The 72,089-nt window shown below is 38.4% G+C and overlaps 3 protein-coding genes and 1 long non-coding RNA gene across 11 annotated transcripts in view; 2 read left to right on the forward strand and 2 right to left on the reverse strand.

The window, feature by feature from the left end:
- LOC133710976 (uncharacterized) overlaps nucleotides 1-1,286 on the reverse strand; it is a 1,813-nt gene extending 527 nt beyond the window's left edge. The window contains exons 1-3 of the mRNA XM_062137131.1: nucleotides 1,122-1,286; nucleotides 866-1,009; nucleotides 1-216 (exon numbers count right to left, since the gene is read on the reverse strand). The exon at nucleotides 1-216 is cut by the window's left edge and continues 527 nt beyond it. Of these exons, the coding sequence (XP_061993115.1) occupies nucleotides 1-216; nucleotides 866-1,009; nucleotides 1,122-1,202 (441 nt within the window). The 5' untranslated portion in view covers nucleotides 1,203-1,286. The remainder of the gene's footprint in view (nucleotides 217-865; nucleotides 1,010-1,121) is intronic.
- A 15,839-nt stretch (nucleotides 1,287-17,125) lies between these two features.
- LOC133708159 (receptor protein kinase TMK1-like) lies at nucleotides 17,126-24,617 on the forward strand. 2 transcript variants are annotated; one of them, XM_062133611.1, is made up of 10 exons: nucleotides 17,126-17,259; nucleotides 19,489-19,578; nucleotides 20,127-22,045; nucleotides 22,807-22,889; nucleotides 22,965-23,016; nucleotides 23,336-23,403; nucleotides 23,659-23,712; nucleotides 24,106-24,185; nucleotides 24,322-24,393; nucleotides 24,587-24,617. In XM_062133611.1, the coding sequence occupies exons 2-3, from the start codon at nucleotides 19,520-19,522 to the stop codon at nucleotides 22,021-22,023; spliced, it is 1,956 nt and encodes a 651-aa protein (XP_061989595.1). In that variant the 5' UTR covers nucleotides 17,126-17,259; nucleotides 19,489-19,519; the 3' UTR covers nucleotides 22,024-22,045; nucleotides 22,807-22,889; nucleotides 22,965-23,016; nucleotides 23,336-23,403; nucleotides 23,659-23,712; nucleotides 24,106-24,185; nucleotides 24,322-24,393; nucleotides 24,587-24,617. The 2 variants fall into 2 exon arrangements, with proteins under 2 accessions (XP_061989595.1, XP_061989594.1); XM_062133610.1 differs by having other exon boundaries at nucleotides 20,127-22,019.
- Nucleotides 24,618-64,096: 39,479 nt separating this feature from the next.
- On the forward strand, nucleotides 64,097-67,745 carry LOC133711020 (uncharacterized). 7 transcript variants are annotated; one of them, XR_009847024.1, is made up of 11 exons: nucleotides 64,097-64,365; nucleotides 64,488-64,627; nucleotides 64,749-64,864; nucleotides 64,952-65,069; nucleotides 65,309-65,414; nucleotides 65,503-65,648; nucleotides 65,741-65,907; nucleotides 66,003-66,113; nucleotides 66,644-66,737; nucleotides 67,171-67,274; nucleotides 67,381-67,745. It is a non-coding gene; the product is annotated as an uncharacterized LOC133711020 (long non-coding RNA). The 7 variants fall into 7 exon arrangements; XR_009847027.1 differs by having other exon boundaries at nucleotides 66,647-66,737; XR_009847023.1 differs by having other exon boundaries at nucleotides 64,098-64,365; nucleotides 65,732-65,907; nucleotides 67,178-67,274.
- Nucleotides 67,746-70,861: 3,116 nt separating this feature from the next.
- LOC133711240 (uncharacterized) lies at nucleotides 70,862-71,455 on the reverse strand. The gene has a single exon (XM_062137395.1). It carries the CDS (start codon nucleotides 71,453-71,455, stop codon nucleotides 70,862-70,864), a length of 594 nt encoding a protein of 197 aa, XP_061993379.1.
- Between the last annotated feature and the right edge of the window lie 634 nt (nucleotides 71,456-72,089).

A 72,089-nucleotide genomic window follows, 5' to 3' on the forward strand; every position in this document is an offset into this window, starting at 1 on the left:
CAAGATCTGAGTCCGAGCTTGCTTGAGAAAGCTTGCTACAACCTCAGCCCCCATCGAACCAAACTTTGAGCTATCAATTTCACATTTAGCAACACTCCAAGAGTCATGGCTTGAATCGCTCTTATCAATAGTGGACTCTGAAGATGGAGAGAGATCAGAGGTAAACAAGCTCTCTGATGAATCTGAGAGAGCTGGATCTGGCAGGGTCATCAGACTCTGAAAGCCAAAATATACGATTAAAGTCCCCAAAGATTCACAGTCAGAAAAATCAAAGTCTAATAAACAAAACAGCAGTATGAGATATCTTTATATCTTTCTTCCAGACATTTTCTCAGTAACCAAAAGTGCGCACATTATGAATGCATAAAAAGCTTTACAACAGCAACACTTGAGCAACACCTGCAACCTGAAGTATCCAGAATCCTCACAGACTCGCAGTCACAAGAATCAAAGTCTATTTACACCAAACAGCACAATCAGATATCTTTTGCGCTTCTTTCAGGCATTTCCTCAGTAACAAAAATCGTACATTATGAATGAATCAAAAGCTTTACAACAGCAACACTTGAGCAAACACATGCAACGAAAAAGGATCTAAAATCATCACAGACTCGCATTCACAGGACCCGGAAGGCTGTTTAAGCCAAACAACAGTATCAAATATCTTATATCTTTCTCTTTCAGGCATTTTCTCAGTAACTAATAAAGGTGCACGTTATGAATTTATCAAAAACCTTACAACATCAACACTTATCGAAACGTAATCGAAGCAACAAATTATACATAGGTGTAGTTTTAGCAAAACATAATTATGAAAACGAAAAAGCGGAAATCAATTTCGAAATCGGATTGAATTGAAGCCAACCTCGGAGATCTCCGCCTTGCAATTGACCTCATCGATCTGAGAAATCACAGAAATCGGAGTGGAATCCAGGGAGTGCTTGGAGGTCTCGACTTGCACATCTTCGGAGATTGAAGAAAACGCAGTGTTCAAGCTCTTCTTGGGAACCTGTAAGAGAAACGAAGCGAGTGAAGGCTGAGATGACGATATTTAGGGATTCGAAACCGGAATCGAAATTGAAGGCTGAGATGAAACAGAAATTAGGGATTGGAAGGCTTACGGTCTTCTTGGATAGGCGATTGGAGAGCTTGGGAGGAGGTCGGGCATGGTCCTTGTGTGGCGTTTGGTACTCCTTCATCATTTCTCTCTCTCTACGTCTTTGACTCTTTTGTTTTGGCGGGAGAAGACGATGCTTTGAGCAGAGTGTGAGAATTGACAAGACTGAGAGTGAAGAAACGGTACTTATGGCCGTAGGTTAAGTTGGAGATAAATATGAGCCAATTACAACCTTTTTTTTTTTTTTTACATATTTTTTAGGGGGAATAAAAGCATTAATAAGGGAAAGAGTGTATCAAGGTGGATTACATTAAAGAGTGATCCAAAATCACGTAGCGAAATAAACAAAAGTAAGCAAGATTAGATGCAGCATGTAAAATTGAAACTAATTAAACACGATCATATGCATAAATGCATTAATTTACGCTCTACGTATATTAATCGTGTAGTAAATTTTTGTAATCGTGATTTGAATGACCGTACAATCTAACATAGAAGAAGAATCTTATGTAACATTTGAGGGAATTCCTAGTGAAAATTCTACAATACAGGTATCTTCACGGTGGAGGTGGTTTTTGCACCGTTGATTGAGCTGACTCATCGGTTCCAAAAATGTCATGTTCTGTGAACAAGCCTTTACCCTGGGACTTTACCTTACTATATGAAAAGGATGAAGTGCAATTTGTCAAAAGTTTTGCAATTAGTGTGGCAAAGTTTAGGGCTCAGATGAAAAATCAAGATGTGTCATGACTGCTATACAAAACTGAAGAAAGGTATATGCTTATCACCTAAATTAAAGGAGATCCAAAACCTCTCACATCTGATTAAGCAACATTGTTTCAAGATACCACTCCCAATGACTTAAAACATTGTCTAAGGCGAATATATATATTCATCAAAAGCCAGAATAGGCCGTTACATACCCTTCCGCTGCCATTTAGACAAGCAAGAAGATAGTGGTAGTACCCACAATGGTACATAGGAAATAGACCCACTCATTGTACAATCAATACATAGACATAGCGGGAATTCCCCTTTGGTACTACGCCGGAGGCGCTAGTAGGATCCGGCCTGCCCAACCTAACTCATAACCAATAAACCTAGTTGCCTAGAAACCTCAATTGGTGTACATATAGATCCACTGAGAATTAGGTCGACAAGACCAGACCAAATGCAAAAACTAGAAACACAATAGTGCCTAGACTGTCCCTGAAAAAGGAACCTTATTGTAAATAGACAAACTAAAAAAAAACATAGGGATAGACTCGTGATGGAGTAACGAGTTGAGCTATGAAGCTTGGTGGCGCTATGCTCAGCGGTGATTGTAGTTGATGACCTCGACGCTAAGTCATGGCACTGAGCCCAAGTTGAACTTGATGCAAAAATTGTTTGGTTTTTGTTTTACCGCTAGGATGGGTTGGCGGTGGCGCTAGAGCAGCACGCCATTTTTTTTTTTGTGTGTGTGTTACCGCCAAGCAAATATACCTTTGTGTTTGCCGCCAAATGTGTTACCACCAAGCATGGGATTACATTGCTTGACGTAACCAAAAATAAAATAAAAAGGCCACTGGGAGCGGATCATAATCCAAGAGAAGAAGAGTGATGATCAAAGAAGATGATGCCCATATAGCAAGTTTGATAATTCAAAGGAAGAGAAGACAAAAATCCTTTGAGCTCCGTTAAGCAGACTTAACGCATGGTAAGTGACGAAGCCATTGTATCGACTTCCCACAGACGGCGCCAATGTTAATGTTTGGATCCGTGGGGATCTAATTAACGTTTAGAGAGAGAGAGTAAGAGAGAAGACACAAGAAGTATAGTGGTTCGTCTCCCGCCTTAGCGGGAGACTACGTCCACTTGAATGTTTAACTATGTGTGTTGGGCCTTGCGGCCCAAGGGGATTACATGAATTGTAATGGGATGTTGAGTAAGTGGGAAGGAGTCTCCTTTTATAAGGGAGGGAGGCTCATTCCTTTACATTTTCTTAGATGTGGGATGCAAAACTACTATTCTAGTCTTAGAAAGGCCTATTATGGAGGCAACTTGGCAAGGCCGGGAAGGTGGCTTCCCGATGAGGCATTGGCCGCTTCCGACTACCGTGGTGTAGCTTGAACATATGGCTACGGGATGCATGTCGCGGTTGGGTCCCACTATGGCTTGTGGGCCCCCAAGAGGGTGTTACTTATGCTTGGTGAGATAACAAAGTAGCTTGCTAGTAGAGGTATCTACAGGCTGAGAGCAAAACCCTAGCCCATCAAAATATTATCCTAAGACTCTCCAAAAATAGGCCCACCCAAAGCCCAACAGGCCGAGATTGGCCCAGACCAACTTCCATCTCCAAACCTGTGCAGCAAGCCCAGCAGCCCTCAGCCGCCACCATACCCACGCCCGCTCAGGCAAGATACCCACCGTCACGACGCGAACACCGCCACTGACCTTGCCACGACCCAGCACTCCACAATTCCGCCACCGAAATTGAAACTGCCACGACCAAACGCTCCACGATCCAACGCCGCCCCGAAGTCGAAACTGCCCCGACCCAGCGCCCTCAATCTACAACGCCGTCGATCTGCACACGAGACCCACCAGACTGCACTGCACGCATCCCAGAGATTTCCATCGATCCGGAGCCGAAAAACCACCTGCAAAACTTTCGAGCAAAAACCCATACTAGAGCCTCCAGAACGCTAGCATCGAGTCCCGTCCGGCAGCAGATCACGCGTCATAGGTGAGGCTAAAATGCCCGCCCTAATGCCATAGCTGCCGCCGGACGAGAGCACTTTTCTTAGGTGAAGCCGCCGCCGACCTTTCTAGGGTTTCTTCGAGAGAGAGAGTTTTTTGCTTTTGGATACCCAAAATGACAAGAATTCTTTCTCTTTTTTTGGGTTGTGAGTGTGAGAATTGACGAGACTGAGAGTGAAGAAACGGTATTTATAGCCGTAGGTTAAGTTGGAGATAAATATGAACCAATTACAACTTTTTTTTTTTTATACATATTTTTTAGGGGGAATAAAAGCATTAATAAAGGAAAGAGTGTATCAAGGTGGATTACACAAAAGAGTGATCCAAAATCACGTAGCGAAATAAACGAAAGTAAGCAAAATTAGATGCAGCATCTAAAATTGAAACTAAACACGATCATATGCATAAATGCATTAATTTACGCTTTACGTATATTAGTCGTGTAGTAAATTTTTGTAATCGATGATTTGAATGACCGTACAATTCCAATGTAGAAAAAGAATCTCATGTAACATTTGAGGGTATTCCTAGTGAAAATTCGACAATACAGGTATCATCACGGTGGAGGTGGTTTTTGCACCGTTGATTGAGCTGACTCATCGGTTCCAAAAATGCCATGTTCTGTGAACAAGCCTTTACCCTGGGACTTTACCTTACTATACGAGAATAGAAAACTACACGTTGTAAAAGCATCAGTAAGTCAGTAACAGCAAAGCTCTAAACGATCGAAGTGGTTTAGTGAAATCGTAGCTAGAGCCGTCCCTTGACCAAGGAAACCAAGGCAGTGGCATTGGGCCTCAGTTTGGGGAAGGCCTCCATCTCAAAAAAGAAAAGAAAAAAAAAAAAAATATATATATATATATATATATATATATATATATATATATATATATATATATATATGTTAAAAAAGAAAAAAGACTCAGAATTGCAGTTTGTAGAAGACGACGTTGAGGCCAATGAAATCAAACCCGTGACTCCATGAGGCCTCAAAATTTCTTCTTTTTCTTTTGTTTGTGTAAGTTAAACATCCCAAGCTTTCTTCTTTCTCCATCACTTTGTGATTTAAAAAGAAGATAACCAAAAATTTTGCTCTCACTTTCACTAATTTGGGCAAAAATTAAACATTGGCTGCTGAAACATGAATTTTTAATTCCCCTCTAATTCTTTCAAAGGCAAATGGTAACATTTCTTCCTTTTATGTCTATTTAAGCCATTGACAGATTCTCATAGACGCATAGAAGCAATCTTTCTCTTCCTCTTATTCAATTATGAATTTCACCCTCTGTTCTAATTTCGTAATCATAATTCAGATAGTTGATACAATTTAACAAACTGTCAAGGCCTGAAGTCTACAATTAATTTTGTGGTTAGAAAATCAGGTTCTAATGTTCTTTATCGGCATTGTTACTTTTTATTTTGTTTATATAATCTACTATGTTTTAGTTTGAACTTTGCTTTGCTGACATTTTTCTTTCTCAATGGACAAAATTATTAGGAAAGTCTCTCTAAATTTTGCCTTAGGCCTCACTTTGTCACGCGGCCCTGATCGCAGCCTCCCTCCTCATTCTCCTCAATTCTATGAGCTTCAGTCGATACAATACCAGGTACCTCTCTCTCTCCTCGCAATGTCATTTTCTGTTGGTTATTTTGTAAGGAACACCATTTCTCTCAATAAAGGCTTAGATAAAGGATAAAAAAAGAACCCTCCGGCGGCACGCCCTCGTGGCGGCGGCGTCGGACGGGATGAGAGTGGATCTAGTATCGGGTTTTGAGTGGTCGTGGAATAATCCCAGTTGGAGGGGTGGCTGTTTGGTGTTTTCGCTGTCGAAAAGGAGAGGAGGCTCTGTCGAGGAGGATCGAAGCAGGTTCAGCGGTAGGGGGCTGGGGTGGGGATCGATCTCACGGCGCGCGGTAGGCAGGCAGCCGGAGGTGACAGCAGTGGGTGGTGCAATGTCGGAATATGAGGGATCCAGATCAGATCGGGTTAACCCGAGTTGGTTTGGGTTGTTTGGAGTCGCGCTGTGGCTTGGGAATGGCGGCGACGTGTGCCGGCCTGGTGAGGAGGGCGGAGAGCAGGGGGGACGGCCGGAGGCTGCTTCGTCCGGTAGATTGGACGCCGGTGGGTGGACGGTGCTTCTTCCTCTCGTAGATCAGTGGCGAGATGCTTGCAGTCAGGCGGCCTCTTTGATTGGGCTAAGTGGGGATTGGGCCTGGGCTCGGGCTATGGGCCCAATTTTCCTTTATTTTATGTGTTATTGTTTTTGGCTTTTATTAGTTAATGGTGGCTCTGTGCCGTTAATAAGTCCCTACCGAGTAGTGGTAGGGCGACGTGGGCTCTGTCCCGGACTGCACCTTTTGGGTGCCTGGTCTGTCCTAGTGCGGTGGCGAGCTCCCAAATGGTCCCACCCTCCTAGTGGCAGGATGAAACTAAGTGTCATCGGACTAGTTTTCCTGTGGCAACATAGTGGGAAAGCTGATCTTATTAGTATATTATGGCTTCGCGTAAGCTTTTACTTTCCGGTATGTCGCCGTATTTGTAAAGCGAATAGAATAGCCAGAAGTGCACTCTTCGCTAGTTGGTGCCTGTTTAGAATACACACCTTTGTGGAGACTCTCGTTATTAGCTCGAGTTGTTCTTCTTATGCTTATTGTAATTTGGGGTTCAGGTATCATGTCCCCCTCATGTATTCTAAAGTTTCATTAATGATCAAGGCCTAAGGGCAGCTGTGCAAGCCCTCTTTCAAAAAAAAAATAAAGGCTTAGATTTTTCCCCTGATGTGGGGTTTGTGTTTGCTGAAATTGAGATTTCCTCCTGTTTCGAATTAAATTTGGTTTGTTTGATTAGAGGGGTACTGAGCCTTTACTCTATTTCCATCTGGGGTTTGCTTCATTTGAATAGTATTTGCTTTGAATTTCTGGTTGTTTATTCAAGTATTATATATATATATATAATATTTTTTTTGAGTAAATGAAGATTTCATTGATAATCGCAGAAACGAGAATCATGCACCATTTGCTTAATTAAGACATCGAAGCTCACTTAAACAAGGAGCCTAACAAACTACAACATTACCCTACAAAGAGATAATTTTGTGTGGAAACTTCCTTTACCAATGCGCTCAATTGCGGTGCGCCAGAAGCTTCAATTATCAAGATGTAAAAAGAAACATCATAATCTATAGGTATAAAAAACCACCTAATTAACTACACCCATTAGCGCTCATTAAGGAACTAACAAGCATAGCTCCCTAAAAAAATAGGGAATTATTGGAAAAGCCAAATTCATAGCAGCCCACAAGGAAAGCAATCTTAGGCCCAAACAGCTTCTTGACCCAAACCCAGTCCTCACATCACTGTGCAAACCTCGCCATACGCACATCGCAGGTGATCCACCACCCCCGCTCGCTGCAAGTGTGACACCGCTGCCCCGCTTCCTGGTACGCCATGACCACAACGTCGCTATCACCTAGAGAAAACCAGCAACGAGACCTGAAGCAGCCAAATCCGAATCCAGAGCCAGACCAAGATCTTCTTCATCCCATTACGCCACACTAACCTCTATAGATGACGCCCATGCTGCCACAACGATCCTGTGCCGCCCTCATCGTTCCTGAAAGACGGTGCCGACAACTACTGATCGCCCAAGTCACAGAGATATGCTGAAAACCAGATCAAAAACCGATCACTATCGAACCCGAGTAAAGCAGTCTAAAACCCATGGAGCATAGGTCAACATCACCCGTCTGGTAGCCTCATAAACATTGGCAAGGCAATGCCCGTGCCAACACCGGAGCACCGCTGGAAGAAAGGGAGCTCGTCAATGTTTGGCCTAGTCTGTGCATGCAGCGCTGGACTAGGTTTTTTCTTTTGTTGCTTGAGAAACTTATATATATATATATATATGTTGTAAATATTATTATCTATGTAGATGTCCATGTAAATACTTATTAGTTATGTACTTTGATGTAAACCCTACCTCTATATAAAGGAGGCTAATGAGACTGAATGAGAAGACTTCTACTTCCTCCCAACTATTCTCTCTCTATCTTCTCTTTACTTTATAACACGTTATCAGCACATTTATTCTATTTTTTTATAAACTCTATGATGATCCTATAATTTTTGGTGTAACGTTGTTACTTCTGACCATAATTCATGATCTATGAGTTCATCCTATTTTTGGCGTTGCTTATATGCATATATACTTGCCTATTGTCTCTTATATATAATCACTAGCGAATCAATATATTTGCTGTTCCTTATATCTTATAATGGCACATGTAATCTGATGATCATATATGTCTGCCATGATAATATCTCCTCTGTTTATGATGGTGGGTGCATGGAATTCCCCACACTATAGTATATCGTTAATATTGTCTTACGTACCGTGGTAAGACATGCAATATTTGAAAAAAAAAAAAAAAAATTGATGTGGGCACCCACGTCTTCTCCCACATTTTAGGCTGGCCATGATCTCTGCCTTCATCTCTTTTCCGTTGCCTTCCTCTATCACATCCACATCATCGTTGAGATTCACATCTTTCTTCTCTAACTCCACCATCAACACCTTCAATTCATTGACCGGCCACTCGAAATGTCTCACAACTTTCTTTAGCGACGTCGTTTCAACCGGATTCATCCTCACCAGGTCCATCGCTCCGATTTAAGCCCATTAAATCTTGCTCTTGTTGTTTCATGAAGCTCGATCGATCTGAAAGATCGGCCATCCCCGGGCAGTCCGACATGTCGTGGGAGTCGGAGTCGAACTCGGACCGGCTTCTTCTTCTTATTCTTCTTGGTTTATGCAGAAATCTCCTTGAGCAGCTCAGCATCAGTGAAATCTGAAAAGCCTCAGCAATGGACTAGCTCCGAGTCGCTACAGAAACACGAGCCGCTGTAAAAATCCAATCTCGGCGAGACTAACTCCGAGTTAGCAATGGACGTTGCACTCGTCACCGACAACGAAGCAGGAGCAAGAGGCGGAGGCCGAGAGGCAACCGAGAGCGTAAGGGGAAGAGACAGAGAGAGACGGAGTGAGAGTTTGAGTGAGGTACCAGTAATATTTTAATTAATTGGAGGTTAAAATAGTTATTTACACATGAATTTGGTAGCTGGGAATTAAAAACTCAGCTGGGAATTAAAAACTCTTGATAGTATAAGTAGGAAACTCTTGATATACAGGGAAGGTAATCGTGTGGCGGACAAGCTTGCAAATTATGGTGCTATGAATATTGGTACAAACTGGTGGAGTTCAATTCCACAATTTCTAATTAGTTCTTTTGGTCATGATTTTACAGCTAGAACAGATTACCGGTTTGCTTAACCGGTTTGTTTTTCTCTTGTTCAAGTTAGAAAGTCCACTAGTGCAGTACCCTGTTTTCTGTAACTCTCTTTTTGGAGGTGGTTTTGGCCTAGTCCCCTACCTCATGTACTTTGGCCTGTCGGCCACCTATTATTAATATATTTTCTAGCGAGGGATGGGCGGTGGGTCCCCGGTTGTAGTGGTCCCCTTCGGGGTTGTGTGGGTGCTTAGGCATCCCTTTCAGAACGCTGGAGAGGGACTAATATCGCCTAATCCTCGTTAGTTAAAAAAAAAAAAAAAAAAAAAAAGTAGGAAACACATGAATTTGGTAGCTGGGAATTAAAAACTCTTGATAGTATAAGTAGGAAAACCTTAGCCTGATTCTGTGTATTAGGTGAAGGCCCCACAATACACTCTTTGACCCTTACATTTGACTTCTCAAAAAACAAAAAAAAGGTTTGACAATTTGACTAGTTTACTTGGGTTTTTCTAAATGTACCTAACAAAGTTCTAAGTGTACCCAGCAAAATATTTTCTTTTAGTTACCTTTAATTTATGTTAAATTTAACCAACTAATTTCCCAAAATGCCCTAGAAAACTGGGTACATTAAACAAAACATTCTACCCAGATCTTTATGCTCGTTCATCCCCATCCACTACAAGAAAAAGTGAATCACACGACACGTAACAGACGACATATGACATTTTGGTGTCGTCTGAGTTAGTCAGACGACATATTAGTTATATTTGTCGTCTGTTCTCAAACTCAGCCAACACATTGTAATCAATTGGAATTTGGTGAAACTGACAACCATAGGACGACATTTGCAACAACATATGTTGTCTGAGAAATCCGAAAAAAGAAAAAAAATTATTTACAATTATTTTGTCTAGCAAAAACTCAAAACCGGCCCTCATTTTAAAAAAAAAAAAAAAAAACTCAAAACCCTCTCTCCCTCCCTTAGTCGTATGAAAAAATTAGGTCATTCTCCCTCCACTTAGCTCTCGCCATCTCAATCTCGCTCTCGGTCTCACTCGATACACTCTCCACTCTCAATCTCACTCGATTTCCTCAGCCTTCTCCAACTGCAAGGCTCAAATCGAAGTCGCTATTGGTCCGGTGGTTTACTCTCTCTACGCGCCGAAGCTTAAGACCGCCTTCAGAACTAGGTCAAGCTCGGGAATTGATTCATCTACAGGTACTATATCCCTATTCAATAGGGCCTACGTTTTATTAGGATTTCAGTTGGCTCTGGAAATTTTCAATTTGGGTTTGTTGGGTATGATTGGGTTTGGGTTTTATTTGAGTCTGAAATTTTGAGATGTTGATGTCAGTTGCTTGTTCTAGAGAGTCAGTGAGTCTCTGAATTGATCTGTTTAGCTTTACTGGAGATGATATTGTTGGTTACTTTTACTATTATCAAGGAATGAGTGACTCCGATTTCGTGTCTGTTTACTTGATTTTACTTTTCAATAGGCTATGCGTTTGTTTATGTGATCTGCAGTTTTGGTCTTCAGTTTTTATTGTGAAAACTTGTGTTATGGTTCAATTGTGAAGATTCTTTGCATTGTGATTTAATTCCTTATCTCAGTGGACATTTAAGTTTTCAGAAATGTGTTTATGATTGAACTGCGATACTGTGGTGATTGTTAAATCAAATTGACTACATGAGTGACTTATGTTCATATGTTGTTGTTGATAAGGAAGAAGGTTGAAGAAGTTCAGAGGGTTAATTGAATCTATGCCTTATCTTCTCCAGCAAATATTGTCGTGTCCTGAATGTGAACACTACTTCTTTGGTCAAACAGAAACCATTGGTCTTGAAAACTCTGAAACTCGGAGGTGTTAGCTCTCCTGCCTCTCAGTAATCTCTATTTTCTGATTTATATTTTGATATGTAAATTCAGGTAATTATTTACATGTTGGATGTAACTTTTTCATATTTAGTTTATGGGTAAATCCAAAATTTGTTGTTTGATTGTTGATTTTTCTGATATTTGTTCAAGTCAGGGTGTCAGTGTAAGATCTTAAAAGTTGTCTTTTGTAATTCATCAAGTGTTGTTATTCTACAGAAGTGGGACTGGAGATCTGTTGAAAGAAAAGCTATAGGATTTTTCTAGTGAAATTCATGAATACTTATTCCTCTCTCAACTATCACTTAACTAGTATTAAACTTATGAAACTTAAACTTTTTCATACAACTATATTAGGTTACTTGTCACTATCTTCGTTGTTTTTTATCATATATGTAGGCAACCTATTGAGATTCAGCTATGTGCAGTTTCTGGGAAGGACTACTAGTTGGCCAGTAACAAGAATGTCTTAGCTATTTGATTCTTCGTCTTATATTGTCTATATGTATGTTTGTTATGCCTTTAGGTAATCACCCCCCTTCTTGCTGTTTAGTTTCTTGATTTGGTTAAATACTTTAGGTATCAAGATACTTGTTTTCGGCTCTTGTGTCTTGCTAGGATGTGGTATCAGCTCCTAGAACGAGTTGCCCTCCTATTAGGAGAATAACAGCTACAAGAGATAAGGAGGATAATGCATTGGAATATGGATTGCCATCTTCTCACACTATATACACAGTTTGCTTGTCTAGGTGTGTACTTTTTATCTTGTCACATAAATTCAGCTACGGAAACTAAGTAGCACATTATAGAAAGCTCTGCTTTGATCATAGACCTTTAGGCATACTTATTGATCAAACTATTCAAATTTCATTTGACATTATATGTAGGCTGCTGCTTGCTCATGAAAGTTTTGGGTATATTTTCTGAGGAGTCTGGAAAATAGCTTGTTTTGGAGATAAATTATCGATACATGTATATGCAAATTTGAACGATTGCTATATGAGTTACTTTACTGTCATGTATATACTAAACATTTGCTCATGGATGGTGGTTGCAGATACCTTTTGCATTGCATCCTATCTTATGCTCAGAATGAAGAGGCCTATGTGAAATTTGCTAGATTTGCTCTTGTTTGCTTGCTCGTTGGTCTCATTGGTTTGGGTAAGTTTATCATCCTTTTACTAGTTTCTGGCATCTTCTTTAATTATTTTATCTCAAACCAAAACTGAACTCATTTTCCCTTAATATTAAGAATTTATCTTGGCATGCACAGTCCTGTTGATATCATTGGTGGGCTTGCTGTTGGTTGGCTGATCCTTTCCTTTTGGCTTACTGTTCATGAATATGTCGATAGTTTTGTAGTCTCAGGACAAAATGGTATGGCACACTCCTAGTGATTTAATTACTATTATATATATCTATTATATATATGCTCTTGATAGCTTGATTGTTACAACCTAGAATGCAAAAGGACCTAAATTTAGAAGAACTAAATAATTAAAAAAGAAGCTAAAACACTGTTGGATGGCAGCCAAAAGTGGTGACCACAAAAATTGGAAGACATGCATTTTATACTCAATCTAGCTCCTTATATTAATGTATTCTTATTCAATTTTTTAATAATAGCTTGCAAGGTGAGCTTTGGGGCTGTACACGTTTCTACATTGGTGTGGCTGCTGTTGGGATTGAATGCATGAATCCCCTTTTCTTTTTGGTTTAAGATTCAATGTTCAAGCTTTGTGAACCCTTTTTAGGTTATGATGACTACTTTGGTTTAGATTGTTATTAGCTTATTTTGTGTCTTTTCCAGCTAGCTCACCTTCTGACAATACTTAAATATGAGGGAAGTACATGCCCTTGTTTTGAATTGGTTGAAGGATCATGGGCTTGCCACCTGTTTCATATGCTTTCAGGGGTGTAATACTTTCAACTACTTTGTTGGATTGGAAGGATCTGTTACCTAGGTGTTTGTTAATCTTACTGCTCTGTTTACTTATTTATTTATTTTTTGTTGCTCCTACTCAGTCTCATGCTTTTCTTTTCTTTTTTCAACTTATTTTCTTTGTGGACTCCTTGCTGCTGATTTTATATAGGTACTCTTTTTTTTTTTTTTTTCATTTTATTTAGCATAAGTCTCTTTCACTCCTCAAAACAAAAAATATAACGATGAACATGCAGTCATCATGTTGAGTCTTGTATGAAAATGGTATTCGCTTTTGCTGTGTCTTGTATCTAGTTCTCAGGCAGAGGATTGAACACTTGGTCTTCTATCAACAAAACAGAAAGAAACAAATGTATTAATACTCAAATAGGTATTTGTTTAGTGACATGACAGGTATATATGGAGATGTCCAGGTATATATGGCCTACACATTTGTATTTGGAAAAGTACATTGATCCCAGAACAGTGCTTAACTACAAATACTTTCTGTTTCTGATTTCAGCTAGCTTGTTATGCGCTTGCTGAAGCTGCTCTGGCAACAACTAATTGAATGGATTGTGTTTATTCTGACCATAGCGCTGGATTATGTCAGGAAAGTCCAAAATGCTTGAAATTTTGGTTGCTTGAAACTTTTTTTTTTTTGATGACATGGTTGCTTGAAACTTTGGTTGCTATTGTTTTGCATGTATTTTGGTGAATGTCATATATCTAATTTTGGTTGCTGTTGGTTGCTTGGATTATGCTTATTGAAATTTTGGTTGTCAATTACTAAGTGGCATATATGTAATGCTCAAATTACAAATTTTTGTCAAGGTTGTCCAGAATACATAATGTACAATGACAACTATAGATTCTTTTCTGCAATTTTGTCCATTATTAAGTGCAAACCATTTTGTTTTAGTGGGAGAGAAGAGGAAGGCAGCATATCCCAGGAAGATATGGATGTGGGAGTGGGCAAAATTTATGGTCAAGACATATATGTAAGCATTGTGCTGGACATATATATATATATATATATATATATATATATATATATATATATATATATATATTCTTAGTTCAGTTGAGACTTAATTTGTTCTTTAGATTTGGTTGGACACGAGTTGGTGCTAGTACTTTGAATTGATAATGTAAGATTTGTGAGAATGATGTATGAGAATGTAGCAAATGACATTGGAACTTCGAATTTCATATCTGCCTATTACCATATCAATTGTGCAGATTCAATTCCAACAACATTTATTGGATTAGTAACTGCTGTTGTAGTGCAAACTATCACACAACACAAAAGTTCAAAAAGGCATTACACATATTGTCTGAGGAAAATTCAGACAACACTTTTATCTAGCAACTTGTCATATTAAAGCTATTCGGACAACAAGAAGGAAAAATAAGTGTGGTATGAGATTCATTCAAGGCAACAAATGCATCAAAGTCAATGTTATCTTAAATAATATTCAGACAACATTAACATCCTCAAAAATGTTATATAACGTTAAATTCAGACGACAAGAAAAAACAATGTGTGGTTTGAAATTTATCCAAGACAACACATGGATCCGAAATATTGTCATATGAATTGCATTTTAGACAACACTGAAATCCAGATAACTGTTATCTTAAATGAAATTTAGACAACATAAGGAAACTAGAAGTGTAGTCTTCGGTTCATGCAAGACAACACCATCTTCGAACAAGTTGATATTTGAACAGCACTTGACACAACATCAGGTAATCAAAAATGCTTGTTTGAGTTTTACTTCACACATCATATTTCTTACATTATTGTTTGGAGATTTTTAACAGACAACACAACCTTGGAAAGATTGCTGTGCTTGATGAATTTCACTCAACACCCAACCAATAAGCTGTTGTCTGATTTCATACCCGACAACAGACTACCGCCATGAATCAAAATTTGGTAAATTTAGACAACATATATTTAGGTAGACATGTTGTGTGAATGACCAGAGAGACAATTAAAAAAGAATGTTGTCTGATGGGGGAGATCAGACGTCATGCCAGTTTACAACATCTCCATTTTCATTCAGACAACAGGCTTTTGACTGTTGTCTGATTCACTTTGTGTAGTAGTGATCATACCCTACCCAGCTGAGATCAGGAGATTTATTTGTTTTGTGCTTCTGAGCACTATGAAAACCATGATCGGACAATGCTTGCAGCAACAAAACTTCCATATATATATATATATATATGGTTATTATCACAAATGGTACCTGAATTATACCTCAATCTTATCGATGGTACCTGAACTTCAATTTTGATCACAACCAGTACCCGAACTTTTCGATTTCATTTTAAATGGTACCTAGAGCCACATCCGATCACTATTCTGACTAAAAATGGCATGGGAGGCGATCATAGTGATGATTTTTGATGATTTCAAGGATTGCAATCATATATAGTGATGATTTTTTGGTAATAGACTTACCTTGAACTTGTTTTTTTTTGTTTTTTTTTTTTTAGATTTGGCTTTTTCGGCCGGAATAGTGACCGAAGGTGGCCTTAGGTACCATTTAAAATGAAATCGAAAAGTTCGGGTACCGGTTGTGATCAAAATTGAAGTTCAGGTACCATCGATAAAATAGAAGATAAGTTCAGGTACCATTTGTGATAATAACCCTATATATATATATATATGTAGGGGAGAGGATCCTCTCCTAAACTTCTTATCTACCTAACATGCCTAAGCTTTTAATGGCAAATTGACAAGTATATAAAGGCAAATCTAAAGGCTGATATTGATTTGCCCACTATACTTTCAATCCTTCTTCTATACTTTCAGTCTCTATTCGCGACCAAGTTTGAAACTCTTCACTAAAGACTTTCTTCGCAGCCATAGCCACCTCTGGCGACGGCACTAACGGGCTTTATCAGTGCCGTGGTGACCTCTCCCCTGCTGAGTGCAACACCTGCATAAGCAAGATTTCCCCTTTTGTCAGCCAACTCTGCTGAAAACCTCCACCGATTAATTAGCCCTCTGCTTTTCTCTCTCTTATCATTCATTTCTTCTCCTCCTAATCAATTAGCATGAACCCACCCATCTTAGATAGAACCAAAGGTTGGTAGAATTGAAGATTTCAAGCAAATTTCCTTCCATGAGAGAGAGAAGATCTGGAAACTATGGCAAGGAAGAAGTCAAGAAACGGGGAAGAGAGAGAGAGAGAGAGGGACCACTTATTTTTTTGCCTTAGCAGCAATTAAAAAAATAGATAAAATAGTAGGTATTTATGAAAATCAATATAAGCCGTTGGATCATGATTTTATACACGTGTCGCTTTGACATTGAAAGCTTAGGCATGTTAGGAAGATAAGGAGCTTAGGAGATGATCCTCTCCTATATATGTAGAACAATAAGAGATCTTATTCATTATTATCAAACTAGTTCACACATTAATAATTGATTAATTAAAAGGAAAAAAAAGAACGGATTTTTCCATTGATCGAATAACAACGCTATATAATTAAGAGCATGTATTGAGCCTTAGAATTAAAAAAAAAAAAAATCAGTTATCGATCAGGTAAGCCTATGGGCTAGGGTAGGTTTTTTGATGTGGATGTGAAGTTTTTTTTTGAAAGAGATGTGGATGTGAAGTTGGATTTTGAAAGATCTCACAGTGTTGGAGTGTGGGACAGTTATTGGAGTATAGAATCTGCCAAAGATGAGAAATATAGCAAATAATGATCAAATATCTTCTGATTGATGTGGAGGGACTTCAAGTTGGGCACACAAGCAGTTCTTGGGAATGCACGTATTAATTCGGTTATAATTTTGGCAGAAACAAGCAATGTTTTGCAATTGAACAAAGATTCAAAATGCAGTGGCCTGTTCCTTTTTACTACATGAATTGTTGTCCACCGTTGAGCCTGTGCAGAAATCTGAGTAGGGCATGATGGATTGATGGGAATGAAGTGATGAACAAGCATAAAGATCTAGGTAGAGACGTGTAGAGTCATAGAGTATGTTTGGGTTTGCTAGGTACATTGTTTTTCAGGACATTTTAGGCAAATCAGTTGATTAAATTTAACATAAATTAAAGGTAATAAAAAGAAAATATTTTGCTGGGTATACTTAAAACTTTGCTGGGTAGATTTAGAAATACCTTTTTACTTCAACTTTCTCAGTTAGAAATCACAACCTCGGACTGGATCGCCAACTCTGTTTCTCTGTAGCACACTCTCAACTCCCTCTCCTTCCTGTTGAGTGACAATGCATGACCTAAATTTCTAGTAAAAATCCATCGATCAACTCTTTATCCCTCTCGTCGCTGCCAGGTATGTAAGGTTATCATCGACTCTTGTTTTGATTCCTGTTGTGGTTCTGCTTGTTCATCCTCTCTTCTTCACTTCTGCTTTCAATTACTTACTTTTACCATCGCAAGATTCAGTCTTTATTTATTTATTTTTTTCATTGGAAGGCTGCTCATTCTCTTCGGATTATGAAGGATTCCATGCCTGCATTGCAATTATAGATAAACTCTGACCGTCTTGAACTTCATTTGACCCTCCCCCCCCAAAAAAAAAAGAAAAAGAAAAAGCTTTTAGTGGTGTTACTGTTTAGATGTTAAATCTTTTGCTGCATTTGTCTCTGGGTGTTTGTTTGTTTTTGCTGAGTGTTATATATAAATTTGCTTCATGATATAATTATATATCAAGATATTAATTGTATTTTCTGGTGGGAGTATTGATGAAGAGGACCCCCTAATTCTCAAAAGACTGCCTTGTTGGTACTGTATGCAATATAGATACACTGATGAGGGGTGGTACTGTATGCAATATTAGATACACTGATGAGGGGTGTGAGAGTATGGTGATTTTTGTAAAATTGCCGCACCCAACTATGATGGCGGTGTGCAGTGCTTTGTTATTGACTTATTGTTGTGGTGGGGGGAGGCCTCGTAGTTACTGTGCTTAAGGTATTGGAGATGTTGAATTTACGGTGACATTATGCTGAACGATGATAGAGGAATTTATGGAAAGAGCAAGAGTGCTCTTTGGCTTTTCTGGTTTTCTATGAATCCAGTCTTACCTCTATAAATTTTCTATTGAAGTTCAGAGACCAAATGTGCATTTTACCATAAGCTGGTTGTTTTTTTTTCTTGGTTGTAAGTGACAACGAAACAAGAAAATACAGTGTTTTAGTAGAGTTGTCTCTGTTAACATCTATGCTGAATATTGTGCACCAGATAGCTTTTCAAATTTACAATAATCATATTATCATACTCAACAGTTTGTTTTCTGGTCATCACTAAAAGCCAAAAAAAAAAAAAAAAAACTCTTGGTGGTGCAAGTGGGAAAGCCTTCTGTGTATTAGGTCAAGGCCCCATAAAACAACTCTTTGACCCTTACATTTGACTTCTCAAATAACAAAAAAAGGTTTGACTAGTTTTACTTCCACTTTCTCTGTTAGAAACTGAAGCTACAATCACAAAGTTTTGTCCTAACAGAGTTCTTAAGATGAAGTGATAATATTTCTACAAAAGCAGTTCTTGGGTCAAGTTCAACATCAAATTTTAAACCGTTCAACTATGTGTTCCACCAAACCCACCGCAGGGATACTATGTATAATGAAGACCCTTTTAATCATTTTCGTTTGTCTGACTAATTTCAATATTTTCCTACTGAAAACACTTTACCAAAATATAAAGTACACAGCAAAAAAAATTTGAAAACAAAAATAAGTAGCTTAACAAGACAGATAACAGGATGGCAAATTAGGAAAACTAGTTGGTAGATAGGCATGGATGTTCTTCAAAATAGTATTTGCAGTACCTATAATCTTCGTGATATAATTTAAATGAAGCATATCCATATGGTATGACTTCAAAGACAGAATCACTTACACTTTTCTTATGAAGATAATCCATAATATAATTGTGTCGTTTGGAATTTCATATTTAGGGCTCCTAGTTGTTCCTGGACAACAAACATCACCAATCATCTTAATCTTTGATCAGACTAAAATAATTAAATCAATTAGGGACATGTGAAGGCAGATGTAATACGCATCACATACTGTGTGCACACTTTAACCAATCCAGCACCTTATTTTAACTAGCTATAAAACTTTTAACATAGGCTCAGCTGGCAAAATGGTGTTCAGATAGACACTGAGTTGACAAACAAGGTCAACCGAACATAGAAAACCAGATGATCATATCAAGACTTCAGGAGTCGTATTACTTGCATAAAACTATGTAAGCAAGCATAGATCTATTGGGGCATCAACCTCTTTAATGCACTGCAAAGATTGCATAAATGAGACCATCACTGTGTATGAATCTTTAGACAATACAAATGCAAGTTCTATATACTCAGAATGACAAGTATTTTAAAGACAAGCATTGTATTCTCCTTATGTGACCATTTTCAATATGGGATCACCTTCAATGCGACCTTTCTTCCTTATAGTAAATATTTTTTCTCTCATGAGTTTGATTCAAAAGCTAGTTTGAATCCTAATTGCAGTTTTTATTAAGTGGCGACCGTTTTGTCTTGTTTCAGGCTTCGGGTTCAGATCTCAGAAACAGAGTGAATGATGAAGAAGAAGGCAATGTCACTCATCCTCTTGGTCTTGGTGATCGCTGTAGACAGGTGAATGATTTTTATCATCTTTTACAAACTAGAACTCGCTTGATTCATTCAAAACCTCATCATAGACCAATAAACTTAAAAAATGAACCATTGGCAAAAAACAGAAATATAATTAGGGCCGGGCTTAAAGGGCCGGGCCGGGAGCTATGAGTTATGAGTGCCATATTAATCTCAGGCTGCTTGGTTTGAACTTTTATCATATACATGCATCATGCAGTACTTTAAGCACTATTAAGCTTTAAGAGCAAGTCCACCCGTTTAAGTTGTCTGGTCAATACTATTCACTGCATTTTATCTTTCATTTTCACCATCTAGGTCACTTGATTGGATACTATTCACAAAAGGTCACTCTGGGTCACTTTTTGGGTCAATATCGTGACCTGCCAACTGACATTCGGTGACATTTTGTAAACAGTATCTGACCCAGTGAGCTAGATGATGGAAATGAAAGGCAAAAAGCAGTGAACAGTATTGACCAGCCAACCTCAATGGGTGGACTTGCTCTAAGGCTTTGGGTCTGATTATGGCATTTGTTTTGGTTTGATTAGGATCTCAGCATATGGTAGTGATCGGGAGCTATCAGTATTGCAAGGTCTCCACCAAAGCCTCGGTCCTAACAGGTTAAATTGGTCGGGTTCTGACTACTGCAGTTGGTTGAATATATCTTGCAACGAGGATGGAATGGTGGGATCGATTAATTTAAGCGGCCAAAACCTGACGGGAACACTGCCTGCCTCTATTGGAAGCTTGAAATATTTGAAGACACTAGATGTTTCTTACAATCAGATAAGTGGACCCTTCCCAGCCCTATATAGTTTGCAGTTGCTTGAAATTCTTCGAGCCCAAAACAACAACTTCTCTTCATTTCCAGAAGAGTTGTTCAGTTCCCAGCTCACAGCCCTCAGTGACATAGATATCAGTTATAATTCATTTGCACCATGGAATATTACTGGTCACTGTGGGGAGCTTCAGTATTTTCATGCTTCAAATGCCAATATTAGGGGAGCGATAGATGTTCTCACCTGCATCAATTTTCCAAGGTTGGTTAGATTGAACTTGTCTAATAACCAGCTGAATGGTACTATACCATTGGACATTAAAGAATTGCAATTTCTAAGAGTGTTGGATCTTTCCAATAACAAACTGAGTGGTCGGGTACCTGAATTTGGGAAAAAGATTCGTGTTAGATTAGATGGAAACCTGGATCTAAAGTGGGACACTGGCCATTCCCATCACGCTGTGCTCCTTATAGTGATTGGTTGTGTTGGTGGGCTGCTTATTGTAGTGATCGGGATTGTTGGTCTAATATTTTACCTTAAGAAAAAACAACTCCCATCCGGTGAGCAAAATGTGGTAGAGCTCACTGCTAACCCTAGCACGCAATCTAGTCAAGCCATTGATGTGCATTCAAGTCAAGCCCTTGATGTTATTGCGCTTAAACAGTTTTCCCTTGAGAACTTGATGATGGCTACTATTAGTTTTACTGAAGCCAATCTTTTGGGAAAAGGGGGATTTGCAAAGGTTTTTAAAGGAGTTTGGGAGAACACAGAAATTGCAGTGAAGAGGATGAACAAGATACGGTCGGGAGTGGAGGCTAGTAATGCTTTAGATATGTTCAAGTCGGAGGTTGAATTGCTTTCCAAACTCCAACACAGAAACTTAGTTGCACTCATTGGTTATTGCTGGAATGAAGACGAAAAGATTTTAGTTTATGAATACATGCCTCAAGGGACTCTTAGAAGGCATTTGTTCGAATGGAAACAAGAAAATCTGAGTCCTCTTGACTGGCCTACAAGACTGAGTATAGCTTTCGATATCGCAAAAGGTGTTGATTATCTACATTCTGCAACCAACCAGATACTTGTCCACCGGGACTTGAAACCTACAAATATTTTACTTGGAGCTAATATGCGGGCTAAAGTTGCAGATTTTGGATTAGTGTATTCCTTGCCAGAAGGAAAAGACTACATTATGACTCCCATGGCAGGAACACAAGGCTATTGGCCTGAAGAATGTGTTGATGGAAAGATATCTGACACTTCAGATGTGTATACATTTGGAATACTTCTATTGGAACTCATTAGTGGAAGAAAAGTAAATGATTCTGTCTTCTTGCCAACATGGTTCCTAGATACCCTAAATACCAGGGATGAGAAGGGGAAAATCATCGAGTATGTTAACAAGTCTTATCTTGGCCAGGTTATTGATCCGGTAATAGATATATCGAATGAAACTCTGGTAGCTATTGCTAATGTTGCTGAATTGGCCTTGCACTTCATCCACCGTAAGTTTGATAGCAGGCCTTCCATTGCTCGTGTATTGGGTGTGCTTACTTTGCTCATTGATAGCTGGAAGCCACCACAGCCTGAAGAAGTCCAACCGAGATTGACAGTAAAAGAAGCATTTAGGAGGATTGATTCGGCTGCATCAACTAGCAAGCGGTAAGGTCATTTATCAGCATATGGAGGTGCGTTAAAATTTTCTTCGTATGAATGAATTACCTTCATTGAATAAAAAAAAAGAAAAAAAATTATATGTTCAGATATTTTTAGCTGTTCAGATGGTTAATTGCATTGTTGGATGGTTTTAACTTTACTGAATTTCAAATTTAGGTTATGGCTTGATTGTAACATTGTCAGGTTATTGGAATTTTATTCTGTATTATATTCAGGGTGTTCATAATCATCGTGTTGATTCGTCTGGTTGCCTTCTCCAGGTGCATGTGGTCATGTTTGAATTGAATTTAAAGCTGTTCTGGATTCAAACCTTCCCCCTAGTTTCTGTGGTAAAAAATTGGATTCAAATGATACAACGAAGCTGCTGGTCAATGAGGTCAAATCGTAGATGCTGTAGATGTAAAAATTGGCATTGTTGATGTAAAATTTGCATGTTAAAGTAGCATAGTTCATAGATTTTTGAACAATTATTTCTTGTCTAATAATATGATCTTGAGATGCTTAATTATGGGTCTGTGGTATAGGTGTGTCATAAGGTTTGCGAACTTATAACTGTACATAAAGTCCACCTGTTGGATGTTCTCCCTTCTTTGGGGTGTGCAGGTGCTTAGGAATACATAGCGTGATGTGGTTGTATGGTTATTATAGCTGATTCTTTTGAAATATTTGTTTTAATACCTTAGTTTGACGCTTTTTGAATGTGAATATATCTCTATGTGAACCTAGCTGCTTCTCTGTGACATTTTCATGAGGGTGTGAGTTGCAAATGCAGGTTGTTGTTTTATTAAATATGCAACATCAGAAGAAGCTGATAGGGCCATTAGAACTTTGCATAATCAACATACTCTTCCTGGGGTGAGTTTTCTTACTGTTTGATTTTCAATGTCAGTGTAACTAGTCTATAGTTGATTCACCCACTTTGTGTTCCAGGGAGTAGGTCCTATCCAAGTCAGATATGCTGATGGGGAACAAGAACGCCTTGGTAATTGTCATCTTGACGTGGACGTTTTTATCATTTCTTATGTGCAAAATTTTATCAATGACAGCATTCCTTTTTCACAAACCTTTCTTCCTAAATATTAAATATGTTCCTGAAATTGTCAACCAAATATCTCTCTAGAGTTGTGTCGACTCACTTCTGAAAAGACAGACAACACTGTTGTGCTTGATCCTACTTGCTCTCTTAAACCCTTCCACTAGCAGTGGAAATTTTTTTTGAATCGTCTCTCTGGATTTGCACACATATATGATCATCCCTTTTCTAGTTTTTCTGTTGTTTATGATAATTCCTTTAATGGTAGGTGCAGTTGAGTACGAACTGTTTGTGGTGACACTGAACAAACAACCTACGGAAAAGCAAGTTGAGGAAGTATGTTGTACGCAAAGTATCTGTTATTTTCTAGTATTAGTATTTTCCAGCATACTTTTATGAGATGAAAGAGTTTCTCATTAGTAACTTATTTTACATTCAAGTATAGATAATATGAATTTTTGCTTTGATGGACACTTCTGGTCAATTTGTGAAACTGCAAGCATGCACTCTTCATTCTATCGGAAGTTCTTTTGAAAAAGAAAAAGAAAATTATATATGTTGCCAAGATCATTAACTGGTTTCCTTTTGCAGATAATCTGGTTGAAGATGTTTACCTCATGCGTGATGAATTGAAGCAGAGTTGTGGTATGCTTCCTTGTCCTATTTATTTCGAAATATAGAGATAGTTCTTGTAAATTTAAGGTAGGCTTTATGCCCTGGGATATTTTTGTATGGTAAAACGTATCCATTGATGTATTTGTAATCTGGTCCTTACTCTATTCATACTCATAAAGAAATGTGCATTATATTTCACATATAATTATTTCCAGATCACTGAATATGTGATGATTTTAAATTGAATTAGATCTTGTAGAGAAATGATGAGTTGATAGATATCTTTGTTTACTGGGTCTTTGAGATAGCATGGCCTGGATTGTTGATTTTGCAGATACTTAAACTGAATTCTTTCTTTTGTCAGTCCACAATAGTCATACCCTAGCTTATTTCCAGTTTTAATAATATAAGTTTGTCTTTTAGGATGTGGATTTGTTAAGTATTCCCACCGAGATATGACGTTGTCAGCAATAAATGGTTGAAACGGGTGCCATACTATGAGAGTGAGTAGTTTCTTTTATCATTTGGTTTTCTTGAATTTTGTCTCCTTCATATTAACTTAGTAATATTATGCTACGTACAGTTCGAGTTATCAAGGCTATTCAATACTAAAGCGACATATTTATTTTTTTGCCCCAGGGTTGTGACTCGTGAGCAACCACTAACTGTCTGTTTTGCTGATCCTAAAAAGCCTAGGCCTGGAGAATCAAGGTTCTTCCCTCTTCATGCCTTTGCCTTCTTATATTTTCTTAAAGGATTCTCTATATTCTTCAGGCACTGGTTAGATTTTCTTGAAGAATAAGTTTTGGATTCCATCTAATTGTTTGCTGGATGTGTAAATTTTGGTATATCCTAAATGTTGGCCAAAAAAGTCCTAATTGTTTCTGGGTTTTCTCTTGTTTAGGGGACCTGCTTTTGGAGGTCCAGGTTGTGGTCCTCGGTTTCAAAAGCCCAGGGGTCAGGTAATTTGGCTGCCATTATCTACATATTTTGGTGAAGTTAGTCCATTCTATCCTTATTTCCATATTGTAGTTATTTACATACTTTTCTGTTCACTTCCTCCAAGCAGACCAGTGCTTAACTTTGGTGATCCTTTGAGTGATCAAATTTCAACTAATGCTTGGCATCCAATTAGTCCACCAAACTTGGTGCCATCCCCCAATCCTGATATTCGTGGTTTTGGGACCAATTTGCTTCCTAGGTCTGGAGACATGGGATGCTTTATTTCGGTAAGAATAATTGAAGCCCATTTGTTTCATGATTGTATTTCTCAAAGTGTAGACAAAGATATAATTTGTTGGTTTTTTGTTTTTTTCCCTAGAGGTTTTGTGTCTTTTATAGTGAATGATATGAATTTGGATATTTGGTCGGGTTCATTTACACACCTATAAAAGTCATCTAGTATTTGACAAGTGTTTTTTGATTGACTTGCAAATTATCTGATCTGTTGGCATTCACGAGAAAAATTGTTGCATCTTTACCTCAAGCTATAATAGGGTGCATGTACTTGTGCCAATTTTATGTGTTGTTTTCGTGTTAGACATGATGTTTAGCTTCTTTTATATTTACATGCTTTTTGTTAATAGTTTTAGAACCCTGCTTATTATTTACTTTCCAAATTTCTAGGGTGGCCATGGCAGCTTGTGATGGCAGTTTAATCTCAAACAATAGTGCAGGTATGGAATACTGGAGTTTATCTCAAGTAGCATGTTACTCAAAACAATGATCTTTGAACTTATGTTGTATTCCAGATTCCAAAATAATGATCTCAGATTGTGATTTTTCAGAATCTTAACCAGTCGATGCCACATATGGATCAGCAAATATCCCCATTACAGAAGCATAATCAGTTATCTCAGCATTTGCCACCTTCCTTCATCAGCACCCTCAAACTCCAGCACCCTATGCACTCACACAAACAGCATGGCAGGTTGGTCAACCACAGCTTCCTCTTTCTGCTGGCCAAACACCATTTAATCAAGCTTTACCATCACAGAGAATACATGGCTTGGGAGGACAGCTGTCGGCCTCTCAGCCTGAGGTCCAGCAGAATGCATCTTCTGCTCCAGCACTACCAACCCTTTTGAATATTAACTTAAAATCTCATTCTATATCCACAACAAATCAACAGCAATGTCCTTCTGCTCCTGTTCAGCAACGGCTTCAAATGCTTTAGCAGTCTCCTTCTCAGTTAGCTCAGATGCTGTCGCAAACTCGCAACAGACACAAACTCTGAAGGCAAGCTTTCAATCATTGCAGCAGGCATTTTCGCAGCTTCATCAACAGGCGCAGCAAATGCAAGTATGCAACCATCAAATCAGGGTCTGACATTGCATCAGACTTCACAGTCCACTAAACAGCAGCAGGTATCTAATTAGATGCTATGATTTGATTTTTCTTTTGTATGAATATGTGGTAATTGGATGTTCCAGCTGTGCTACCATGAAGTTGTTGATTCAGAGCTATTCAGCCTATTGTTTCATGGTCTTGCCTTAGTTGCTTAAGTTGATCAATTGGTGAGCGGTGACTCAACAACTGCTGAAACAGTCATTTTGATTCATTGCAATAACTGAAGTTGAAACTTGAACTTACTATGCATTTACCTTGGTGGGTTTTGGCTTGGGATGTACACTGTGGCTCATAACTGGTGGACATTAACTTTTGCATGCATGTCTCCCAGGGATAACAATTTCTTGCCAATCAACTTGATTAAACCTGGCTGATGCTGATACAAACTTGAGCCGTAAATATAGCAGGCTCAAGGCCATGTATGAGGAGCATGTAGGGATGCCGAATTGCCGACCACTACATGAGCCACTAGTGGCTGAGAGAAAGCGAGCAGCACCTTGTGTAGTGTTGGAAAGTAGAGCAAAATTAGCTTGAGTATAGCTGTTAACATTTAACACATTCACTCTAAATCATCACATTGATTCTATGTTATTAGGCATTAATAGGGCTAGAATAGTTTTCCTTTTTGTATCCTAGAATCAAGCTGAATTCTTGTATATATGTTATGCTGATCAATAGAGCAATATATCTCCTACAAATCAGTCTTTGTTGTTTTACATGGTATCAGGGCAGGACTCACGATCCTGACTCTTCTCTAGCCTAATTCACAAAAATCACAATCACCATGGCTGGTGATACAGTCCCATCACCACCACCCAATCCCAGCAAGTCCAATAATTCAACATCTGATATCTCAAATCCATTCTTCACTCACCATTCAGATCATCCTGGATTGGTCTTAGTCTCCAAAGTCCAAACCATTGAATGGAGACAACTACACAGGTTGGAAGAGGGCTATGACATTGGCTCTTAATTCTAAAAACAAGCTCGGCTTTGTGAATGGTTCAATCAAAGCTCCATCATCCGAAGCTGATCCAGAAGGATATGCAACTTGGTCAAGATGCACTGACATGGTCCATTCATGGATCGTTAACACAGTCAGTTCTGAAATTGCTGACAGTATCATCTACTATCCTACAGCTCATGAGGTATGGGAAGATCTAAGTGAGCGTTTTTCACAAGGCAATGCACCTCGCATATTTGAAATTCAGCGAGACATCGCTTCACTCAGGCAGGAACAACAATCAGTTTCAGCATACTACACGAAATTGAAAAGTTTATGGGATGAATTGGCAACCTATTCAGAAGCATCACAAGGAGCCCAGGCAGATCAACAAAAGCTTATGCAGTTCTTGATGGGATTAAATGCGACTTACAGTGCAACCCGCGGTCAAATCCTCTTGATGAATCCCCTTCCAAGTGTCAGACAAGCATATGCTGCCGTTGCCCAAGAAGAAAAGCATCGTTTCATTGCAGCAGCGAAGTCCGGTTCAAGCGCCGCTGCCATGGCAGTTCGAAGTGGCGGCCGGCCGAATCAGATCGGCAGCAGAGGCGGTCGTGGTGACCGACTGAATTCTGAGGCGGCTACTGTTCCAGAATGGAGGGATGCCATGAGCTTCGAGTTGGAGGCCTTGCAGGCCAACGGTACGTGGACTCTTACCACGCTGCCTCTTGGGAAGATCCCAATTGGTTGTAGATGGGTTTACAAGGTCAAGCTCAAGTCTGATGGTTCGGTTGAACGATACAAGGCCAGGTTGGTGGCCAAAGGCTTCACGCAATTGGCAGGTATTGACTATCAGGAGACCTTCTCTCCTACTGCTAAAATTGTTACAATCCGTTGTCTCCTTGCCTTAGCTGTGTCTCGTGGTTGGTCTCTTTCTCAACTCGATGTCAACAATGCCTTTCTCCATGGTAACCTGGATGAAGAAATTTATATGTCTTCACCGCCTGGGCTCCGGAGACAGGGGGAGGAGCATTTGGTTTGTCGGTTGCATAAATCCTTGTACGGTCTGAAACAGGCTTCAAGGCAGTGGTTTTCTAGATTTTCAGAAGTTATTTGGTCTGCTGGTTTTGTGCAATCTAGAGCAGACTACTCTCTTTTTACCAGGAGGCAAGGCAAGTCTTTTACAGTCTTGTTGATATATGTTGATGACATATTAATTACTGGCAATGATCCTGTGAGTATAGCTGATGTCAAGAAATATTTGCATAAAACATTCCGTTTGAAAGATCTTGGTAGTTTAAAGTATTTTCTTGGCATTGAGGTTTCAGCATCTAAGAAAGGAATATTTATTTGTCAGCGCAAGTATGCGTTAGAAATTATAAAAGATGCAGGATTATTGGGTGCTGCCCCTGTTGACACACCCATGAAACGTGGATTAAAGCTGTCAGATAAGACTGAGTTACTCAAAGATCCAGAGAAGTATAGGCGTTTGGTTGGAAGATTGATTTATCTCACAGTGTCAAGGCCAGATATTACATATCCTATTCATATATTAAGCAGGTTTATGCATCAGCCTCGAAAAGCTCATTGGGAGACAGCTTTGCGAGTAGTACGCTACCTCAAGTCAGCTCCTGGTCAAGGCTTGTTCTTTTCCTCAAATAGTGATCTTCGGCTACGAGCTTTTTGTGACTCAGATTGGGCAGGATGTCCACTTACAAGAAGGTCTATTACAGGGTATTGTGTGTTCCTAGGGCCTTCTTTAATTTCATGGAGGTCGAAACGTCAGAAAACAGTCTCTCTTTCTTCAGCTGAAGCAGAGTATCGTGCTATGACAGGAGCGTGCTGTGAGTTGACTTGGTTACGTTATTTACTTCAAGACTTGGGGATTTTACACCAGGAAACGACATTGCTCTATTGTGACAACAAGGCTGCTTTACATATAGCAGCAAATCCAGTGTTTCATGAACGTACAAGGCATATAGAAATGGATTGTCACTATATTAGGGATAAAATCCAAGATGGTTCAGTGGAGACACGGTTTGTGAGTTCTGGAAATCAACTGGCTGATGTTCTGACTAAAGCTCTTGGCAAGGAGGACTTCGAGCTTATGATTCGCAAGTTGGGTGTGCAGGATATCCACTCTCCAACTTGAGGGGGAGTGTTGGAAAGTAGAGCAAAATTAGCTTGAGTATAGCTGTTAACATTTAACACATTCACTCTAAATCATCACATTGATTCTATGTTATTAGGCATTAATAGGGCTAGAATAGTTTTCCTTTTTGTATCCTAGAATCAAGCTGAATTCTTGTATATATGTTATGCTGATCAATAGAGCAATATATCTCCTACAAATCAGTCTTTGTTGTTTTACATGTAGGAAGCAGAAAGATCCCTGTTATACTTGGACGTCCTTTTATGGCTACTGCTAGTAGTACTGATAGAATAGATTAGGAACTTCCGCTAGACAGAAGAACGAAATCGTAGCCTTCAAGCTATTTCATGTCCCGCGACAGCAAGCAAGTCAGGCATTGGACACTAACCTTAATATGTTAATTATTTGTCAAACTAAGTCTACCATCTTTGCATTTTATAGAGGGCTTATGTTTTTGAATGTTCTTTTGCTTCTGATAGTCTTTACCAACTCTTGGGACTTTTCTTCTGATCCTCTTCACCATCTCTAAGATTATATGCTGAATAGTATTTTGTTCCTGTAGTCTCAGTGGAATGGAATAGTACCACAGACAATTGCCAATACCCCGCTACAACACCAGCTGCAGATCTATGTGCCTTCAGCCACATCTGTTGCACCTGCTATACCTGTAACAAACCAGACTATAACTCCTGCAAAATGTATTTGGACAAAGCATACCTCTGGATGGATACATGTACTATTATAATAGTGCAACTGGTGAATTGAGGGTAATAATTTTGTCAATAAGATTCCTTGTTCTTGGCCTTTCGAATTCAATTTTAGTGATGCTGCTAATACGCACTTGCAGTGGGAAAAACCGCTGAACTTGCATTGTTTGAGCAACAACAGCACCATCAAAAAGCATCAGTTTAGCAGCCTCAGACCCCTTCACTCCATCAAAATATATTTGCGCAGCAGCAAGTTTCTCAAACACAACAGATGCATCATCAATCTCATCTTCGACCGCAGCCTCTGCCCAATCTTCAGTCACAATAGCCATCTTTGTCTTCAACTGTCAGTCTTTCCTCATGCTTTCTGAAATGAAAAGATTAGTTGCCAAAACTCATTACTAACTCATTAATTCTGAATTCCAGTACCACGCTTCTGGAATTGGAGGCCAACAAAATGCTCAGGTAAATCTCTGATTCACTGCAAAAATTTCATATTCAAAAGATATTTGCAATGACATGGTGATAGCAACAGCAACAGTCACACATTCACACTATCTGAATTAGTGCCTCAGACTTCCAAATTGGATATTTTGTCTTCTTTTTGAGTCTGAACAGTAGATATTCCTATGCTTTACCAAGTTGTTGCTAGGTGCTATACGTATCACTTATCTAGTATGGTTGAGTTCCATGTGACAAAGTTCTGTATTACGTGTATATTTCAGGTCGTTATACTGAACAACTCACATTCTATATACTCAATCGTCAGAAGAAAAAAACCCTAGGAGAGTTTTCCTCTCAACCTAGTCTTCAACAGCGCCCTAGCCTCCTTCCTAGTTTCTCGCTATCACTCTCTTCTTGACTTCTTTCCATCCGATGGCTTCCATTGATGTTGTCACAGCAAGCTTCATTGCTTCCCTTGCCCTTGCTGAAGGAGGCAGCGCTCCTGACCTAGGAAAGATTGGTGGTGGCCCCGTTCACAGGTCCTCCCAATCTTTTCTGATTGGAAAACCTCTGACCCACAAGCCGGTTGATCCTAAGGCAGAATTTAGGGTTTAGGAACGGGCTGGAGATTTATTCTTGTTCTCCTTTGAACCAGTGCGTGATCGCAACAAGGTACTCCAAGGTGGAGTTTGGTGTTTTGATCGAGCCCTGGTTTGCTTTGAAGAGTATGATGACGTCAAACCTCTTCATGAAGATCCTACAGCTATTGGTACTGTTCCTAGCCCTAGAGACAAGGGCAAAGGAAAGATTTAATCTTTCCTAGTCTTCTTGCCTAATACTAGAAGTATGGTTTGCTACTACTTTTATCTTAGTTTCTCTAGTTGTACACCAATTGAGGTCTCTAGGCGACTAGGTTACTGTTCAAAGGGAGGTCAGTAGTGAAGATTTTGTTTCTTTGTTGTTAGGCTCAATAAGTGAGCGTATGTGTTAACAGTGAGTCACCTATCTTTTGCTTGGTAGTTTGTGCCATTTATGATTTTGGTATGGGACAACATCTGATCTATGTGCCTTCTGGCCATGGATAAGTAATGAAATTATCTATTCTTCAAAAAAAAAAAACTCACATTCTATATACTCAGTATATAGTATTATACTCCTGTGTAATTGTTTTCCTTATTTGTCTTGTGTGTCTCCAGGACTTCGGATTTTCAAGGTTACCCCCAACAAATAGTTCAGCTAGTGATCCTCGCTTCCAACTGGTATTGATTTTCTAATTTTACGACCTTGGTTTCTTTTGTGCATCAGAAATTAATTTTTTGTTTATTTCTGCTCCAGGGGCTTCATGCTGCTCAGTAATGGATGTGGAAGAACAAGCCAACAGGTTGTCAGGTTCTATTTAATTTTTCTGATCCTGTTTTGTGTTCCCTTAACACCATTGGCTTTGCGGCTACATTTATGGTATACATCTCCTATAGATTAAGCTGCTTTACTAGGCTACGTTAAATCCGCTTCAAATGCACTGAGGATTGCCTCTCTTTTTGTTACTCTTTACCCCCTTTTAATATGGTGTAATATTTTGACGTCCAGGTGCTTGAAGTGGGTGAGCAGAGTTCAAGGTGGCACATGGGCATAGAAATTGATGCCTGGAGAGAGGTAGATGAAGGAGAGGGTGTTGTCATCAATCTTGATAGCAAGATAGCAAGGTCTTTGAGCATGAAATTGCTAAATGGGATTTGTGAGGTGAACAGTTGATTCAGGCATTCGGTTTCTTCTGCATGAGCTTCGACTTTTTATAGTTACTGGGTCGCAAAGTTAAACACTTGTGCCATAGTATTGGGCAAGAGATTGCCCGAAATGAGTTGTAGTATGTAACTCTTTGGTGTAAAATAGAATCCAACAATGGTGATATTTAGTATAGCTGTATTGAGAAGGCAGGTTGGCAATTCATTGAAGGGCTGCATCCCTTTCAATTTTTCCAGACTTTAAGAATTGCCAGATGCCCCACCCTTTGAGGCTTATTAACCTTTTCATAAGGAAATCCAGTCTCATTCAAAGTTCCAAAAAGAAGATCCTACCATGATGTTTATTAGATTTCCCGAATCAAAGCACACTGAAAGTAGAAATCTGTGGCTCCAAAAAGGCAAAACCTGCAGAAAGTGGCAAAAAAAAAAAAAAAAGTGTGTTGCCAACATTTTAGGCATTAGCTAGGTTTATCTTTTCGATGACTAGTTGGCGGCAAATGTGTAGTATTTTACTATTTTTTGAGTTAATTAAATCTCTCTGAGTACGCAACAAGAAGCTTTTCCCATAAGCAAGTCGTACTCTCGTACCTACTCAGTGAGGCTGAGGTCTGAAGTTTTAACATTTACGTGTAGCTTCGGTGATCCTACCGGTGATCAAATTCAAATAATGGTTACCATCAGATTTCTTTGAAAGTTTGGAATTGGATTTGGCATTTAAATATGTTAAAGACACTCAATTAATCTTCTCCATTGAATAGCTAATAATATGGCTATATTGTTGTGCATTAGTTTTGATATTCTGCATCAGTTTTGATATCGTTGTTAATGTAGTTTTATTGCTTCATGTAAAACTGTCAATACATACTCCTATATATTGTACACAATGTAATTGCACAAATCAATGAGAATCAATTTCTACATGGTATCAGAAGTTTAGGGTGTCAAGCTTACCTCCTGTGTCGTGTTCCTCCTTCTGTCCAGTTCCTTCATCCTCCTTTCTCATGGCTTCCTCCTCCTCTAATCCTCCCTCCCAAATCTCCGCCCAATTTACCAAACTCAATGAAACAAACTACCTGGTTTGGCTCTGTCAGCTTAAACCTTACCTTTATGGTGCCAAGCTTAGGGGTTATGTAGATAGGTCTATTCCTGAACCCGTTGCCACCATCACCACCACTGCCAGTGAAGGCACACCTGTTGCCACCATTCCAAATCCTGAGCATGAAAAATGGTTCACCACCAACCAACAAATTGTCAGCATCCTCACCACCTCACTAACCGAAAACGTGGCTCGTCTTACCATTGGATTTGATACATCCAAAGGGATATGGGACTGCTTAGCTCGCCACTTCTCCCAATGTTTCGTTGCCAGCGCCACAAGCCTTAAGCTCCAACTCTTTGATCTTCACAAGAGTTCCCAATCCGTCGATGAGTATCTTCAACAAGCCAAATCAATTGCTGATTCCCTGGCCTCTATCAATCAACCTATCTCTGATGCTGACCTAGTCGTTGCCACACTTTATGGCCTTGGTCCCGATTACCTTATGCTCTTCACTGCTCTTGCCCAGTCTCCATCTACCTGATTTCTCTGACTTTCGTGCTCGGAATCTTGCCTTTGAAGCTCAACAGACCCACCCATCTGACCTAGCCTCGGCTACAGCTTTGTTTCATCACAGTCCAACCCAGGAACCCCAGCCTCGTGCTCCCAATCCTCGTCGAGATGGTCGCCGGCCTCAATTTGGTGGTCGCAGCAACCATCGTTTTCGCCGTGGGGGTGCGCGCCTTAAGCCGCGATGCTGACACAGCCTCATCACGCGTTTTCTCAGAACGCATCCTCTTTTTCTCTAGCAAATTGGGTCGTTCGCTCCCTTTGGGAAAATGGGCTTCTTGGTCCAGGCCCACAGTGGTGACCTAATTGTCAAACAAATCAGCATGGTCTCCCTAATTGCCCACACCATTTCTCTGGCCCAACCACATCTGCTTCTCCATTTGCCGGAGCCAATTTCCTTGGTGACCCGAATTGGCATCCCAATACCAGAGCAAGTAGCAACTCACCATATGACAGCCATGCCACTCAATAACTCTCAACCTTATGGTGGCCTACACAATGTTTATATGGGTAACGGTGATTCCATGCTAGTTCTCATTCTGGTAACCTTCCATTATCATTGGGCAATTCTCGTTTCTTCTTAGAAAATGTCTTATGTATTCCTTCCATTTGTAAAAATCTTTTGTCTGTAGCTCGTTTTACTCAAGATAATCTTGTCTACTTTCTTTTTGCTCCTAACTTTTGTCAAATCCGTTGCTTACGAACTGGTTGTCTATTATTTCAGGGCCCCTAAAAAGATGACCTTTATCCGCTTCATTTGTCCTCCGACTCCACCAATCCTCATGCTTTAGCCACTCTTCATTCCTCTCTCTGGCAAAATCTTCTGGGTCACCCCTCATCTACGGTCTTAGCTTATTTAAAGCTCATTATTGGGTCTCAATCTACTTTTCGCAATTTTTGTCGTGATTGCGCTCTTAGCAAATCGCATCAGTTGCCTTTCCTTCCAATAATGTAACTGCTACAATCCTTTTTCATATTATTCATAGTGATGTTTGGATGTCTCCCATTATGTCCGTTAGTGGTTTTAAATACTATGTTCTTTTCACCGATGAATTCTCACGTTATACTTGGATTTACCCGATGTGTCGCAAAAATGAGGTGCTTACACACTTTCAAACTTTGGTTGCCATGATTCGTAATCTCTTTAATAGTTCCATTAAATTTCTTCAAAGTGACAATGGCACTGAATATGTAAATCATGCTTTCTCACGTTTTTGTCAATCTTTGGGTATCCAACAACGGTTTTCATGCCCCCCCATACGCCATAACAAAATGGCCTAGCTGAACGCAAAGATCGCCACATTGGCACCGTGACCCGCACTCTTCTTCTCACTTCTGGTGTTCCTCAAAATCTATGGGTTGAAGTAGCCTTAACCTCTGTTTATATCATTAACCTCCTTCCCACCCCCGTTCTAAATTAGAATATACCTCATCATCGCCTTTATGGTACTCCTCCCTCGTACTCTTGTCTTCTTGTCTTTGGTTGCTCTTGTTTTCCCCATCTAGGCCCATATGTCTCCAACAAACTCTCTAGTCGAGTGTCAAGTGTGTCTTTCTTGGTTATAGTGCTCACCATAAGCGCTATCGTTGTCTCAATCCCACCACAAATCGAGTCTTTGTCTCCGGTCATGTTTTATTTAACGAAAATCACTTTCCTTATAAAGAATTGCAGGTACAGTCCAATTCCAATGTTGGTCCCGTAGAGTTTGTCTCTTTATCTAGTCCAATTCCTCCGTAAGCCCAATTGTCGAGCCCATTGTCATCCCCATCTGACACAGGCCCAGCAGAACCCACTCTTTCTTCATCAGACGTCCCGTCCACATCAAGCGCTTCTCTGCTATCACAACCGTCATCTCCACTCTGCCATCCTCCGTCGCCATCATCCCTAACATCACCGGTCTACACTCTGTCCCTACCACCTATTGCCGATGTTTCCGATCCCTCACCTCCTCCATCGTCGACGCAAAATCGCGTCGCTCCTCTGCTCCAATACAGTCGGCGTCGCGTGGAACAACCAGCGCCGGTCCTCCACTTTCTGCCCTCCCCGCGTCGGACGTTGCTCCATCTACTCCGGCCTCAGACCCTCCTTCAACCGCATCCCAAGGGACTGCAGTTCCACCGGTCGCAGATCCTCTACTCAATGCCTCTTCTCCGGCACCGGTCGTAGCTTCTTCTCCACCGTCGGTCGTAGCTCTACCGCCGGTCACAGCTCCTCCTCCACTGCCTGTCGTAGCTACCCCTCTACCTCATCCCATGGTCACTCGACTTAGACATGGTATTGTTTAGCCCAAAGAACGCACAGATGGCACTGTTCGATATCCTCTTACTCGGGCCCTCCTCACCTTGGTTGAAATAGTTGAACCCACATGCTACTCTCAAGCCTCTCAGAAACCAGAACGGCGTGTAGCAATGACAGAGGAGATCAATGCCTTGTTGAAGAACAACAAATGGACTCTGGTGCCTTCCTCCCCCACACAAAATACAATAGGTTGCAAATGGGTCTTTCGGGTGAAATGGAAGTCTGATGGCTCAGTTGAGCGTTATAAGGCCCGTCTCGTCTCCAAAGGCTTCTATCAACAGCAAGGTATCGATTATGATGAAACTTTTAGTCCTGTAATTAAACCTGCTACTATTCGTACTGTGATTACTCTTGCTGTGTCTCGGGGTTGGTCCCTTCGTCAATTGGATGTCAAGAATGCATTCCTTCATGGTATTCTTAACGAGGATGTGTATATGGTTCAGCCACCTAGTTTTATTGATCCGTCCCCGCCCACTCATGTCTTCAAACTCAACAAATCCCTTTACGGATTGAAACAGACACCTCGTGCCTGGTTTCATCGGATGAGTACATTTCTTTTATCTATTGGGTTCATTCAGAGTATTACTGATTCATCCTTGTTCATTTATCGTCACGGGCTGCATACAATTTATTTCCTGCTTTATGTTGATGATATTGTGGTTACGTGTTTGTTGATGATATTGTGGTTACGTGGTTACGGGAAGCGATGATCTTCTACTTCAACATTTCATTGATACTCTTGGGCGTGGTTTTGACATCAAGGATCTAGGTCTTCTCCATTATTTTATTGGTTTGCAGGTCACTACTCACTCTCATGGGCTCCACATTAATCAGATTAAATATGCCCACGATCTTCTCGCTAAACATGACCTCTTGTTCAGCAAGCTAGTGAGTACACCCATGTCAGCCAAGTCTGATCTTACTACCATTGATGGTGTTGTGCTTCAAAATCCTACAGTGTTTCGTGAACTTGTTGGGTCCTTGCAGTATCTCACCTCACCCACCCAGACATAGCCTTTACAGTTAACTTGGTTTCCTAGTTTATGAGTCAGCCACGTGTCCCTCATCTTGTAGCTGTCAAACGCATTCTCCGTTACATCAAAGGCTCTCTTGGCCATGCTTAGCTGTTCACTCCCCAGTGTCAACCGGTTCATCTTTCAGCTTGCTCTGATGCTGACTGGGCTGGTTGTCCGGACTCTCGTCGCTCCATATCTGGCTATCTTTTGTACCTTGTTTCCAACCTCATCTCTTGGTGTTCTAAAAAGCAGCCTACCATAGCCCGCTCAAGTGCCGAATCTGAGTATCGTTCTCTTGCCCATGCTAGTGCTGAAACAACTTGGTTAGGTTATCTACTGTATGAACTTGGTGCCCGGATTCAATTTCCAATTCTGTTACATTGTGATAATCTAAGCACCACCTATATGGCTTCCAACCCTGTTTTCCATGCCTGCACTAAGCATATTGAGCTCGATAACCACTATGTTGGTAAAAAGGTTGCTCGTGGTAGTCACCAGGTTTGCTTCATTCCTTCCAAGGATCAGCCAGCTAATTTACTCACCAAGCCACTTCACAAGTCTCGTCATCTCCTTTTTTCTGGCAAACTTGTCCATCCAGGACTGCCAAGTTTGAGGGGGGCTGTTAAAGATATCCAATCTTCTCCATTGAATAGCTAATAATATGGCTATAATGTTGTGCATCAGTTTTGATATCATTGTTAATGTAGTTTTATTGCTTCATGTAAAACTATCAATACATACTCCTATATATTGTACTGAATGTAATTGCACAAATCAATGAGAATGAATTTCTACAAAATACTTTTCCAAAAATTAGAAATTTCTTATGGAGAGCTTGTTCCAATTCTCTGGCAACCAAAGCAAATCTGTTTTACCATCACCTTTCTACCTTTCCAACCTGCCCTCTGTCTTTCAGCCCCAGACACCATTGAACATGTGATCTTTACTTGCCCTTTGACTACAGCAGTCTGGTTTGGGCACCCTCTTGGCTACAAAATTGCTTCGGCAACCATCACATCCTTCGATCGATGGATTGAGCAGCTTACTATTACTCATGGCTCTTCCCAGCACTCTAATGGTAAGCATCTTGGCACCATCATCAACTTCATCATTTGGGAAATCTAGAAACATAGTTGCTACTGTGTGTTCAATCTTCATTTACCTTCCCCCACTGAAGTCATTACTAAAGCTACTAACTCTCACTCTGAGTTTGTAACTTCCACCAAGAACTGGTCTACCGGGTGGGATCACTACCCCTATTCTTAAGTCAACACAGTGGATTCGCCCTGCTTTCTGGCTTCAAAATAAATGTTGACGCATCGTGGATTCAGATACATTTCAATACGGCTTGGCAGCATTAGTTCGCAACTCTAAAGTTTCTTGATTGATGGACTTTCTAGTCAAGCTTCAGCCCCTTCCTTTATGGTGGCCAAAGCTTTGGCTCTCTCCTTGGCATGCTGTTTGTGTTTGAAGCTACATTCAACAGCTCCAGTCATAATTGAATCAGACTCCCTCCCTCTAATCCAAGCAGTTCCTCGTCAACAACTCCTATTGGAATGGCTTGCCCAACCACGTACTAGTTTCGGATCTTCGACTCTTTGGTTGTGAGAACCCAAATGTCAGCTGGTTATAGACCAGCAGAGGTGCCAATGCCGCTGCAGATCATGTTGCTTCGTTGGCTCGTCGGAGGATGTGTCCGGCTAATTGGGTTCAACAGCCACCTCCCTCCATTTTGAATATTCTCGTGTTTGATGGAGACCCCCTTCCTCTGTAGCTGGAAGTTTCTGGGTTTCCACTTTCCAGTTTATTTGTTTTCTTCTATCTGTTTGTTTGCCAAAAAAAAAAAAAAACAAATAATGTCAGGCATCCAATGAGTCTACCAATTCAGGTCAGTCCTAGTATACAACCATAGTTAGGCCCTGTTTAGGATTGCTGCTTAAAAAAAAAAAAGTTAAAAAAAAAACTCATTTCTAAAATTTTAGATTTTATTGTGTTGGTAAATAAACAAAAAGAAGTTTTAATTGAAAATTATATGTTACTGGCAACAAATTTTAGAAGCGGCCCAAATGTTACTTTTAGAAGCTAATTTTGATCAAAACACATTCTGAAGTTGTTTTACGTAGTGATAGTGCTTTTAAAGTATTGTTTACCAAACATGAAACTGTTTGTTTGTTTGTTTTTTTTTTTTTTGACTAAGAGGACAGACTTTATTAATATAGCATGAAGTTACATTAGGTGTTGAGGAGTTCCTCAAGCATTGGAGTGTTAGTACGTACCACTCCAAGAGATAGACAAACCTGTGCTTAAGGCACAACGAGCAAGCTTGTTTGCGTCTCTATACACATGAGTAAAAAAGCAACCTAGTAAAAAGAGACAATGACTGCGAGATATCATCTACCAACCTCCCAAACGCTGACGTATTATCGCCATCTTTCTGAATAGCTTGAACGAGCTGTCTGCAAACAATCTGATTCAAGGACAACTATCTGATTCAAGGACAACTAAAGCTTAATGGAATTGTTCCACCAACTGGCACGCCAGACGACCTGCAAAACCTTCCACCACCACTGCTGGTAACAGAACACAATTAAAACGTGTAGCAGCCCCCGCGACAACACGACCAGACTCGTCCCTGACCACAACTCCAACTCCTCCTCTATGGGACACCCCATCAAAAGCTCCATCCAAATTTGCTTTAAACCACCCCACCGGTGGTGGGCACCAGGGCCTTACCCTACGACCAGTTCTGTGCAATGAAGTTGCCCGTGCATTCTTGAAAGAATTAAAGAAGACTAGTACTTGAAAACAAAGGCGTAGCTACACATGGGCTCCGGTGGGCTACAGCCCACCCCAAATTTTGAAAAAACATTACTTTGTAGCTTATTTTTAGTTTAAAAAATTAAATATTAAAAATTAGCCCACCCCAAATTTCTATACTTAGCCCATATGTTATTAAACTTAGTCCATATGTTATCTTTTTTCTTTTTTTGATAAGATATATATTATTTATTTTCTTGAGGTATTTAATTTGATTTTATTTTCTATTCTGCTTTAAGAGGTATAGTCGCATAAAAAGCTTGTTTTTTTAGTAAACTAGGTCAACTTTTTTCTCTTTTTTCTCTCGCTGTTTCTCCAAAATCAATCAGACCCAGACGAAAAGCTTTGGTTCTTCTGTCGACTGCCGTTTTCCCTCTTCACTCTTTAGGTTTAAGTTTATCCTCTATTTCTCTTGGGTATATGATTTTTGCACCTCTTTGATTTTTAATTCATATATTTTTTGTTTTTAGTTCACAATTGATTAATCAAATCCATTTGAGTCCTATTGTGCTATTGCTACTTGATTAATATACTAATTTAGCTTGCTGACTTTGTTTAAGAGGTGTACATGCTACTGGTATATATGTTTTTTATTGACCAACGTTTGACCCCATATGTATTGTTGGATTCTTTATCAGTTCTTAGATTGTATTTTTCTTTTTCATTAAGGTTTGGGATTATGGGTTTGCTTTTTTTGCTGATCAGTTGGCTCTTCGTTTTATCGTTTAATGAATTGTTAGAGTAGTGTTTTTGTTGTACTTTTGATTTTATAATAGTTGATTACTTGATTTTATTGTTGCATTTGTCAATTGATGATGGTTACATATTTAAATATAATGTCTGATCATAATAAACCAACCAAGAAAGCAAAAACTCTTGATTCATGGCTCAAGAAAATAAGAGAAGATCAGAATAGCAGTACACCACTTGCGTCTCATGAGCATCATCATGTCACTTATTTGCCGGTTTCTACAGCACCTCCAAAAAGAGCATTTTCAGCTATGAAACATATCAAAACAATATTGCACAACAAGATGGAGAATGACTTTTTGGTTGATAACATGATTGTCCGCATTGAAAAAGAGTTGGCCGAGGATTATGATACAGATTCAATAATTAAAGATTTTGTTTCTATTCAAGGGTGTAAGGTGTAATTTGAGTAGGTACGTTCTTTTGTCTTAGACTTCCGTTATCAAGTTTCTATCAAACGTTATAATGTTCATTTTTTTAATCAGTTAGCTATTTGATTGTTTGATATGTCTTTAATATAAGATGTGGTTTGTAAAACTTAAAAAAAAAAATTAAAGAATTAGTAAACTTTTATGAAAATATTTTTTTAGCCCACCCCATTCTAAAATCCTAGCTCCGCCATTGCTTGAAAATAGACTTGGTTGAGTGATTGAAATTTATTAGACCATACTCTTTTGTTCCTCTCTTTCCAAACTGACGAAATTAAGACAAGTAAGAGGGAGAAGTCCTCAAGTGAGGTAGCTGAATACCAATGCAGCAGCCAGGCCAAAACCGACCTTGAGTTTGATGAGTGCAGCAAAGAATGCAGAGATGGAATCATTCCTAATAGCTAGTCCAAAACTGACTTCATAGCTGATTATTCTCATAATACAGCAACAATAGTGTTTTTTTTATTTTTATTTTATTTTTTAAGTCACAGTAATCCAAAACTAGCCCTTAGTAATATTCGGGACAAAAATTAAACATGAAAAATATGTACGTGAATAATTCGATAAATTTTAGTGTAAAATATATATTTGAAAAAAATCGGCCATAAAATACGAAAAAGGAAAATTATAAAATTCAATACGTATGTGTTTAAAATGAAATACAGATGTAAAATACGGATTGAGATTTGTCATTTTCAGTACTTATATGTAGTTATATGATTTCGAAAACATAAGTTTTTAAGAAAAATCAAGGTGAATCATAGCTTTTCACAAATATTACCATTTCGATATACAAAACTTTAACACATCTAAGCTATTTAACAAATAGAAAGTATAAACAATACTATTGATTGTAATAATTACAAAAATTTAAAATTAATCTTAAACTCGACTATTTTAATTAAAAATAAAATAAATTTTTTTTTTAATGTTTGATGTTCAAATGAAAAATTTAAGAATAATACGTATTCGCGAATAATTCGGCTGACTTAAAAAAAGTGAATTTTTCTGAATTTTTTAGAATAATTTGAAAAATAGTTTTTTTTTTTTTTTTTTTTGTTGCAAAATTCGTTAATTCGCGAATTAACTAACTAGGTATACAACTGCACGTGGCTATGGTAGTCCACCAGTTCAAATTTAAAACTTTGCTTCAATTAATGAATTATAAATTATTTCCCTTATTTAGTTGTAAGGGCAAAATAGGTATTAAAAATGCTAAATGAACCATAATTGACGAGAAAAGATATGCTTGGCAGAGGAGGGCTAAGGCTTTTGCTCAGCTTTGAGCCTTTGGGCTTGGGCTTAAATTTAGGTTGTTTGGCTCTATTTTGTGGGCCTATAAAATGGGTGTCCTGCCACCCTCATTATTACTTAGTGATGAAAGTGGGCCTGGCCTAAAATGTGTATCTTTTTGGGTATTTGAGTAGATATATTATTTAGGACCAATCGTTTTCGGATCAAGATTGCTACAAGAATTGGTGATTACCTGAAATAAGATTGATTTTCTTTTTCTTCAAGCGGCTTATGGATAAAGAGTTTCTCTTATTTGTTTGTTAGAAAGTAACGTTCTGTTGGCACCACAACTTGCTTGATTGGTTAATGGGAGACTAGTTAATGATTTTGCCATAGAAGACGGGGAGTTGTTATTTGTTTATAAGCTCACTAAAATAGCGAGCTCAAATCAAATTTGTAATGCGTTGCATTTTCTTGATAGAGTTTTGAGATTCTTATTCGTTTCGTATTCAAGTACATGGTAGACTCTAACCCTTCTAACGGCTATTGAATATAATCAAATCAATATCCTTTCAAAAAAACAAAAAGTACATTGAATTCCAATTAAATTACACAATCAATTTTCAATGAGTTTGTAAAATAATATGAAGTTAACTTGATGCCAAGTCAAATATTACTAAAATATTAATTTAGCTACTCTCTTGGAATGTTCTGGCCTCTTCATGAGTCGTTACAACTACTCAATAATGTTTTGAACTACCTCAAAATGTAATTATGCAATACCAATAAAAGCTCATGTTATATCGCAACAAAAGTAACCATTTTTTTTCATCTGTTCTCTTGCAAAGAACCTCAAAACTCAGAAACACCCAAACTAATTAAAGCCAGCAAAAATAATTTGACTCTTTGTTGGGTGAAATCTTAAACATGTCTTATAATATATTGGAATAGATCAGAAATAGAATTATGGATCAAGCTCTTGCTCTACCATCTACTAAGACGCTAGCATATCATTAGCAAAAAATATATAATATTTTTCTTAATGATGGGACAAATGGTGAATGAGGTGTGCTTGACATGGAATACCACATCACATTGTGGCCTTGAAATTTAGCACTTAAACGATTATCTGAGATAAAATCAACCATACAAATTGGAGTAGAGATTAGGGATGACAATGGGGCGGGTTGGGCATGGGGATCACAATACCATCCCCATCCCCAGAGTCATTCTCCACGCCGATCCCACCCCCATCTCCAATAAAACATTTCGGGGATCGGATTCCCCATCCCCATTCTAATTTGGGATTAGGCCCCCAAACCCGCCTTGAATTCCTGATAAGAATTTAACAGATAATTTTTTTTTCATATTACATTTTTCAAAAGGGTGCTTCTATTCATACCTCCAAAATTGTCATTTGGACCTCCCTAGTTATTAGACCTCTAACTTACTTTTTCAATAAAGCAATTTGCTAACTACACCTCCAAACTTCTCCCAAAATACCCATAGCACTAAAATCTATATTCAACATAAGGTTATTGACAAAAGCTCAAAACTAAACAACTACCTCATCAAACTGCAATATTCAAATAAAAATTTGCAGTTTCAATATTTTCTTCCAGCTGGATATGGCCTATGGTTCACAATAGCAAGAATCAAAGCTTATTCTTTGAAACAGTGGGTTTTTGTTTTGCCTTACAGCCATATCAAAATTAAATGTGAACATGGATGGGTGTGATAGTATTCGATCATATATGTATCTAATATAATTCGTGCATTGTTTGGAAACATGTTCTTCAATTTCTATAATACAGTAGACTCATATAATATTGTAGAACCTTGGAATGTGCATCATTCCAAATTTCCTTAGAGATTAGAATCAAAGAGAAAATTGAAGGGTAGGAAATAATAGTGGTTTTTCTCCAAACTTTTCAAATAAAACAATGCACATGCTTCAACATTGGTGAACATTAAAATTGAGTAAAAGTTTTGTTTTTTGATAACTGGAGATTTGTAATCAGCAGACATGAACAAAGAGCAATACTAAAGATAAACTAAATTGCAGCATTCCCAAATTAGTAAATAAATGTCTTTTGTTATAAAGTAGAAAGAAGATGAAGAGAGAATAGTTAGGAGGAAGTAGAAGTATCTCATTCAGTCTCATTAGCCTCCTTTATATAGAGGTAGGGTTTACATAACTAATGAGTATTTACATGGACATCCACATAGATAATAATATTTACAACACTCCCCCTTGGATGTCCACCAATGAATGATGGTATTAGACACGCTTATTGTTGCCTCGTTAAAAACCTTGCCAGGTAACAAAAACCCAGTGGGACAAAAATAACCCTGGTCGAAGGACAAAAAGAGCATAACGCGCATATGTCCTAGGTAGCATGCTTCTGGATGCTCCCCCTGATGAGAATCTCCCCCTGATTGTTGCAAGCCTCATTTATGTATGCGATAAGCTACATGTACCATGTATAGTAGTTTGATGTGTCTATCACCGAAGTAAGACCATGTGTGCTTTGCATATCGGGGCTCATCACAAATTTTATACCTGCAAAGGTTAAGCAATACCAACAAAGGAATACCTCATATGATAAAGTTAGAAACAATCTCATATGCTCAAAATCATACACAAAGTAATAGCTAAACAATATAAAGAAATTGATACATTTAACTTTGTATAGTTTAAAACATTGAAAAATCATCATGGCATACCTAGCCATACACATCAATATCTTTGTGTATTGATATGTCTCATATAAGCTCTTCAAGAGCTTTAAGTAATTCATAACTTTGCGAAAGTTAGAATATGTTGCAACACAATAATCATAATTCGAATTCGATAGTAGTCTCGTCATAGTACTCATTAAGGCAATTTAGATCTCATTGACTAGAACGAAATGAGTACATATGAGCTAGTTGTAGACTCTTTGATTCCATGAGGGAGCTTCAGGCTCTTTCAACCTTTCATGGACTTGCATTTGAATCATTCATGTATTTGAATCCCTTGAGGATTGATAAGCAATACGCTTATAATGACACTTTACTTTTGAGATTTTGCTTTTAGCAATGTGTCTTTAAGATCTTCATAATATACGATGACAACGTGCCATAAATCTCTCGTCAATATAACAGCTATATGTAACACTGTATTTATAGAAAATTGTCATTCGTATAAGGGAAGATGTTCACAATCTCATGTCTCTATAAACAGACATTGTGTCATAGTGATTTATCTTCACTTTTGTAAAAACCCTTTTGTAACTTGTAGGGTTAAAGGTCTAAGTATTTCATCACGTTTCAAGTATTCAATTTCACTGGAATTGCCTCTTTCCAATTTGGCCAATAATATACTTTGTCGACATTCATAATGAAACATGGTACAGCGTCAATACAACCCTTAATGATTTTTGGTAGCTACCATATATAAATTATCATCGATGATCATTAATCATAGATCCCACACATTCTTATATGCATGCATTAGCTGTAAGAAGCTTATTGATATTGGGTACCCATGCCACTTCTGGGGCATATATTGTCACTTCTAGGACAATCATCTCTCATTGATGAATTATGTAGAATGTGGATCTTTTTACGTATAACCTCATGTCGAGCACTATAGGACTTGTATGATCTTCCCTTTTTGGGAGTTTAAAACTTTAGACCTGGTGGATATAATCCACACAAATTCACGCCGTTATTCAAATGACAGTAGTCTTTCCTCCCCCTAACGGCGGGAAGACTGTCTTATTTTGACCATACTCAAAAGATGCATTCAAAAATCTATCACTTTCTTTGAAGTGAAGATGCTCATTGGTTGGTGGCGAGCCCAAACCAAGATTTAGGTCAAAACATGCTTTATTCATTAGCATCAACCATATTGATTTATTATTGTATCACTAAGATATCATTTCCTAATGGCATACCTACACCCTCTGTATGTGTAGCCATATTAGGAGTTGTGATATTGTTTAATGACATTCTCTTAAGGAGAATCATGTCAATTGGATACACTTGCATCCCACAAATCAAATGGAGTCTACATTGTTTGTAATAATATGGTTGGTCTCTGGGACTTTAACCCAGGCAGATGCCTTTGCATTTAGCATATAATTTTGTCACTATCTTTTATCAAATCACTAGCTTAGATATTTCTCAAGATCAAATTGAGATGGTGGATAAATATCTCACACCAATTCATGTCGTTCTTCAGGAACAATCTTTCTCCCCCTCATTGCAAGAGGAATGTCTCATTAAAGTGACAACTTGCAAATATGCGGTAAATAAAACAATCTGCTTATGAGTAAGATTAGCAGTCATCAAACTTGTAAGTGATTCCACGCAACATGGTAGACAAAAGATGACATAATCAATCATGCCAAATAGTGTATTTGGTTCAATGAACTTCTGGTTCATGATATTACATATATGCCTCAATTTACTGTGAAAATTCGATACAGTATATATCCGATCGATGGCATAAAGGCTTCTCCAACCATATAGGAAGCAATTAATGCAACAATATTTCAAATTCGGTAACATGATAGTAGCTCATTGGGAGCCATAAATCAAGATCTACAACTCATGATATGAGTGTTACCTTAGCTTGAGTAAACATCAATTGTGAAATATTAACAATTGGAATGGACCAAATTCATTTTGAACTGCAGGCCAGAATGATATACTCAAATGTGTACCATAGGTGACACACGCCCAATTTTTAATTTCCTCACATGTGTGGATGTTAGGGCAGTATTTGCATTGACTCATGATTTTTCTCTTGCCATGATCCACTTCTGGTGGCATTTCATGGTATAGCCATGTCAATCGGCTTTCTTATCAATGAGTTCTATAAGAGGGAGAGATTATACATCTCTGGTAATATTGGGGGCACAAGATGCAAAAAGACAATAATGTGTGCTCTTCTGGAGCCATCAATCAGATATGTAAGATCTGAGATGTTGTTATATTAGCCTCATAAGCATAAGCCTTAATAATTTTTCTGGACACCATGGATAAAATTGCATTGCTTGGAAATCACTCAAAATATAAGTTTGAAGATGACACAAATCAAATTTGCAAAAATTGAACAGTGGATCTCATAAGATACACACGAAGCTTCTGGTCCGTGTTATTCATGTAAAATTTGATGTTCAATTACTGTATTGTTGTTTGATGTAGATATTAACATCAAATGCATTTTGAACTTCTGGCCAAAATGACATATTTGAAATGTCGAGTTTAAACTTCATGACCATAACTTATGAGTGAAGGACTTTAGTTGGTCATCTAGTTAGTTTGATCATTGAGGAACTTCAAGTCCTCATGTAATTAAGGATCAAGGAACTACAGGTTCTGATCTCTTTTAATTACAAAATTCACGATCACAAATTTGGGGTATACTCATACTCATTCGTCATAAACCAATGGTTGAGTATCTGCTTACATATAAATTGGTGTCAATATAATTCCCTCAAAACTTCAGGTTTGAGGTTAAAGCTCTTTGATAAATTGTCCATATACTCGAAACTTACGGCCCGAGTCTGCACAATTAGAACTTCAGGTTCTAAGGTGGAATGCTTTAAGCAGGCATAAAGAAGAATGTGTCAATCGACATATCAAAATTTACTCAAAACTTCTAGTTCGAGTTGACATAAAGTCAAATGAACTATGAATGAATTATGTGTAATCGAAGCTTCAGGTTCGAATTTTTTTTTTTTATGAACTGCAAGTTCTAAGATTTTGTAATTTGAACTTCGGGTTCAAATAAATTTGGTGCTCGAAACTTCAGGCTCGAGGTGACTAAAGCGAATCTTCAAGTTCACTTTGAACTAATTTATATTTTATACTCAGAGCTTCGGGTTTGAGTTTTACTGTTAGAACTTCAGGTTCTATTATGAAATTTTGAACTTCTGGTTCAAAACTATTACATTCGAAATTCATATGTTCGAGGTATAGGACTGCTGGTCCGTATGAGTAACAAAAAAAATTAATTTAAAAGTACATAACAAAATAGGAAAATTGCAGGGAAAATAAATAGATAAATTATGCAATAAAGTTAACTGTGGAAACTTCTGGTTCCATTAAATGAAGAAATACACAGAACTTCTGGTCCAGTTAACTTCATAATACATGATAATCTTGTATCTCATCTAACAAAAGACAATAGGAGAACCAAGTTCTCTGATCTAAATGCTAGTCAGAAGCTTCTGGCTTCGATTGATTGTCCAACTTTGAACTGCAGGTTCTAAAGGTGGTTTGAATTCCAAATTCAAAAATAGTCATAAGGAGGAAGGGACCCCAGCATAAAAAATAGAGGAACTTCAGGCCTCTTATAATTGGGGATTAAGAAACATTTGAGTTCATATACTCAATTGCATAGTTTTGAGGATCTTCTGGCCCTCGTAATTGTATAAATTTGAGAGACTTTATATCGCAATTTTCCACTACACAATCTTTGAGGAACTTCAGGCCCTCGTGTAATCATATAAAGAAAATATTTTGATCGCATTGAATTTACAATGGTCATTGAAATCCATCTATGAGCAATAAAATCATATCATACGCCCTTACCTTTTGAGCATACTTATGCATATAATTGTAAGATTGTATAACTTGGATATCAAAAAATATTGATCCGCCTTTGGGAGTTACTGATCCTGCCATAAATTTAATCAACATAGATAGTGGTCATCAGTCTCATCACGTCAAGATTGCTTCTCATATTAATCAATTCGTAAATACATGTGTAGATGACAACATAAGGCATATACTGATACTTGTAATCATGAAATATATGACAAATTAGGATTGATGTCTAACGACAATGAAGGAAACACACAATAAAAATCTTATGAGTGTATACTGACAAAAACCCAGAAAATGCTATTAAATAGTCAAGTAAAAACTAATGCCTCTATTGCACCTTATGGGATAATACGTTGGGTTTTGGTTGAAAAACCAAAAATAAAGGAGAGAGGCATGATTATTGACAAAAGAAAATTGGGATTGTCAGAAAGGAAAAACGGGTATGATTCTATTTGCGTGATCAACTAAAAACTTTCAGCAATTATACCCATATATGAACGCATGTGAAAACAAACACCAATATACCCATATATACATAATCAATTGTATTCAATCATCTGATCAATCGTCTGATGAGGTATGTTAGGATCCATATATAGTGTTAGAACTACAGGTTCTTAACAGATAAGTAATCAATATCGAAACTTCAGGTTCGAAAATAAAGTGAACATTGGATCGCAATTATATGCACGAAGCTTCAAGTTCGTGTTCTTATGATTAGAACTTCAGGTTCTAACATTCCGTATTTTTGAACTTCGGGTTCAAATGGATATGTACTCGAAACTTCTGGCTCGAGTAGCAGTAGTGAAACTTCAGGTTCACTTGTATTATGAATAGTAAGTATGCTTGATAAAACAGATAAGATAAATTTATTTAAATACATATTAAATATGCGATAAGTAATAAAACAGAAAAGATATATCCATTATGTTAACAACATATACCTCATATATACAGGAACGTGCGATTAGATAATCATATGAAACCATGTATATATTAAAGTGCGATTAGAGAATAGAGATCATAGTAAACTATATATATATGCTTGCCAATAGTTAGCAACCAACTAAAGTGCGATTATGGCCCATAGACTATATTAAACAAAACAACCAATATTAAACTATGGACGATACTTGTACCCAGGATATATTAAACTATATATATATAAAGGATTGCAGAAGCACAAAAAAACAAAACATTCCATAAACCCTAATATGACACTGAAGCAACTGCAATAAGGCGCCGTATATCAAAAAAATAAGTAAAAAAAAAAAAAATAAACAAAACATTGATATGATGCCGTATATCTCCATAAACCCTAATATGCATAATTGATATAGATTATAAATAAACTCATAGATCATGAGTTATAGGTAAGAGCAACAACGTTGCACTATAAACTCGTAGATCATCATAGAGTTTTAAGAAAAATAGCAGAGCGTGCTGATAACGTGTTATAAAGTAGAAAGAAGATGAAGAGAGAATAGTTAGGAGGAAGTAGAAGTATCTCATTCAGTCTCATTAGCCTCCTTTATATAGAGGTAGGGTTTACATAACTAATGAGTATTTACATGGACATCCACATAGATAATAATATTTACAACATCTTTTTGTTTTTCTTTTTCTTTTTGTCCTTATTAGTCATTTCATATGAGTTGATGAAGATAATCATCATTTCAAAAAAAAAGGGAGGTCCAAATACTAATTTTGGAGGTATGAATAGAAACACTCTTTTCAAAATCAAAATCCACAACAAACAAAACTAACACATGATTCAATTCAAAAATCAAAGAGTGCAAGTGCAGCAACTAATGTAAAGTAGTAAATGTATGTTTATATACTTATAGTAATAAATTAGTAAATGTATATTTTTGTAGTTTATAGTTAAAAATAATTATATATATATATATATATATAATCGGGCGGGTTTGGGGTGGGAATCACAATACCATCTCCGCCCCATCCTCGATCTTAGAAAGCGGGGATTGGGGATCCTATTCCCATTCTCATTTATCCATGAATTTTCCCCCCATTAGGGATAGGGCTCCAATGGAGTTCCGCCCCTTTTGAGATTTTTTGCCATTCCTAATAGAAATATGCAACAGAGACATCATATATTACCTGTATGACTCATATGAACAAAAATAAACAACATTCATTTATTTTATTTCAATTTAGAGAAACAATACAAGTCTCTTGATCTATATTGTTTGTGCCTAGCTAGCTAGCTGAGGAGTACAATGATCATTACACTGTTGTTCGACAGGATAGCAATTGAACTTGCCCGGAAGAGTACAACACCAATCACACTCTCCTTCAAAACACCGTTCATCGCAAACATGTATCTTTTTTATGCTCTTATAAAATGGATGATCATCTCTCGATAATTTACCAACATGTATCTCCCTGCTGGTGGTGCTGGTATCCCCATCATTATTGATTTGGTTGCCTATTTATGTCGTATAGAAAAAGAAAAGATAAAATTAACTTCTTAATGGATCTGAAATTAAGAACGAGTGATCTTTGCCAAAATCTTGTGCTATAATCCACTAGGTGTGGTGTAGTGGTCGAAGGTCCCAGTCTGGAACCTCCAGGTCTGGCTTTCGAGTCTCCACTCCTACACTTAGTGGCCAGCAGGTTTGAGGGGCCTTCGGGTTCGTGTGCCTGCGACGGGAGATTAGTCTGGCTTAGAGGTGGCAAACGGGCCGGCCCGGCCCATTTTAAGCGGGCCTAGTCGTGCTTGGGCCGGCCCATTTATTATCGTGCCGGGCTCGTGCCGGCCCATTTAAGCCCGGTCCGGTCCATGGCCCGAGCCCATATCGTGCCGGGCCGTGCTCGGGCCGGGCCAATAAACGGGCCGTGCTCGTGCCTACTCACTATAAAGCACGATTTTAAAATCTTAATTTGAATAAATAAAAAATAATTTTATTTAACTATTTAGAAAATTCATATAAATTAAGTTCTACAATGTTTTTCTCAATCTTAGCTTTTTAAGATTAGTTTTCTAATATTTTTTTATATTCCACTACAAGAAAGAAAGAAAGAAAAAAAAAATAACTCAAAATATATTGCTTTTAGTATATTATTGTGAGATTAATCTTTATTAATAGGGTCCTTGACCAAAAGCCCCAAAATGAGCCAAAGTTATCTCACTTACCCCAGCAACAGATTTTTATTCCCACTAACACAATTTAAAATAAAAGTACTATTCTGCCCTCAATTTAATTAATAAATTACATGCCACTCTCTCATCTCTCTCTCCCCGATCTCCACCTCCTCTCTCTCTCTCTCTCTCTCTCTCTCTCTCTCTCTCTCTCTCTCTCTCTCTCTCTCTCTCTCTCTCTCTTCATAAACTGGGTCTATATCAATCTTCGATTGGCGACGTGCTGGCTTAGTAGCCGTCGTCATCGTCCTCAAGGATTATAGATTGGAGTTCGTCCCCGCCGCCGGAAATCTATTCCTTGAAGCTCTTCATAAATGAGTTAAGGTTCTTAGTCACCGGAACGGGATCAGTCTCTCCGACCCAGCGTTCTCCACTTCTCGTTCCGGCGATTCTGATGGTGGTAGGGCAAAGTACAAGCTCGTATCCCAGACCATGGTGCACGTTAGCCAACGGCCCTGCGACGGCGATGGCGTATGTATGCTCTGGAAGGCAAAGCCATCTGACGAGGAGGAGCTGACCCTCAAGACCTGGGATTTCATCAATTTGATTTATCAGTTAAGTCTTGTTGTTAGCTTTATCGCTAAGCTTGTTCATATTTTACTGGGTTCTCCTTGTTGGGGGTTTATTAGTTTTGTAGGGAGTATACTGTTAGCATCTATGTTGGGTTTTATTAGAAATTCAAATTTCTGGACTTGAGTTTGCAGACATGAATGATTTGTTGCTTTTTTTTTTTTTTTTTTATGGGAGGAGTGGTATGGAACAGCATTGTAGTTTCTTAAAGGTGTTTAAAAACCCCATAATCATCCAACCCAGATGCAATCCTGTGAGGTTTAAATCAAAGTTTTTTTTCTTCGTTCTATTTAAGTGAGTTTGGGGCCAAAGCCACTTCTCTAGTGTTCTAATATAAATTAGTTTGCATTACCTGGTTGTTTCTACCTTCCAAGGTCGATTGTTAGTCTCATTATTACCCACTGGACATTTAATATCCAGCTCTTGACATGGGTGTTCAAGTCAGTTTTTTTTTTTTTTGGTCAAATGAGGGCGAAAGGAAAGAAAGATAAAAAATATATTCTATTAGGGGCAATAGACGACTATTGGGGAGCAATAGACGTTTGAATTGATGTAATCTTTTTTTTTTTTTTTCTTTAATTAAAGTTTTATTTGTCTAAATTTAGGGAGATTAGTTTTAATTTCGGCGATTGAAAGTTCTATTGGAGGGCAATAGACGTCTATTGGGGGGCAATACATGACTGATAGATGTTTATTGGGGGGCAATAAACGTCTATTAGGGGGCAATAGACTATTGGACAATAGACGTCTATTGGGGGCAATAGACCGAAAGTTCTATTGAGAGGCAATATACGTCTATTGGGGGGCAATATACGCCTATTAGGGCAATAGACCTCTATTGCCCCTCTATTGGGGGGCAATAGACCTCTATTGGGGGGAAATAGATGTCTATTGGGGGCAATAGAGGTTTTCAGAAAAATATGGTGGGCGGCGGGCGGTGATCGGAATCCGGCGACCGGTGACCGGATTCCGGCGGCCGGTGACCGGGCTCCGGCGAAGTCCCCTATGGTTTCTCTCTTCCATTTTCTCTCTCTCTCTCTCTAAGTAACAAAGGTGAGGGTAAAATGGTATTAAAAAAAAATTAAAAACAAAAAAAAAATCTTAATGGGGTATTAGGGAAGACCTCCTTAGAGTGTTTTAGGTAAGAGGGAATTAAAAAAACTTAATGGGGTAAGTGGGAAAAAAATCTCTAGAAATAGGGTAAATGGACAAAAACCCTTATTAATATAATGAAGATTTAGTATCATATTATTCTTTCCTTTATTCTATAGTTGTATTATTATGAGATTAGTCTTTATTCATAAACATATATTTAATATTTAGAAAAAATACTTTATGTCAAAACAAGGATATAATGTTTTTTTTTTCACTATTTTGACAACATAAAAGAAATAGCATTGGTGAAATTGTCATGAGATTTTAAATAAGGAGGTCTAATGTTCAAATTTCATCATTGTGGTTTTTTAATATTTTTAAAAACAAAATGAAATTTTGTGTTTGAAACGGGCCGACCCAAATATGTCGTGCTCGGGCCGGGCCGGGCCAATAGGCTAATATTCCTAGGCCCAACCCGGCCCGTTATTCTAACGTGCTCGGGTCGTGCCGGGCCACTAACGGGCTTGGGCCGTGCCGGGCCGCTTTTAAGCGTGCCGGGCCCGTGCCGTGCTCGTGCTTAGTGGCCCGTTTGCCACCTCTAGTCTGGCTATGCTGGGATACTTCCGAACTGACTGGGTGGGTGAGTTCTAACTACCTAACGTACCGAGGTGGCTTGCAAGCCCCTCCCCCTCAATCAAAAAAAAAAAAATCTTGTGCTATAGTCCACAGTTTTGATAGAAATCATGGTCTTCGAGAAGCTTTTTATTATTATTTGTTTTAAAGAAAGTTATGGGTCTAGTTTCCACGAGATTAAATTGGTACATATACTATAGAGCAAATGAGAGTTAGGTTACAAGGAGAAACATGGAAATACTTACATTCAATGAGAGACAAGATGGCTATTAAGACTAAGCAAAAGACAGCCAATTGCACTTCGACTGATGCTCTGGTCGCCATTGTTGGTGTGTGTGATAGCTAGTAGAGAACTTCCTTGGTGACCATATATTGGAAGGGGTTGGTTTATATAACAAATGATCAATGAGAGACAATGAGTAGGTGAAATAGATGTATGCAAAGAAGCCAAGAATAATATAATATTACTTAGTTGCTAATTAAAAAGATCTTCTTTTTTAGAGAAAATCCATTTGAAATCCAAAAATCAACTCTATATTGGATGCAATCCGGACATATTAATTGCGGTCCAATGACTCAGCTAGCATATAAGATTTGTTTCATTTTCGATTTTTTCTGAATAATTATAAAACTTATGCCACGCTTTTGCAATAAATTGTGGTAGATTGTCATCCTGATTAATAGTATTAATTAAGGTCAAATAAAATTCATCAGATAACATATTTAATTTATTTTTTATACAACTTTCCTAAAATGAATTTTTTTTTTTTTTTTTGAATCAAGACATAGTAGTTCCTCATTCATCTCAAGCTAGAACGGCAGGAATACATACCTTTCACTGCCAACACAACGGGCAAGTAAGAAAGTGGCATGCTAGCACCACTCATTATACATCAAATGCTCACTTACTAAAAGTGAGCCTATAAAACTATGAAATAACCATAGTATATAGACCCACCCCAAAACATAAAGCAAAGAGTGATTAGCTGAGTTATTCTCCTGGATCACAAATGCGAAATCCCATAGGACCATAACTCATCATTTTGGGCATCAAATTAGAAACTAGCTTGAGTACCCAAATTGATTTGGACACCTAAAATTGGTTGAACACCCAAACTGAATTGGGCTTCCAAACTGATCTGGGCACCCAATTTTCAGCGACACCAGCGCCCTGCTCCGCTAGTACTGCCACTGTCATTCGGTCAACGACAGCGTAGTCAACGAGCACAGCCGCAACACGCTGCAGTTGTGGTCTTCTCTCTGCATCTGGACGCAATTTCCCCATGGCGAGGCCATCACTTGACAATTGCAACTGCCATGATTGATCTGCGGACAACCATAGCCAGCCCGACCCGATTATAGATCACAGCCTTCCATGATTCTTAACATTAATCTCTAACGCCGCCAAATCCATACCATATAAGAGGCAACCTCTCCATGATCTCGAGAAGCTCGCTTCTTCGACCGAGTCTGGGTTTGCCTTGAGCCGACCCCTACGCGGACGAAATCGGATTAACTATTCATGCCACCATTGAGCCTTAGGTCTCCCCGCATCAGGCCTAGAGCCGTCTCAAAAGTTTTGGAGGCCCTGTGCGAGATAGAAAATGTGGCCCTATTTACGCAATTATACATGAGTATATCATTGAAAATTTTTGTTATATACAAACAAATATAAATACAATATTAAATTTTTTTTTGGCCCTCTTATCTTATAATATTTTTCCACTTCTTTGAAAACAAAAAAATTTAGAGAGAAAGAGGACTAAAGCTTGTTAACAAAAATTCCATTTACAAACAAAATTACAATTGAATTACGAATTATTCAAGAAGATAAATACAATACTGTCAAATGACATAAATAAATGAAACAAGGATCAAGGATAAATGTAGCAAAAATTAGTGATCATTAAGGTAAGTATCGAATTAGATCAAACAAAATCTAGGAGGCCTCCGAATTCCTTGGAGCGACCTCGGTTACGAAACCTAGATTTTGTGTTGCTGGTGGCGGTGAAACTTCGCTCCCCAGACCAGGCAAGGCGGCGGCGCACTCTTGGGTGTGACGACAGTGAGGCGGCGGTAAGGTGTTGTTCTGGATCGTGTCTGGTTCGACGCGGCGGATTGGTTCTGGGTTTGTTCCAATCGGCTGTGGGTTGGTGTAGATTCGGATCTGCAGTCGATCTTGCAAGCTCAGTCGGATCTAGCTCCAGAACAGAAGTCGATCGGTGAGTCGAGGCGGATCGTGTGGCGGTGGTCTGATCGTGTTTGGTTGAGAGGTTGGGTCTCGGAGTTGCGGACAGATTTTCGATCGTTGCAAGGGGATCTGTTGCAGGGTAACAGACAAAGGTTTCGCGGTCTTTGCTCGAGATGGTGTGGCACGGTTGGAGAAGTCGGCCGCCAGAGATACGGTGCATCGCCGGAGAACAGACCGGCGGTGGCGGCAAAGGAGCAATGCGCAGGGATGCTCCTCCCTTGTTGGCTCGGGTTTGGGCCTGGGTTTCTGGGCCTGAGCCCAACCTTGGGATGATGGGGCAGGGGCCTATTCCTGCTGGGCAAGATTTGACTTGGGCTTGGGCTCAGATCAAGGCAAATTGGGCCCTAATTTATTAGGGTATGAGCCTGTTTGAGGGTGAATTAACTTCTATGAGTCTTCTATGACGTTTCTAGTCTCTTGTTTGTACCACAATTGCGTGATTGGCAAGTGAGGGCTAGTTGAATGATTTCTTTTCCGTAGGAGGCGAGTTTTTTTCATTCTTGTATAGGCTCGCTTAAATGTGAGCGTCCCAGTGATCTTTAAAGGTTTGCTTTAGCTTAGGTAAGTTACTCCGGATTTTCTTGCCGGATTTCTTATGTAAGTTTTGGTAGACTTCAGCCTTTTTGCTGTTGATCTAATGAATTCAACTTCTATTTAAAAAAAAAAGAAGGATAAATGTAGCATCTACCAAAAGAACAAGAAAATGGAGGCAGGAAAAAGGGCCCAAAAAATGAAATAAAAAGCAAATCACCTGCAATGAGGAAAAGGGCCCCAAAAGAACAAGAAAATGGAGGTAGGAAAAGGGGCAAAAAAAAGGAAATTAAAAGCAAATCAGCTGCAATGAGAATCGAACTGGTACAACTAAATTGGAAAGAAAGTTAACATCTAACTGAACTACAAAACTTCCAAGCATAGAAGGCCCTTTCATATATTATATACATGTACTAAGAAGTATATATAGGGCCCCAAAATTTTGGGGCGCTGTTCCATTGCTCACTTTGCACAGCCTCTAAGCCGACTCTAATCAGACTAGCAGTCAATCTCAACCATACCATTTATTGCATTCCGACAGGAATCAATAACAGTGATGGAATTTTTAGGGTTAGCTTGGGTGCTTGCTGCATAAGATTGGCGTTGGATGGCCATCAGATGGCTTAGAAAAGAGACTGGTGCCGACCTCCATATTTGAAACGCGAAGCCAAGGATGCTAGGGTTTAGGGAGTGTGAAGACCTGAATTTTCATTTATTTGTTTTTGTAATGCAATATTCGATCAATAATATGAATTATGAGTTTTACGCTTGATTTGTATATTATTATGCATTGAAATTAGTTTCGAGCAATTAATTATTCGAAATACACATTTTTTAGTGGGGTCACAAAAATTGACTTTCTATACGGTAGGAATCTATAAAAACTTCCTTCACGAAATAGAGTGCGTCGATATGAGTTTGTGTATATGTGGAACGTGAAAATTGGAATTCGTATGAAGAAGTTATGGGTAGTAGAAGAAAGTTACTATTTGAGGAAATGTCTATAAATAGAAGATTTCTGGAAATGGAAATCATTCCATTTTTGTCAAAATTCTAGAAAATTCCGAAAATTCCAAACTCTCTCTCTTTTTCGGTTGACCCGACCCGAACCCGGTTCCAAGACCCGGATTTTCCAGTCGTTTCAGACGTCCGCTGGTGACCCCACCAAGGCAGACTCGGTCGCCGTCACCTCACTGTTCTCCCTCTAGTGCTCGACGTCCACGACAACGACCTGCGACGGCAGATCAGAGCAAGCAAATTTGACCCGGTCGGATTTTACCATCACACGGACCAATCCTCTCGGTTCTTGAATCCTCTCCTCCCCTCGATCACGCCCATACCCGCGTTGAAGGACAATTTTGCGTGTGGAGTGAAAGATCAATGTTTGAAGATCAACGGTGCATAACGGATCTGGAGCTTGATCAGACGACAGAGATTGATCGAACTTTTGAGCTTGATCTAGGCCGATTCAGACGTAGCACCAGGTATGAAAGTTGCTCCCCTCTTCAATATGAACATGTTGGGTGGTCTTGATTTGCCTGTTACAGTAGTTGAACCGGGCGACGTGTGGGGCCCACGCATGGCCATTGCCGGCGGATATTTTTAGTTTCTGTTATCAAGGTGGTCATCTACTCGTCGATAAGTGCGCGTTGATATATCATAAGGTCATTTTGTCAAAAGTTGATGCATGCTAGATTTACGTAATTTTTGATTTTCAATCTGTGAGGATCAGACCGTCCGATTGACCTGCAATTTTGATAAGATGATTGTTGAAGTGTTCCGATGACTTTGTGTGTTTACGGATGAAGATCCGACTGTTGGATCTTCATAATAATGTAAAAAGATGATTCAAAGGGCGATCTGTGAGGATCCGACCGTTGGATCGTCGTATAATTTTGAGAGAATGATTCAAATGGCGATCTGTGAACATCCGACCATTGGATCATCATATAATTTTTGGAAGATTTTTATAAAAGAGATCCGGGAAGATCCGACCATTGGATCATCATATAATTTTGACAGGATGATCTTAAGGGTAATCTGTGAGGATCTGACCGTTGGATCATCGTATAATTGTGTTTTGTGAATTGTGTGCCAATAGGTAAGCAAAATGGTATCTAAACTATAAAAATGAACTTCTCGGTTTTCACTACGTGTGGACTATAGTTGGTATTAGTAGTCATTCATGTGTGGATTATTACGTATAGATATATTTACGTGAAATATGTTATGGATGGTGTGACATTGAGTAATTTTATAATGTTGGTAATTGTGTGATTATTATTTCGAGCACATATTTCTGCAATAATAATATGTATCATGAAATTGTTGATTATATTGTGTGAAAGAATATTTTATATGTACTCGATTATGGATTTAGGGTCATAGTAGCGACTAGTGTGAGGGTATCGGATGCCATAATCCTAGGTGGATGATGGGCTACGATTGATTAAGTATAATGGATGCCACAACCTTTTCGGGTGATGAGCTACATTGAGTAAATACATCGGATGTTCTAAACTTTGTTGATGAACTACGATAGTGACAAATATGTCGGATGCCATAACCTAGGCCAGGTGATGGGCTACGATTTTGTTAAATCTCTAGTCTGTCAGTCACTGTATTTTATAAATACACTTTTGAGGTTATAGAAAGAGAGACAATTAATTCCTTTCTTTATTGATTTATGTGGTTTATAAATTGTGGATTAAATTGATGAGTGAAGTTGTGTTACCTGACTTGAGTTGGATAGTGAAAATACAATATTTATTGATAGAATTGTATTATATGAATTTACTCATAAAAGCTTTGCGAAAAGCTTACCGGGTTTTGTGTTTGCAATTCCAGTACACTATTCAAACGGTGTAGCGGATAATCCTGCAGGTCAGGAAAATCAAGGACAAGGTCGGGGTGTGTAGAACAACAGTTTGAATTTCAGACTTGCTTTCAGTGTGTTTTTATTTCGTACCTTGTGAGTTCAACACTTTATTTAATTTGGTGTTGTAATAATTAACTCGTATGTTGGACGGCTACGAGATTTGAAATTTGTGTTGTTTAATGCTTGGTTTAAATGAAAAAAATTTCTGAGCATATGAGCAGGTCAGTTGAGTTTTCACGTTTCGGATTTGAATTTATTTATTCAAAATTCGGGGCTTGACAGGGAGAGTCGAGAGAGACTTGTTCAGTTTCTAAGGGGGGTGTATTCATTTAAGAGTCTAAAAGATTTTTTTGTATTTTAAAAGTCTATGGGTATTCAATTGAGATTTTAAAGGATTCAATTGAGATTTTAAACAATCCTTTAAAATCTTGATGTATTCAATTCAGATTTAAAATTATCTACTGAAATCTGCCGATATATTCAAAAGTATTTTAAGGATTTCATTAAATGCTGGATTTTGAATTATTTTATAGTGTTTTTTTTATACATATTAAAACTCAAAAGCAATCCAACCACTTTCCACTCAAAAAATGAAGAAGGTCTTCACCAAAAATAAAATAAAATGAAGAAGCAGCCATCAATAGGTGACACTCATCCATTTTGCCTATTTTCCCACTATCATCCTCTGACTATGCTCTCGATCATCTAATAATTTTTTTATTTTTTATTTATCACTATAGCTCTAGAAGCCTTAATCATTCTAGCTAATTAAGCTCACTTCCAATGGTATTGTTAAGATGATACATACACACATGTTTCTTTTGTAAATTAGATATGAAATAAATTATGTCATTAGTTTACTACTTTATTTTTTGTGTAACATTTTAGCTGGTTAGCTTTCTCTTATTGTTCATATATCATTATACACAACATAAAGAATGGTAGATTGCCATACTTTTTTGTCATTGATATAACATTATAGTTGGAACCACGTGGTGTGGTGTGGTGGACAAGCGGCCTAGTCTGGAACCCCCAGGTCTAGCGTTCGATTCTCAGCTCCACTCCGTGGCCAGCAGATTTGAGGGACCTAGGTTATTTAAAAACACCAGGGTTCGTGCGTCTGCGGTGCAGTGATTAGTCTGGCAAAGCTGAGATACACTGCATGAGGGTGTGTGTGTGGTTACTATTGTCGTCCAAACCTCAAAAAAAAAAAAAAAACATTATAGTTGGATCCATACATCCATTGATTAAATATTAAAGAAGGAAAAAAAAATTAACCTATCAAAAACATTAAATATTAAAGAAGAAAAAAAATTAACCTATCAAAAACATCATAAGGACTTGTAAATTCTAAACAAATACTAGTAAATCAATCCATTAGAATCAATCAGAGTCCATATAGAATTTAAACAATCCGTGGATTAAGTAAATCCATGGATTATAAAAACTCAAATAAAATATTTTAAAATCTGAATTGAATAATTATATTACTCCTGGTACAACACTTTCCTAAAATGATTAGTTGTTAGTCAAATAAACTATTAGTGTCATTTTAGTCATCGTGATTTTTCTTTTCAAGAATTGTCCTTGCGAAAGCTCGGACCAATTGAGATTATTTGGTTAATAGTTCGATGTATAGTTTATAGACAAATATATTATGTGAGATAAAACTAAAATGATGAATACGATAACGAAATGGCCATATATGTTTTTTGAAATAGGAGTTCATTGCATTAGAAAAACAACCAAAAATTAGGGTTTACAAACACTTAAAGACATAAAAATTGGCGGAGTAACAACCAAGCTTCTATCTAAGAACTGCAAAATCATTACAAGTCAATTTGAGCTCGCTTTTTTAAAGTGACCATATAAACAAAGAACAACTTCGTGTCTTCTAGGAAAAAATCATAGACTAGCCCTCTATCCGCCTACACGCAACATCAGTTAAACTCGAGATAATTACCAATTCCACTAGAATCATGAATAAAATCAAAATTGGCCCTTAAAGACCATAAAAAGCCCAAGACCACCCAAATTGGTCAAACGCTTGGGCCAGGCCAGCCCAAAATACTAAGTATATATATGGGGGTGGGAAGACACCCTCCCACCTGGCCCAAGTTGCAAAAGACTTAGACCTACTCATATGGGTCCAACAAAAGCCCTTATATAGCCCAAGCCCATATCCTGAGGCTCAAGCCCAATAGCCCTGCGGGTTATCACCTTGTGTCTATGGCATTCCAAAGGGGGGTCCCACAGTGCCGCGAACCCGAGCTAATGAGAAACGGACATGTCACGTATGACATCCTTATAACTTGTTAACTCGAAATCATAAGGCTTTTTGGGTTTAAGTTGTTGGTTTTTAAAACATTTACTAGAGCGAATCATTCAAGCAACCCAAAAACGATTTCACAACGGAAGTAAAATGGGCGATGAGCCTTTGGCTCACACTACAGCAAAATTGGTCTCTTACGGCGCACATTTGACGTATGCTGTAAAATACTGTCATTTACGGCGCAAGTCTCATGTGTGCTGTCAGAATGTCTTTATTTAGGTCATTTACGGCGTGCATCTTATGTGTGCCGTAAATTTAATTATATATTAACGGCATGCACAATATGTGTGTCGCAAATGAGTTATTTTATTAATCTTTCTAGTATGCCGTAGATGGTTATAAAGTGAGGCGGCTGCCTCAGGCCACCGGCTGCCAGAGGCCTCCAATTGTGTCTCAGTTATTATATATACATATAAATATGTTATTTGGGGAAGTGGAACGTATGTGCCAAACTGGTATAGTGGAACAGCTGCCTGATGTGTGAATGCTTTGAGACTTCATAGGTTCGAATCCCAGGCTGTTTATTTTTCTTTATTTTTTCTAGGGCTGGGCGCGGTCCGGTCCGGTCCTAGAATTGTGTGGGCCCGAGACCGAACCCGACTTATCGGTGTCGGTTCGGTCCTGAGTATTTTTCATTCAAAAACCGACTGGAACCCGAACCGGTTATATTCGGTCCGGGCTTTCGGTCTATCGGTCCTGTGACACATGAATACACCAGATTGAAAGCATGCCCAGATTTCCAGCATCTGCCTTCTGGGAAATGGCATTTTCTTGTTTTCCAACAACTTCTTATGGCAATGCAACACAATCACAATGAAATACAATAATACATAACAGAACTCATGATTACATTATTAGTTTATTACACAAGACATTTCATGATTATCCATACAATGCAACATTGCAACTGAACTCAGACTCATGAATACCAATATAGCAGATGTCTAGAACCAGAACAACTATAGTGCAGAATAACAGAACAGCCACAAGCCCACAAGTTGACTCACATTGGCAAATTACTACAAGTTATAACTGAAAAAAAAAATAGAACAAACTGAAATTGTCCAATTGAATTAAATCAATTAATGACCATGAAGAATTGCAGTTCAATGACTTCAATCAAACAAAGGATTCAAGAATTGCACAAGCCATGCTCCAAGACCACTTTCCAATAACAGCGATTCACATTGGTCCAAGCCTCCAATAGAAATTCTGCACATTGGATTTCAACATAAATTCATCACAATTAATGCTGCTATCATTTGGATTTCAACAGAAATTCATCACAATGTTGCTATCATTTGGATTTCAACACATTGATATACTTTCAGTCAATAGAAATTCTGAAATTCATATAAATCACATCACCAATGGCAAAACAAAAAATGCATGAACAATTCACAATATTTCCGACAACAACTTATCAAATCATGAAAATTACAAAGTCTATTACATAACAGAAATCAAGTTGCTCAATATGTTCCACAATACATCAAATTTATATCAATGTACACTATGCCAATAACGCCTTCAGACGACACATTTCAGACGACAGAATTTTTGTTTTCTGTCGTCTGAATCTTTTAAACTTCTTTAGACGACATATAAATTAATTATGTTGTCTGAATAGCATAAGAATCCATACTATTTTAGTTTTTTCATCTTTTTCGTAAATTAGAAAATTAAGACAACAGATATCTGTCGTCTGAAAGAACTGATAAATTCGCATGAAAAGTGAAAAATTAAGACGACATTCAAATGTAGTCTGAGCAAACCGGAAAATAATCTCTCTTCATCTGACCAAAATTTTTTTTTTGACACAACTAACTTATGGATTTGTTTTGGCCTTAGACCCCGTGTTTTTTTCACAAGACTCAACAGCTCTCTTTCCACAAAAACTCAGCCCGTCTCTCAACCTAGAGTGAACTTCCACATAAACTCAGATCGATTCATGTCTCAAAACCAGGAGAGGTTCTTCTCCCCCCAAAAGAGATAGAAGCTACAAACGCACTCCTCGGGCTGAGTTTTGGTATAGATCAGAAGAGTCTTCTCAACCTCTCTCCGATTTTGAGGCCCTCGTCACTATTGGTCAAGTTCTTCAATTTGAAGAAGGAGCGAGTCTGATTCATTGTTGTTCATTGGTAAGCCTCTTTCTTTGTCAATCTTAGGGTTTCAACTTTGGTTTGTTTTGGGTTTTAGGGTTTTGTTAGATATCGATTTGGGGATTTTGCTAATAAGGTTTTGTTGGATATCCATTTGGCAGTCTAGGTGCGGGGACTGGGCATTAGGTGCTGGAAAAAATATGTCAAAACAACTCAATCTGTCAACGCTGTAATCAATTCTTTCACTTTGACGAAAACCCAGACCTCTCTCTCGGTCTCTTAGTCCCCTTGACCGTCGACGGTGTCTTCTCATTCATTATCAAGTTTCTTTCTTTTCAACGTTTCTGGTGTTAATTCTTGATTCTTGGATTTGGGTTTTGATCTGTCCTAGAATCAATTTCACATATAGTTCTTTATTGCAGCTTGACTTGCGGTCTGGAGCAAAGAAGTCACTAGCTGATCTCCCGAAACAAACATTTGCTCTAAAATCTTGTGATATCAATTCCACTAGGCCTCATCTGCTATTAGTTGGTGGGAGGTATTTGTTGTTGATTCTTATCAACGAGGTTAAGTATTTCAGCTACTCTTTCTATCTCAACTAATTTTCTTCTCTGAATTTTTGCAGTGATGCATTTGCGCGTTTATATGATAGAAGGATGCTGCTTCCTCTGACATCCTGCCGGAAAAGAACGTCTCCACCTCCTTGTGTTAACTATTTCTGTCCGATGCATCTCTCTGATCGTGTTAGTTTACAGTTCCTAATTATCTGTTGAAATTTGATCATGATCCTTGTGTCAAAATTAGAAGAATTTTTTTTACCTTTTGAAACATAAAGCTCTTTGGTGCATCCTGTTCCCCAATTTCTTCTAGAATAGGAAAAAGTAATTGCCAATGGAACTTCTGGATATTAATTACTAATTGAAGTTATAGCGAATTGGCTTGCAAAACATACATTTAATGCTGTTCTAATGTAATTTCTCAGGGACGTACAAGCTTGCACTTAACTCATGTTACATTTAGCCCAGATGGAGAAGAGGTTCTACTTAGTTATAGTGGGGAGCATGTATATTTGATGAACGTAAATCATGGTATTTTAATCAGCCTGGAATAATTTAAAAATGGTATGATATGAAAAAACTCAGCTTAATAATTTAAATTGATTTTTGCAATTTGCAGCTGGTGGAAGTGATGTGCAATATACTTCAGGAGATGCTTCAAAGATAATGAGCTTCATACCTATACTGAATGTGCTAGAACTGCAGCAACCAGCATCCAGTGTCTTCAGAAGTCGTCTTCCTAAAAGACGCAAGGCCACTGCTATGGTGTGCATCTTTGCTTCTGAATTTTGGTTATTCTTGTCACTTTTATCTTTCTGCGAGATGGTCATAGCTAGTGTCTAACACAGTTGCTGCAGCATGAAAAGTGCTGTAAACTAACTCAAATTGCTGAGAAGTCGTTGGAGGAGGGAACTTTTATCATGGCATTGAGGCATGCAATGAGGTGCTGGATGGATATGGTCGCGATATTGGGCCCATACTAAGGCATGATTGTCTCTGTACTCGTGCCGCATTGTTGCTTAAGGTTCTTTTGATATCAAGCAAAGTTACATGGTTGGATTATGGTACCTTAATATGAGATTCTCTGGGCTTACTTCTTTCCTTTTTTTTCTTTTCCAGCATAATTGAAAAAACGATGCTCATATGGCTATAAGAGATTGCTATAATGCCCGGAAAATTGATAACTCCTCTTTCAGAGCTCATTACTATATGTCTGAAGCTTTAACACAGGTAATATTGTACTGCACTTAAGTGTATGATGGTCTGAGCTTTTATTGTTTCGTTGGTTGGGTTAGGGGTGGAGGAAAATTGGAGTTAGGAAATAAATTGTACTTATATATACAGATAAGATTGATCAAGTAATTTTTCCATTTAAAAGCTACTGCAATATTGCCACCAAAGGACAACGCCAAATATATAAATTATGTTGACCTTTGTTTTTCCACTTACCATAACATATGCAAGGAATTGTAGTAGGGAAAAGTTTATAATAAACTTAAGGAAAGGAAACATGCAGCTTATCTATAACCATATAGTTACCTAAGCAATATCTGGTGCTTCTTGCTCTCAAAATGTTGTCAGCTTGGCTTGATAAACTACTTTATGTTATATGTTTTTTGTATATAGCTAAGAAAACATGTGTTAGATCATGAATGAAGTGAGAGAAGTTTGATAAGTATGGACTATGGACCTGTCTTTGTTTTTGGTAAAGTATTTTTTTTTATTGATGAATGCTATTATCTTTTTGGCCAAACATAAAGAAGCTGTAGAATTTGCTATGGCAGCACAATCTTTAGCTCCGTCAAATCCTGAGGTAACAGCACAATTGGAGTGTAAAAAGAAAGCTTGCTGCAGGTTTGTGACTTTGAGTGTGTTGTGCATTCTTTGATTCCCAGTAAAGTAGATTGTATATTTTTGAGTGCATCCTTTGATACTTTACTGCAGGATTATAGATTTTTAATTCAGCTGTTAATTTTATCTAGTGTAGTAACGAGTAACGGTGTGGCCTCTATATGTTGAATTGAGACTAAAACCTTTAGATAACTAGGGTAATAGCATACCGAAGTAATGTATTGTTTACAATTTGTTATATTCCATTGTAGACAGACATTACTTTTTCTGTTAACACAGACACGTCCATATCTGGCATGTCAACATCCTAAATCTGGATATATGGCCTGCTGATATATTTGTCTTGTTCATTTGGATAAAGATCTTCTGAATTTGAATATGTAGTCTTGGGAACGAACCATATATTAATGAAGTCAAATATTGGATTGTTCTCAAGGATATAGGTATCTGCTGGAGCGTCTATGGTGGATAGGGTTCATTAAAGCAGGAATTTTTTTGAATCCAATTGTCAGGCCTATCAATTACCCTGCATTCTATGAGGTAAAATGGATCAACTGCTTACCTATGGACTTTATTGTTTAATGATATAGTGCATGCTCTATGCATATAACTTTCATATTTAATTTGCTGCATTTCCTTATTGCAGTGGGGAACGAGGTCAAATTTGGTTTACACAGACAAGGATATTGATGAGATCTGAGCGGAATGGGCTAAGCATGTTTTGAAGTTCCCAGAAAATTAAGTATCAGCCTATATATATGCTTTTGTTTCTGGTAGGTTATGAGCAGTAGTAGTGTCTAGGAACTTCTTTTGTGTATTTTGACAGAACTGATGGAAAGTGTTGAACAAATGCATGCAGTTGCTGTAACTACTCTATGGATGCTACTAGGTTTTTGTCTTAGTTAGATTAGAATCCATGCAACAATGGCAGTAATTAAAATCGGTTGATGTAAAGGCTAGCATGCTTGCTAGTTTAGTATTATGCTACTGATGGGAATGTATTTTGGTGGGTTAATTTATGCAATGAGGAATTTGTTGATTTCAGATTTTATAATTAATATGCCTTTTTGATGACGTACTAGTGTACAGAAAGAGGTTTGCTATGGTTCAAATCCAACAAATGCAGGTTTATGATATGTTGTATCACAAATACAGTAACAACAGAAAACTGAAGTTTATTTCACTATCAAACAACAGAGATGCCTTTAACAGACAACAGAAAACTGAAGTTCAATTCACTATCAAACTACATAATACTTTTATCAGACAACAGAAAACTGAAGTTCAATTCACTATCAAACAACAGAAATACTTCTAACAGACAACATAAAACTGAAGTTCAATTCATTATCAAACAACAGATTGTCAAACAAGTCTTTATTTTGGTAACTTCAGACAACATATATATGTTTTCTTATTTGTTTTCGGACGACAGAGGTTTAATTAAAACTGTAGTTTGTACCTCATTTCAACAACATTAATGTGTCGTTGTATATGATTACTAACCACAGAAAGTCCCAAATACTTCAATGTTTGGTTGTTCAGACGACAGAACCTTGAGAAACTTCTGTTGTCTGAGTGAGAAGAGACGACAGAGGATATTTGTCGTCTGATTCCTTAAGAGATGACAGCTGGATAGACTACAGATAATTTACATATCAGACGACAAATATCATCTGTCGTCTGAAGGCATTATTGGCATAGTGGTAGCGCAATAATGAAGCCTTAACATGAGGAAAAAGTGAACTAAACCAAGTTGGCCATCCATTCAATACTCCAGGGATTAAACCAATTTAACAAGGAAGAAAGAAGAACCTATAATGCTAAATGCTTAGTGCTTAGTGCACAACTAAATCCTGTCATGAAGGATTAAACCAACTGATCCATCATCTGCCACCACAAAAGGGAAGTTCAAATAGATTGAATTATCTCATTGTGCTGTCACTTCAAAACAAGATACAACTGAACCCAAAAATCAATCGTATTTGATTAACAAACATATTAAGCCTTATCTCATGCAATATCATCTACTAATATCAATATCTGCTACCAACATCTGCTAAAGTTTCCACAATCAAAGAATCAATAAACTTAGAGAAAATCATCAAAACAGTAATAATTCCAACAATCACACAATTGAAAGATGTTAAAGAACATAAAAAAAAACACAGTAACACAGTAAGTAACCTGCAATCATGCATCAAGCATTCAAGAGGAAGTATTTGAAGCCTCTGCTGCATCACAATCGATTGTTATCTTTGCAGCCTTTGAGAGCTTTCCCACACGAGCCTTTTCACTTGAGGCAGTATCCTCAAGTTGATGTTCTGCACCAAAAGTACATACTCACAGTTAGTTCACTTCAATGCAGAACAAAAAAAAAAAAAAAACTTCACAAGTAATGTACTGAAAGTTTGAAACAATCACGCACCTTTTTCCATTCTTTCATAGAATTCGAACTCTTCGGTAGTTGGAAAGTACTCGATCTCGGATATGCTGGTAGAATTGATCCAATTTTGCATGCATATGAGGGCTTCCATAGTTCTTGGAGTCATTGAACTTCTATAGGGATCAATTACCCTACCTCCAGTACTAAAGGCACTTTCAGAAGCCACTGTACTAACTTGAACAGCAAGCACATCTTTGGCCACAAGTTGCAGATTTGGGTACTTCACTCCATTAAGCCTCCACCACATCAAAATGTCCCAATCCTCTTCTTCAGGTGGATCTTCAATTGGATCAGGACAATATCTGTCCACTTCATGTTGTACAACCACCTCTTCTGACTCCCTCAACTCTGTTTTCCATTTCTTCAACATGTCAGCCCTCTTGCCACTCAAGGTCCTTGTACTAGAGCTGCTGCTTCCAGTCCTTCCACCAGTAATGCCATTCCCTGAACTTGTTTTACCTTTCTGAGGTCCATTTGAAGATGCATACAGGTCAGTAAGCTGCACAACCAACTCCTTCAGTTCTTCTGATGCCTTCTTAACTTGCAAACCATCATATCCAAGCATATCCCGACAAGTACTGCCAAAATTCATATGCTTATACCTAGGATCCAGCACGACAGCTACCAAAAAAAGTTGGTTCATGTCCTCCAGCTTGTCAAAGTACTTTGTAAACTTGGCTTTCATCTTCACAGCCATTTGGTAAAGGGTTCTGTGTGCTTCATGCTCAAACTCTTCTTCATCTCTATCAAACAAGTCCTCTATCTCAGCTTGAATGCTTACAATGTCATGGAATGCTCGATGTGAGGTAGGTTTGTTTGATACACTAACCCTCAAGGTTACCTCATAGAAGACCTTTAAGAACTGCATAAATATTGCAGCTTTCTCCCAATCATGTTCATTTGGTGGTCCAATCCTCTTTCTTGTCTTCAGATCAACCACCACAAAACCATCTTCAAGATCCCCATCATTGTCTTCAGGTTCAGGTTCATCAAAATAGCTATCGTACTTGCTGTCCTCTTCATCAGCCATCCTATAAAAGGCTTTCTTCAGCTCTAGGGCAGTCTCCAACATAATAAATGTTGAATTCCACCTAGTTGGGACATTTAAGACACAGATTTTCTTAGATTCCAACTTCTCTTTCTCAACACACTTCTTGAACACCTCAAGCCTCGATGAACTGCTCCTAACATACTTAACTGCATTCTTAATCGAACCCACTGACCTATCTAACATTATGAGTCCTGATCTCACAATGAGATTGAGAATGTGAGCCAAACACCTCACATGCAGAAACTTCCCTCCTAAAACCGGCTTCTTCGACCAATTCATCATTTTCTTCCTCACATAATCAATTGCATGCTTATTAGCCGCGGCATTATCGACACTAATTGTCAAAACCCTCTCGATACCCCATTGAATCAAGCATGATTCGATAAGCTTCCCTATGCTATTGCCCAAATGATTACTAATTACACAAAAGTTGAGAATTCTTTTGTGCATCTTCCATCCATAATCTATAAAATGAGCAGTTAGCACCATGTAGTTTATGTTTTGCACTGATGTCCATGTATCAGTGGTTAAACACACACTATGACTCTGCAATTCCTTCCTCAGCTCCACCTTTTTTGCATCATACATCTTCAAAAACAGTTTCACTATTGTTCTCCTAGATGGAACCTCCTACTTTAGGACAGCCACTGAACAAAAATGCCTAAAACCCTTCCTTTCAATTGCGCTAAATGGCAATTCATCCATCACAATCATCTCAACTGCAGCTACCCTACACCGATCCTGTGACCACAGTTTAACAGCTAGACTAGGTTCACCACTAACACTGACACTCCCATCACCACCCAATAGCGTCTGCCCTTTCTCTATGTCAGCCCTACCCGGATACTTCTTACAGACATCTTGAATGTGTCTCCTAAGAGAACTAGTCCCATTATCATATGGATCACAAGCCAAATCGGTTGAACAATACTTACATTGGGCACGAGTGACAGTTCGAACTTGCTGCATCTTCCCATCAACTATTTCAAACACAGGCTTCTCAATCTTCTCAAAGTGCAGCCAAACTTCGGATCGAAACTTTCCAGGCTTGTCACCCTTCTTCCTCTTCCCCTTCCCTTTCGGGTCAACAGGTGGTAGAGCTGTTGAACTTGCTGGATTGGACTGACTTGCTTCCGCTGTTGAACTTGCCAGAATGATAGCATTTCCGGCGCCCCCAGAAGCCATGCTTGTTGCTGACTTTGCTGCTGTCTCAGGTGAGGCCATCCTTGGCAGATTTTGGGGAAGAATTGAAGAAATTGGATAGAGAATCAGATTCGAGAGGGAATTGAAGCCAGAATATTGGAGAGGGAATCGAACAAACACTCGATTGAGGGAAGAAAATCAAGAAATTGGGCACGAGTTGATCAATTGGGGAAGAAATTGGGGAAGAACAGTTTGGGGCTTGGGAGCTAGGGTTTCAGGGAAGAAATGAGGTGAGGTCGAAGTGAGGTCGTGTTTTCTGTTTTGACTTATGTTTGGGACTAATTAATGACCAATGAAAGACTGACACGTATACAGTCTCAAATAGTCGGGCTGGTTCGGGTTACCCGAATTTGGAAATATTAGAAACCGAGACTGGCCCTTATTCTTAGCTTTCGGTTCGGTCTTAGCCCGGACCGTAAAAAATCAGTGCAAAGCCCGACCCGACCCCTCGGTTTCTCGGGTTTTGGGATCGGTCTCTCGGGTTTTCGGCCTCAAACGCCCACCCATAATTTTTTCTTCTGACTTCTTCTATTTTTTTTTCCCTCTCCTCTCTTCTGCTATATTTAATTCTTTTTCTAGATACCAGCTCTTACATATAAATTATTTGATTGTTAAAATGTGAAATTCAAGTGAGGCCACAAGTTTTTTTTTTTGC

This window comes from Rosa rugosa, chromosome 5 (assembly GCF_958449725.1).
Source record: "Rosa rugosa chromosome 5, drRosRugo1.1, whole genome shotgun sequence".
Taxonomy (NCBI): Eukaryota; Viridiplantae; Streptophyta; class Magnoliopsida; order Rosales; family Rosaceae; genus Rosa; species Rosa rugosa.

Bases quoted from the DNA above. Each gene is read 5' to 3' on its own strand.
- LOC133708159 (XM_062133610.1), top strand. From the start codon at position 19,520: ATGATGAAGAAGAAGGCAATGTCACTCATCCTCTTGGTCTTGGTGATC. The intron at 19,579-20,126 runs GTGAATGATTTT...TGGTTTGATTAG, and splicing joins TTGGTGATCGCTGTAGACAG to GATCTCAGCATATGGTAGTG.
- LOC133711240 (XM_062137395.1), bottom strand. From the start codon at position 71,455: ATGGCCTCACCTGAGACAGCAGCAAAGTCAGCAACAAGCATGGCTTCT.